The 72089-nt window shown below is 40.5% G+C and overlaps 1 protein-coding gene across 1 annotated transcript; it reads left to right on the top strand.

The window, feature by feature from the left end:
• The first annotated feature begins 25253 nt into the window (after positions 1-25253).
• ajap1 (adherens junctions associated protein 1) lies at positions 25254-69888 on the top strand. The gene is made up of 6 exons (XM_072367839.1): positions 25254-26104; positions 51276-52015; positions 65206-65293; positions 65434-65676; positions 68436-68568; positions 69461-69888. The coding sequence occupies exons 1-5, from the start codon at positions 26076-26078 to the stop codon at positions 68506-68508; spliced, it is 1173 nt and encodes a 390-aa protein (XP_072223940.1). The 5' UTR covers positions 25254-26075; the 3' UTR covers positions 68509-68568; positions 69461-69888.
• The last annotated feature ends 2201 nt before the right edge of the window (positions 69889-72089 follow it).

Below are 72089 nucleotides of genomic sequence, written 5' to 3'. Positions count from 1 at the left end.
CTGTATGTGGGTGAAAGGTAAAGTACATCCTGGACAAGGTAGGAGTCTATTGTGTGAACATAAAGAACACTTACTTAAGTTGACATAAATGTCTCTGGACTGTGGGTGGAAAACATAGCCAACCACCCACAAACCCACACAAGACCTGATCTGACCAGCAGGTTCAAACCCAGAATATTCTTGCTGTGAGGGAACAGTGCTGACTATTATACCACAAAGAGAAGAAGAAAGGACCATCATCATAATTTTTTCATGATTATTAACCAGGATTTAGACAACTTCACCGACAGAGCCAAGCAAGACAGAAAGCGAAAGGCAATAAATTATTACTTAGTGATAGCAACAATAGAGCTAACCTTGCATCTCTCTGTAATCCTGTTTTTTTTCTCCAACCTCTCTAGCAGTAAAATCTATTCTGATGTTTATTCTTGTCCTGTGTGTGCTCTTACACTTAATCTCTTCTTCCTCACCACCTCTGATAGCATTATCTTAGGTGTCCACGCTGCGTGAGTCTTGCTCTTACACTTAGTCTATTATGAAATGCTATAACACAACCCTGGGTGTTCCAGGGTAGTTTCAGGCCTGGGTATGTGCATCATGAAGGTTGCCGTACTTCAAAAGGAATCAGAAGTACATAGTTTTAGGGTTCAAATCCTTTTATAGTGTTGCTTTGATATCCACAATAGCTTGTAAAATCTATCAAATTTACACCGCAAACAATTTACACCATAATACCACAGCAATTTTTAGAGCTCCATAAAGAAAGAGAAATAATGCCGATTGTGACAAGAAGGCAGTTAAATCGGCAGAATTAAATGGTAAGCTTTGGTCTTTTCACAGTGGTTATACTCGAAGACACAAGCAAAAATACCTAACATGGAATGTTGATACTGATGAAGTGGATTTTCAGGTTTTACTGAAGGCTAAACATGGCAGTGCCGACACTCCATTGAGCACTGATGAGGTGGAGTGACTCACTTCAGCTGACTTAATTTGCCTAATCAACCTTAAACGATAGAGCACAGTGAACATGCAACAGACCCAGGGCTGAAATAATCATTTAGCTCCTGTAAAAAACACCCTCAGACCATTTAAGTTCTGAGTGCTATTGGTTGGAATTCAACTTTTGTCACTAAACTCTCCCCTATTATGTAATTCCCATTCAGGCTGACTTTTAAGCAACCCGCCTCCTCCCAATCTCCACCTCTGTCTGATACCCACAAGAGCCTCATCAGAAGTTTCTGCCGCCACCAATCTCTGCTTACCCACCACCAGCATCTAAACTTCAGGGGGGTCCTATCCTAACCCCATCCTTCATTCATGTCACTGCTTCACTGACATGGTGAATCGGTGTCAAATCATCAAACAAAATAGGATTAAGTTAAACTCTTGAGCATCAATAGATTTTGTTACATTTTAAACAGTGAAAACAGTGAATTTCTGAGTCCCTCAGAATGTTGTAGGCTACTGGAATAGGGACAAATTTTAACAAATGTACAAAAAAATAAATAAATAAAAAAAAATTATCCAGACAACAACTGTACATGGTTCACCTGGCAGTTTTGCATGATCTGGAGCATCTGCCCAGCTGCTCATTTCAACTGGCTGTTAATTCAGTCATGCATGAAAAAACTAAATTCCAGCGACTGACAGCAGGTCATGCAATATTTTACTGTGCTTATGAAATGTTTATTCTCTGGGGTCACTAACAGCTCCACCAGTTATATGAGCAGCGCAGCTCAAACTTTTGTATAATTTGTATGAGGAGCAGATAGAAAAGGTACAAAAATTAACATTTCTGAGGAAAACACTGTGTGAAAAGGTGGTTACTGTGCAGTTTCACTCACTAGTAATGGGTAGGTAAGACACAATGTCAGCACAGCTCAGGCAGAACTGCTTTTCATTCTCTGCTTTATCAGGGACAATAACTGCCTTGACACACTGATGTAGTTACGTGTTACCATGGAAACATAAGGATATCTTATAAATACATGCTATACATCCTTTATCAGACCTCTGCTTTCATAACAGCTCATGCTCAGATGGATTCGGTAGTGATTTCACATTTATGAAAAAGTCACATACATACTCTCTCATCAACGTGAAGACAGCCTGCTTCTCAGTCACACTGAGAAAGAACCAAACAGCCTTATCGCCGGGCAGTCAGTGTGGTTGTTTTGTTCACATCAGAGTTTGAGAGACAGATTTCACATCAGTTTTTTTTTTGCTATTACATGGTACAGCTCAACTCAACCCAACAACCCAACAGGTATTTCCCTAATACAGGAGAACTGAGCCGATTCTAACCTGTGATGTGAAACACCCACGAAACTTCTTGGCCATAGAGAATCCTGTTCATCTGAGGGCATAACAACAATGTCAGCATCACTGAAGTCCTGCACAAACGCTCTCACGGCAGAGGATGTTTGCAAATCCCCTTTGATCAAATTTACAAATCTGTAGGAATTGATTGCAAAATAAAAGACATGGAAATCCAATCTATATGTACAATGATAGCATGTCTGTGTGCATGAATCATGAATTCAGTCAATGTTTAGAGGCCGTTAGTACAGATTTACTGTAGATGCTAAATTCAACAAGGTCATCTGCTGTCAGACTTAAAGCCAATGTGGAAAAGTATAACACTTCTAAGATCTAAAATCATCACCGTATATTAAATGCTCCAATTCTAAAAAGCTAAAAAGAAATACAGTCATACAAAGTCAATAAGAGGGGCTAAAAGGAAACAGCTGGAGGAACATGTCGCAACTACTCAGGCAACAAGTCAGTAACATAAATCGGTATAACGAGAGCACCTTAGAGAGACTCTCAGAAGTAAAAAAAAATTCACTCTTTGCAGCAATCTGTAAAGAGTGAATCCACAAACTGTCATCAACAATGGAAGAGGATTCTATCAGCACAACGGACATGATCCTGTCATGCAAACACTGCGTGGGCTCGGGACCACTTCCAGAAATCATTGTCTGCGAACACAGTTTATGGTGCTTTTTCTTGCAAAGACAAACTTCTTTAAGACATGGTGCTGCCATCAAATTCAAGAGGAGCTAAACGTCTCACTTTGAACACTGGATATGTTTTCTATATTCTTTTCCTTATTGTATTCTGTAAGTTTTAGGGTTATGAATCGATAATCAAATGAATATTAGTCCCCAAAGAAATTTATATTTTGTCCAGTCGACTTTCAAGGATCCAGCTTCACCTAATCATCAAACTAATGCACCAAAATGACCAAGTCTGCAACGGCTAAATGACGAACTTGACACTTCAAGTCTTCAGTTGACAAAGCAATGGGTGACGTCATGATGACTCAGTTGATCTTTTAGTGACAGTCTGTGGGGTTTACACATGGCTGACTGGTGAGCTCTGTATTTCTCAGCTGTTATGCTCACCCTGAAAAGATGTCAAACACCTCTGTAGTCAGAAACTCTGCTTTGCTGGAGCGTAATGAAATACTTCTGTAAGTGATTTAATGAACTGCGTGGACTTGGACAGGATGTCTCTGTCTGCTGTGTTGACTAATTATGTAAATCACATTTTTAGTTCATCAGAGGTTCAGCTACAGTTTTGAGAGGACGATGACACAATTTGAGACATCTTCATTTCATGAGCCATTTAAATTTAATCTAAGATTTCCAACTTGAGCCATTCATTTCCTCTACCACAGGAAATAATCACCTTTCATGCACGATACATTTCCCTTCTGCCAGATCACTCACGAACCTTTTCAGATTCTCAATTGTTTCACTTTGTCAGTGACATTAGCATTTTAGGCAAAGTAATTAACATATCAACATATGTGCTTAAGATCATATTGAATATTCCTGCTCAGAAGCTTTTGAAATAATTTTCCTCATTTTTTTTTATAAACATAAACATCTTAAAGGTATTTCACCTCAACACAAGCAGGATAAAAGACAAGGATACATTGCTCTTTGACCATTTTCCCGATTGACTGTCCCAAAGTGAAACAGTATCAATTACAACAGCTGACATGTTTATGGTTGCTTTGTTTCGGGGTAAGACTGCAGATTCACAATTCATTCATAAAGTATGTGTCTGCATCTTGTCAGTCACCTCTAAATTGAGGCTCGGTGCAGCTGTGTAATTTAAACAAATGGTGCGAAGCAGCACCAGCACCAGCATCATGGGGGCTTGAAAAGTCATGTATTTACTTCAATATTTCACTTTTCTGCTCCACTCAGTCAACCCTCTCGCTGTGGGAGAAACAGTGAGTGAGGAAATTGAAGGTAAAGGCTGTTACATGTAAGAATCCCCACACCGCTCCCTGATTTATTTTATTTGCTCTCCCACAACTTCTTTCCCTGGCTTACTTCTTCTCTCCTGCTCACTCATTCGCCCTCTCTCGATGTCTTTCTCGTTCTCCCTTCACAATTATCTCTTATAGCCTGTGAGGTGATTAATGGGTTTCATTTGACGTCCTCTCTTACCCTTCACAGAGCACCAACAAATAAAACCAGGGCCCACCGCACAAATTGTCCCTCAGAAGAGCAGTAAAACTGGGGAAAATACGGGGGTTGCAAAGACAATGAAGCAGAGAGATCTGGCCTTTGGAAAGAAAAACATTTGCAGAGGAACGGCCTGGAATGATTTCCTCTGTAGTCTCTCTCCCCAGAGAAATCCCCCTACTGCTAATCTACAGTTATTGCTATTGCCAACGGCAGTCTCCAAATTAAAGAAGGGAGGGGGATAAAAACACTTAGACCTTATCATCTCTTTACTACTTGTTGTTACAAACACTGTTCTTTTTGTATTGAAGCAACCTCGTCAACAGCTTTACTTCCCACATCACTGGCTTGAGCTTTTTGAATGGGAAAAAGGTAAATGATGGTAAACAACTTTCTTTCCATTGTTAGTGAGAAGTAATTGACTATTTTGAAGCTTGGATCATTATCACTCAGGCAGTTCCAGAGATGCCAGGTCAAGAGCTTGACACTCTACTTAATCTTAAAGCAGTTTGCTGAAGTCATCGGAGACCGACTTCAAAAAATGTTTCTTGAAAATGCTTCCTCTGCATCTTCTGCTTATCTTTTAATTGTATTCCCCAGTTTAAATAAGGGCTTATTTATTGATTAGGACATTACCATTTTCCTCAAAGTTAACTTCAGCTTAATCCAATTCAGTTTAAAACCCCAAAGAAAATACTATTATTGTAGTAAAACACACTGGAGAAAAAGTAACTAAATAAACTGATAGACATGAATTGAAATAGGTCAAGAATCAGCTGGGAAACTTTTGGGAATCTAAAGTACAGCAGAGAGCTGATGTTAAAATTCTCAAAGAGCACCATGAATGGCTTGGGATATTTTTTGTAGCTTAGCAAGGATTTCATTCTTAGCTGATGATGTCACACACTACATTGACAGGTAACACAGGTGAAGTCCTTCACTTCCTTCCTTGACAGTAACATGTCCCGGATCACACCATCCTCTTTTACTGTAACCTCTGTAAGTAGTCTATGTCTGCCTGTATGATATGTGCTGACCAAAGGAAAAAAATAGTTTAAACTTCATTCTCTTCTCTCGCCGTTTTGTTTCCGCTTTGTTTCATTTCTAGCAGCACAAATTCAAGAGCAACATAGAAAAATGATTCAAAAATCTGCATTTGCACAGAAAAAAGCTCGCCAGAAAAAAAAAAAAGGATACAAAGAAAGACACGGTATGTTAAGAGCTACTGCAGCAGGCTGCCATAAGTGTGGCACCATTTTGGAGCAAATGTCTTTATTGTTATTCAATCATTAATCTATTTTAATCTCATTTCTCATTGTGGACTAATCAATGCTAAATTAGCAAATGTTAACATATTGGAAAAATTAAGATAGTGAACGTACCAAAAACATCAACATGAATCTTAATCTGTTTTTTCTTTCAAACAACTTAAACTTTCATGTTTAAGTGTTCTTTTTTATTGTAATATCATCCATATATGTTCTTTTAGCAATACTGTATGTGTATATTATGTGTATGTTCTCATAACCACCTGTAGAAACGGTTAACTTTTTTTCAGTTAAATTTTATTTTCACTTTAAAATTGTTTCATCATAGTTTATATACATTATGTACATTAGTAATGCCTTATGCAAACACATTTACAAATTATGGCTCTACCTTCTGATCGATAGATGGAAGATTTTTTTTTCAGAATGTTCCCAAACTGGTCGTCAATCTATCAATGCTATGCTTTTATGAATATGTCTCTAATTCAATTGATGAAATTTCAAGTATGTGTTCACAACCTTAAGCATTTCCTTTCCTGCACATTGTCAGATTGAGGTGGGTCTCTCTTCTTCCTGCACATTTTCAGCAGTCTTATCCATGAGCATGGCTGGAAATGCCAGCCAATGACATTCAACTCCTGTAAAGGGTACATCATTCCATCTGCTTTGCAGTACGCAGCTGTCTGACCACTTACCAAAGCCTGTCTGGGCATGATTACCGTATGCTCGCCATCCTTACGATCAGTGGACTCGATGTGAGACACATATAAAGGAGAAACCTGGGGTCAACCAGGAGTGGCAGGGCCAGAGAGGAAAAGGACAAAACTAATGTAACTGACATGCTTACTATCAAAGTACCACTGTGGTCATGCGACTGTCCCAGCATGCCCTAATGGCATCAGTGCTTACATTTAGCTTGACATTTCAATCACAACTAAATGCTTTTCATAATGCCATGTCATTTTGTTCCCTCTGTGGATTACCAAGTGGCCTTACTAAGCAAACAGAGGAGACTCTGTTCAGATACTCAGCCACAGTGAGTTATTGCTTTGGTATTTACATCTTCATCTACCACCGTCTATGATAACAGAATAAAGAACATACTAATGTACTCGGACCAAGCCATCATCATTGTTCATCTTGCAAGGTTAGAATAATAAAAATCAATATTTAAAGCCAACTCATGATGTTTGACAAGGCCAAACTAAGTAGTTGTGTCTTAACCTAACAGTGAAGCAGAATAGAAGACAAAGGACATGAAATGTAGTCTCTTAAATCAAAGTCACACTTAACTTGCTGCCCTGAATCTTTTCTGGACATTTCATGGACTGGCTGCATGTGAGAATGCAAATGTCCTCATCAGACAGACTGGACTGTTTGCAGAATTCACCCAGTCAGCTCCTCAGTGTTAAGTCCAGAAAATCTCCAAATGGCATTGCAACCCAGACTCACAGGATAACGTGAATAAGTCATGAAAACATAATCAGTTCACTTTAGTCAACAGATGCACTTTGTGCTGTTTCTTTTCCTGTCACTGAACATTAAAAATAACTGCACAGAAGAACAAAGCCTTGCCGAATTCCCAATGTATCACATTTAACAGGCAGGAAATTCCATATTTGTAGGTTTGAAGGGTTGGCTGGTGGAGCCACACATATGACAGCCATCCTTGGCATATATCCCAACCACCTGCCTGTTTTCAGGTTACTTTACTTAACTTAACTTTACTTTACTGAGCTGTGCTGCAGCGGCGGGCGTCGATGATGTCATCCCAGTAGAAAAGTGTGTAGAAAGCCCTCTATAAGCCCCCCGATAGCAGCCAATAACAACAACACTGCAGCTATGAACTAACAGAGCAACAGTACGCATTCATTCATTAATTCGTCTTAAAGTATTGGTGAAATAAAGACCGATAATGCCTTATTTAGAGGCTGCATCGTCTATGCCCCCGTTCTCTCCATTATATGGATCTCGAGGAATCTAAATATCTTTGGAAGGTTGCAGACTTTTACCAAACTGCTCTCGGTGAGTAGATAAAAGTATTTCATGCCAGAAATAAGGTCTAGAGTTAACAAAATAAGTGCACACATTTCTCTGGTGTTCATGAACAGCTAAAGCTAAAAAATGGTGGTCTCACACAAGAGTCAAACAACAACAACTCCTCCCCTCCTACTTTCCAAAGCACACCTTGTCAGTTGCGTTAAATATTAACAAAGTTATTGTGCATATGTCACGTTTTGACAAAATGGCAGAACTCGATGCTCTGTAAATGAGAACAAGTTGTCAATTCTTCTTCCTCAGTTTCAAAATCAATGATACACTGCACTCTTAAATGTTTACCTAAATGTATATTTCAAACTGTTCTACTCCAAACTGCAGGAAAAGTGGATGGGCCTCCTGAAGTTCTGCTGATATTCACTTGCAAGTTAGCAGATCATGCAGCCCAGGAACCAGCCAAGCAGCATTCAGCACAAGCTGACCAATCAGCAAATTGCCATGACAACAGCACGGTGTTTAACATTAACAAGAAAACTAAAGCAAATGAGCAGAGATATATATCATTGAAATTACCTGTCCTTAAAGGAATTCATCAGATGTGGGTCTGGAAGGGAATGTAGCGGTGGCGTTGCAGCAGGCGAGGTGGTCAGCTTTACAAGTCTCTCAATAAACATGAATAATTTTGAGAGCATCGCCACGAGCGGCCAGCTCTGTTGATCTTAAATTGATGCACCAAGGATAAAATGAAGGCCGCAGAGAGCAGAAGGAGTGTGCGTAGAAGAGGGCGAATGAAGCAGGGCAATATTATAAGGTGATTAAAACAGTGTCAGTGTGAATTGCCATGCCGGGAGGATGATGCTCAAACAGGAGCATGGGTGCAACAGAGAAAGGCATGAGGCTATCTTTTAGCCCTGATTTGTCGAGGGCGAAGACTCTTTTTCCACAAGGTGCAGACTTCAGCTTTTACATTTTAGCATTTATAAAGCATATGGTGAAAAGTGTCATACATGCTGGAGGACTAAAGTGTCAGCAAAATCACGACTCTAATGGTTTCTTTGAACATAATGCTGCAACACTAAATTCTCCAGCATCTTTGACAGGCAGAAAAGTGGGTTCAAAATGTTGCCTGAAAACAGGGTGAATTTTGCTTTTACGTATGTGAAACTGTGAATACATTCTGTCTTGTGTTACACTCGCTTAAGTACAACAAGCTGTTATGAAGTGCCTCCATTGTTCTATTTGGATCTGATGCTCCATGTTGAGAGGAAGTACATTTGGCTCCTTCCTAACACCGGATTAATCTAATCTGGTTTGAGCCTTTCATGAATCTTATTGGATTTGCGACCCTCGTTTTTCAAGCAAGGCAACAACTGAGAGAGGCAGGGGAGTCCCAGAGAGGAAGACAGGTGTGAAGATGCGGGGCAAGATGAGATTAGACAAATATCACGGCCGTAAATACTCATCTTGAAATCCAGGATGACTGGATTTGCGCTAAATCTGCATTTACCCACGGGACAGAACGCAGGCATTAAGACAGAAAAAGCAAATTATTTTGTTTGCACTGTAAAATCCTTTGAATTGCAGATGAAAGGAAGTAAAACCTATTAACTGCCTTATAATATGCTGATGGCACACAAGCTCTTATCAAAACACACAATTATTCAGCCCCTGGCTGACAATAGGGCTGTTATAGTATGTTACAAGGATGATTGCTGCTTTTGCTTCAAGGATCCTGTTCTTTTCAAATGTCATATTTTGGTTAGCTTGATAGCAGAAAAGTGAAGTTCATAGCCAGAGTGTCTTTAAAGCATTGGCTGACATTTTTTTTTATTGCTCAGCAGCAAAGTGATTAATGCCATCCCAGTTGTGCAGCCTAATGCCATCATTTTGCCCTAATTCAGTTTCGGTGACAAACCTTGGATAAACCCATTCCCTGTGATCACCTCACTATGAAAGTTCGCGGCACAAAGTTTAGGGTCCACTGGGTCCACTGGTGGCAGTTTCATGGTATTTTAATGCTAAATCGTGATATTTTCCTGACCATAACCAAGTACTTTAATGTGTCACAGAGTAGTACAGTGGAAGAGCAAAGGAAGTCACAAAGTTCCAAACAAAGTTCCATGCTCGGGAGTGTCTATCCGTCCTTTCCTTTTCAACCTCCTTATGTGATCTATGTTATGTGTTCAGAAGCCAGCAAGAAGGATGTTTTCCTGTTGCTGTTTGCTGTTAGTGCAGCTGCAGCATTGTTTACCACTTCAGAAGGATAATTGGCAACATGCAGCTGTACAGTACTTCCCCCAGTGTTGGAAAATGATGATAAGGGGACACCCTGTGCACTTAAAACTGACATGAATGGCTCTTGACCAAGCGTCAAGTATGTGATGCTACTCGATGCTGCTTGGGAATAAGAATGTGCGAGAATTTTATGTTATGGGGGTTGCCAGGGTTGATGGGATCTGTTCACTTGCATCTTTCTGGACCAATGCACTCTTAAGTCATCAGTGGTTCTTCCTGTACTGGTAGAAGTTAAAAAGTACAAATCCCCACAAACGTATTACTGCAATAAACTACAATTTGAAACAAAAAAAAAAGAGGTGCCATCTTTCAATACTTACAAAAACAGTGAAAAAGTTTTCTGTGTTCCAAAAACGCCCAATATCTGTTTAAAGGACGGTTGGCTGTGAGCTCAGGCTTGTGCTTTAGCTTGGGATGCCAACAATTAATGCGCCATGGTCTGTCCACTTTGGCTCCCTTTTTCTGTGTCCATATACATCCCATCCTATTTAATACTAGAAGTCAACCATGTGTGATATTAGCTGTACTAGCTTTCCAATGGATTTTCCAATCCACCCAGTTTTGCTTCACCAACAGCCCACGGTTGTTCTCTGGCTGAAATTTTCTTCCAAGAGGACAGTATTTTTCTAGGTGACAGAGAGAGAGGTGACTCAAAATAAATCAAACGACCCTCACGGTCATGCTGGTCATCATGCTCTGTTTCTCAAATAAAAGTGAGGAACTTGTGTTACTGGCCAGTTTTCTACAAAACCAAACTGAAAACAAAACAGAAAACATATCCGTCGATACTGCTGCTTAATGTAGGATGATGTCTTTTTTTGGTGTTCTGTATATTATTTTTTTCTCAACAAGATCCAATAACAAGTGCCCAGTGGAGCTGATGCTTCATATCCCTCAAACTAACATAACTGGATCAGTCCATTAAGAGACCCATTTTCCTGGGCTAAATGTGCTGTAAGCATTGAGACTCCAGCTTGAAGCTGCTATGTATCATGCTCCCACGTTTATGTGTAATCTCTTGTACAATACCATTACCATTTATTACAACAACAATTTTCCACTTACATATGGGAAAAATGTGTTATAAATGCATTACCTGGGAAAATGGAACATGATTTTTCTTTCTTTGGACTTCCGGCAGCACTGACCAATCAATTACAGGACCCTTCCCTCTATGGTGCAGTTTCTGCCTTAAGTTATGCCCTGCGCATGCCTGTTTTCTGTCAGTGTTATGCTTGTTTCCATAGCGATGACTCTGTTGCTCCCACACACTCTACTTCCAGGTAGGCCCTGCCGGGGTGACAGTGCTTCACTGAGGAATTTCTCATCATTACTGCTCCTCTGCGAGATTAAAGAGAGATATTTCAGCAGTAAGTCAATTGTCCTTGAATGTGCTTCAATAAATTTCCATTGAAATCTCATTGAAGGGCTCGGGCATTAACATTTGACATACCAGAGTGAATTTATACTTGACACTTTGTGTGTTAAATTGACTAAAAAGTGTCAAAACAGACCAAGATTGAAAAATACATTTAACAAATGTTTTTTTTTGTATATTTTTTTTCCTTTAGAAGTGATAAATATCAAGGACACATGATAAATATCTCATTGTGTAGAGCCTTATGCCTCAGTGTATAGTTAAAAATTCCCTCAAATGTTTTTAATGCTTTTGTTTCATTCCTGTCAAACAAATTTAGTAATATACATTTTTATGGTTATACACTGGGTATTATGTCATCCTCTGAGCTTGAAGAATATGCTGCTTAAACAGTGTTTAGCCCCCACCTTTTACACAAAACGAACATTTGTCCAAGGTCAGCGCCCCACATTTCAGCTCTGCTGATGTTGCTCAAATTCTGATTTATCTAGCTGCCTCTGAATGATTCAACAAAATGACAAAAAGTAAGAAGGCAGCACAAAGCCCGAGAAGAGGAGACAAGCGTGCTGCAATACATAACAGTCTACAGCCATCCATTATGAGAATAAACTCCTGATATAATCCGTGTGAAGGAGAGTGCTTCACTTTAAGCGCTGTTTTTTTTAGGGAAGTCATTTCCATTTATGCATGGAAACTGTTCGAAGGTAAAATGCGCATGGATAAGGGTCGTTCTGCCAGTCAATTAGCAAATCGAGCTTGATTTAATGTTCCCTCCACCATCCAATCATGCAATACACTCAAGCACTGTGGTGATTTATCATGTGCCAATCTTTTCCATTTCTAGACGGGGCTGCACAGGCAGGGAAATGGATTGTCGGTTGTTTTTGTTCTTTACATATTGCATGCTTACATGTGACACCATCTCTGGAAGAAATGCAGCCTGTTTGTTTGCAAAAACATACATTGATTGCTTAAAAATTATATTGATTCCCAAATGTAGTGTAGACTTAAAAATGATTCATTTGTCAAAATGAAGGTAATCCCTGTAGTATGGACATAATTTTCAGACCCCATTAATATTTCTAATAGTTTGGTCAAAAATGTTAAAAGCGATTTTAGTATTGCAGCTTAGTTCATACCAGGACTTTGACTCTAAGTAAACTATCTATGTGCACTCACAATACAAAAATACTAACAATGTTAACAAGGACAAAACACTTTTCTTCATTGGCTCTGTTGCCTGTCAATCTTCTACTGTCTCCTCTCACTGTAACTGAAGAATCACACACAATGACAACAAAACATCTACCAACAGCTAATAAAAAGACTTGCATTGCTAATTTTGATCTTACTGCAGACAAAGTGTGGGCTGATCACGATAAAAAAGCTACTTTTAGACATGTACAGGATACTTATACATTAGCTCAGTTTTTGTGCCATCCACATAATTAAAGTTGTAAGCTCTGCATCAGATTTTAGGCTTTTACAGTCCAAAAACGGTCTTCAGTGAAGGAAAGCAACAGCCGCATTTAGTCTTGTTTAGGCTCTTTACTGTGTCTTTGCTACTGAACACACTTTCTAGGGCTGGTGACATTGGAGCTTTTTCTGTCATTGCTATAATTTTCTCAAACTTCTCCTTATATCTGTGCTCTGTTTTTTTTTTCTTGGCTCTGTGGAATTTCCACTACTTCCTCTTCTTCTTATTCTGTTACATCCAAGGAAGACTAGACGCTATGGTGTCCAACAATCCATCTAGTGGTATAAAGTAATATGACAGTGAGATATGGTTTGTCCCCAAAGCATCTCAGCGGCATTTAACATTGGCATTTCTTATATAACTTATTGTATTGGTATTATTTCTTTCAATTCTATTAAAAGCTTTGGTTGAATTTATCATTTTTTCAAACATCTTATTCTACATAGGACACCTTTAACTCCTTTTTTTTGGTCTGTTTTTTCTGTGACCACTAAAATGAGCTTAATTGGGAGGGGATGAAGCGCTATTTAATGCAGTGCTGCTTGCATTAGAGCATTAAAGTTGCAACTCAAGGCTGTCAGTACGAGAATCTGACGTGAGATAAATGTGTGTTAAAACAGAGGAAAGAGTTGAAAGCAGTGTATCAAGTAGATACTAGTTGTTACAGACAGATAGAGCGGCAATTTTTCTCTTGTCCAAAACTAAATTCAAGCTATTAGTAAAGAAATAAAAATTCCAGTTCTCTTTTGACCATATCCTTGTGAATTAGTGCAGCACAATACGGGCAAACTAAGTTTTTTTTCAACTTTCATGTCCGTGTAAAGTTAAGGGTGAGTTGCCGTGTCCCCGAAAGAGAAGCTGCTGTTTTTCTTTGAATTCAGAAGATATGACATTACCCTAAAAATAGATGACTCGCCCTAGGCTTTGGCCCACTGTGACAGCAGTGTTTTTGTCTGTGTGTCTCTGTGTGTGGGCCTGTATTCAATAAGAGACATGATCAGACTCACTGTCCAGCTTGACTCTAGAGTCTTGCCGGGGAGTGTCGAGTATCACAGCCCTGGGTGACAGGATATCAGTGGAGATGGCTCATCCGCACACTCAAACAGCCGCCCTGCTCACACTTACTCATGCTTTTATCTCCATCACCCTGCCAGCAAGAAGTCCCAGAAATAATGTCAAGCAAAGCTCAATCAGCTCAGACAAAGACAGCTGGGGAAAATGTGACGCAGTTTTCAAATTCATTTTGAATGATTAGTCTCGTCTTTTGCTCTGAATTTATTCTGAGACTTGTGAGTTAAGCAACAAAAACCCTAACCCTCTCCTAGTGGCATGCACTCAATGCCTGGGGGGGTCTTTGATTTTGCACCACTGAGCAAATTTGAAGTAATGGTGGCAGTTGGCTTTTGTGACACATTACACACTGTGGTACTTCACAAACACTCTAAAATTACTCTTAGAATAATCCTGTTTTGATCTATTTGTCCAATACAATGTTAAAGTGTCATTTGAGTGCACAGGGAGCCAGCTGGAAAACTGATCTCATGTGCAGCTTGTGTGAAACAAACGCTCAGTGAGCAGATAACTCTGTACTGGGTAACTCTGTGTCTATATGTTGTGTAACAATGTAGCGTTTGAGCTGCTCTGATTTATCATATTAGTGTTACTGCTCGCTGATCATCCCACACACTGTCCTATTATTGACTCCCCATTATAATCTAAATAAGCCCAGTGAGTAAAGAGCCTTTTACATAACTAGAAACTCAGTCAGCTGAGTCTGCCTGCGGTCCAAACATTATCCGCTGGCATGAAATAAGCCCCGAATAACACAGCTGTAGCTAACTGTCCATTAGCCTATCTAATGAAGCAAAGGAAGTTCAGAGGATAACATGATGACAGTACAGAGATGCTATATCAGTATTATTCTTTTAAAGGCCCAGTTGTGTAGCCTATCCACCTGTTACGAGTCAAACAACCTCAGCCCTTTTAATTCAGCTATTTCTAGATCAACTAAGGACTAATGATATTTCATTTTTCACAGGGTCAGTTATACAGGGATTGATGTTCAATTTCTCCACATTCTTGTTGAATGCATATTTTATGGCATATTTATTCTAGTTGTCTTTAGTTTTTACATTTGAAGTTGTCTGGTTATGTTACAGCATGTGTGTTTAACCTAAACCGCTCATTCGCAACGCTGAGCACCAGTCAGCCAAACAAGCAACAGGTGCTACACACTTTGGACAAAGGAACGAGACTGCTGAAGAGCCATGCTGTGTTCAAAATGTACTCTCTTTCACTCACTCGCTCACTCGCTGTATAGTGTTCACCACGTGGAGCACTCAGTAGTGGGTAGGGATAGAGAGACATTGTCACCAGCTTCCACAGGAGCACAGTGGAAACCCTGCCGACAGGCTGTGTTACGGTATGGTATTGGAGTTGCTCTGCCTACAGCCGCAAAACACTGCTGAGAGTGGTGGACGTACTACACAATCTACACACACCACAAGCGATGCTTACGGAAGGTACACAGCATCATCTAGGACCCTAGCCACGATCCACACCAACTTCTCTCCTTGTTACCATCAGGCAAGCAGCACAGGAAAATGGCAGCATGTATCACATGGCTTCAGTGACAGTTTCTATCATGAAGCTATCAGACATTTCAACTCGTACGCATAGTTTGTTACCCTGCCGTTTGTGTGCTCGCTCACTTCACCTCTGTTTATGCACATTGCAGCATTATGCACATTGTTACTCTATGCAATATTGTAATTGTGCAATCACTTCTGACTGTGCACTTGAGCACATTTTACATGATCCTTTGATCTAACACTGCGCTGTGAAATGCCTTTACACTACTGCTTTACACTTATTCATGAGTGTTCTTGAACATATTTTATATGCATTGTTCATATTCATATTTCCTGTGACTTGATGCTGCACTTCTACAAAGCAAACTGAGCAATATCTTTACTCTGTAAATGCTGTCTCTACACTCTCTACACATGTGCAATATTGGCAACTGGATTCCACAAACCCAATGTTTCACGCTCCAACATAGCTTTGTAAACTCCTTCAGTCTACATACTACGTCCAACACATTTCATTGCGACGTTGACCCTCCACCGCGGGTTAACATGCATATGACAAATAAACTTGAACTGAATTGAGATGCTGATACATTCGGGTCACTTCTTGATTGCAGTGGTGCTTCATGATTATGCGTCATGCATTCACAGTTACATGTCGCATATACAGACGCCAGGATGATAACACGGCAAATCTGAAGTAACGGACTGACATCTCTCTGAATAACATTTACATATAACTGAATGACACCAACACACAATGCACTTGTAATCTTTTTTAATTGCACTGTATTGATCTACACAAGCATAGACTTTAGGATTATTGTTATTTAGAACTTTTTGAGGCACCGCTGCATCAGCACAGCATTAACATACTACACATACAGACATTTTAGAAAAGCTAATGAATTATACAAAGTTTATGCAAAATCAAAACATTAATAATAATATTCTCCACAAAATGATTTAAACATGCCAAAATATAATAGTATAGCATGTAATATATTATTATGTTGAGGGAAAAAAATGCTTTCAGAGCTACTGTGTTCACAATGTTGTAGCTTGCTTGCAAATATTTCCAAAGCGAGCTTTTATGTGAAATTACCTGATTTACTTATTCTGGGCTTTATGTCCAAAGGATCATTACGATGGAGCAGTTAGATGCATGTAGAAAAGAGGGGTAGGATAGGCACCCCGGGGTCAAGACGCTGCTGGAGTTAGCAGGTAGGATGACACTTTGGATGAGACCCATGTAGAAGTAGAGATGTGGAAGAGGTTGGCACAAAGAATGTCTGAGAGACGACGATCCTTGTACTGAAGAACAGGGATCAGACTGATTGGCTCCAACAAAAGCCCGTAGATCACTGGACCAGAATAGTGATATTAGAATTAAGAATGAGCTCAGTTTGACAGCGTGGGAAAACTGAAGTGACAAAGAGAGTAGCAAGACTTGAGCCTAAAGCTTCACTACAAGTGTATCAGTTTAAGTTAAGCGCCCTGATTTAACCTGCTTATGTTAAAACACATGTGTTCAACACTGATTAGTGACCGTTGAGTGTAATACCACAAACTAATACACTGTAATAAAATACATCAAAAGAAAACCTAGTTGTTGCACACATGCTTGTTCTGGATTTGGAGAACTCATTTGGTGAGCATACGTTTTATCAAATTATTCAAGCCAGAAGTCCTGAGAACTTTGAAGTGAAGAGAAGATTTAGCTCCACAGTGCAGCTTTGACTTAACTTTTAGCAGTAAAACAGCACATCTACCCAAACAGGATATTTTTGTCTTTCAACGCCTGGTCCCACACTTTGCTTTGTGATGTAAGGGGAGAACTTTCTTTTGTGTTTCAGAGAGACACTGCCAGCTTATTGTGATTGGCACCAAGTGGCAAAAAGAGACAAATAAAAAGTGCCATATTGCAGCCTTTGCAATATATATTTAATTTGCACCCAAGATCAAGCCACCAGTCCCAGTAGGGATGACTTTGAAAAGTGTAAACTTGAGAAAACATTTTCTTAGTCAGTGCTTCAGAACTTTCCACCACTGAGTAGGAGAATAATTGTGGGGTTTGTGGGTGGATTTGTAGCATATGCTGCATGTACATTAGATATACATTATCACATATATTTTATGTGAAGTGTGAAAAATTATTGGTTGAACATTTGGTTTTGATACGGGTCTAAGAGAGACTTGCACTGCTTTATGATTAAAAAACCCAAAACATGTTTTATTCTGTTTATTTGATACTTGTGACTTCCTGGCAGCTAGAAGAGAACTGGGAGTTTAAAGGTCCTGATCAGTGTCTTAGATGTACTCAAAGCTACATCCCCCTGGATAAAAACTTTGTACCTGGAATCTGCTGGCACAACGCTTTGGACTTTTTACTCAACATCTGATACATTATTTCCTTTAGATTTGGATCTCCTCCTCCATATTCAGCACAGATGTTGTGTTCCTTACACTATTACAGCCACTTTGTGATGCTCAGAGTAGCAGCTTGTTACTATTTACTGGACTGACTCAAGTGCATTTTGACACCACCTGTATTTCTCTGCTGTGGTATACCCCCCCTCTATGTGTTGCTTGGGACCAACTAGTTCATCAGAAAAAGATGTCAAGTTATGTTTCTAGAAATCAAAATCACATGTGATATGTAGGTTCAAGACCAGTCCAGATGTAGGCATTTCATTTTTACCCACACGTGAACACAATGTCTATATGCCTTACATAAGTTTTAGGAAACATGCACAACGACTTTGGGCTCAAGTGTTAAATGAACAGGTATTAGAGGGTATTGAGAAATAACTCTTGAAGGATAGATTTATTTTGGACAGTTTCACCTTGTACTAAGTCTTCTTGCTGATGTCAGCAGCTGTTTTTTTCCCTGAAAATTTACAGTTTTTTTCTTTGCTTTTACATATACATCAAATCCGCTTAGTTACTTTACAGAGAAAAATAAATACCTGATTAGGGATATAATGGAAAATATCTGTTAAACATTTTAAAATAAAATAGCTTTGTTCAGGGTAGCCTTTTCCAGTCACTCATAGGATTTCTAAATGTCAGCTAGTTTCTCTATCTACTGATGACGCATCCTGCGGAGGAGCCTGGTCTTCTACAATATTCTCTCTTTATCCTAATTTTATCACATTCATGATACTGTAGATATTGTAATAACAGTACTGCAGCACTATTACCAGATACTCAATTTCATAGATTAATGTGCAATTGAAATCACTCACTCTAATTTTCTATTTTCCACACTGTCAGAATGAGCAAAATATCAGCACTACATTGCAGCACAATAAAACCATTTTCCCATTCTTGTCAAGAAAAAAAAAGAAAATACAAGATACAAAAAGTGAAAGCACAGATAACAGTGTTCCATGCTTGGTATGGAAACAAGCTTTGCCTGCTGTTAATGTTCAGTAGATCAACCCAAAATGTTGATAGCTCCCTCAATTTGTTAAGTTGTATATGTTGTTTGGTAGTCAATAAATGAATTCTACTAATTGCAGCCACACTATCATAGTGTCACTAGTCATATTCTAATTGTTTTGGCGGTACTAGATTTAAACTGAAGTATGTACTTCATCACAGTAAATTAAACAGAGCACTGTAATACATATAGGCTATATGTATTTTTGCTTACTGTTGACTAAATGAATAGCACATTGTCTTGTCTTCGACCCTCTCAGGTAGCCTATAGGTCAAAAAAGAGGAAGAAACATAGCAGAAGCTATTTGCTGAATACAAGCCATGGGACAGCTCCCTTATTCTTATAAATGCACTGATCAATACTATTGTATTGACCATAGATTGATTGTGGTGAGTGTGATAAAACTTACTCATTGGAATAACCTAGAGTATCACTGACCTAATCTCTTTAGCATTTATGTTTTTTTTCTTCTTTGCGCTCACTTAAAATGCATTCATTATATGCTAAACAAGAACAGCTGGACTTGTTTGAGTCAATCAACGCTGAAAAGTCTCTTCAGACCTGAAAAGCTTTTTCATGCCTTGTGGATGAGAGCTGAAATATCCTCAAGAAACTCAAACATGTCCAATTGCCTATCCAAGTGGTATGCTGGTCATGTACAGTAAATAGTTTAACATAAGCTTAATGACTGACTCTGTGTGCATATAATTTTATCTCTGCTCAGTTACTCTGTTTCCAGTTGCAGAGAGCCACTACTGAGTTCCTGTTGAATGTATAATGGCTACATATGGTATAGCTTGTGGCACTCACAGTTACTAGCGCAGTCACATTTCCAAAACATGGAATAACAACAAGAAAATTGCATTAATTGCTTTCACTCCAGTAGGTGCACCTATATTTCACTTCAGATTAGAGTAAAGGTTCTGGGTACTGGTATTATTTACAGTCATTCTAGTTCCACTTTTCTGCCCCAGCTCACTGCTTTCTCTGTGACTGTGTGTCTGATTGCATCGTATCTAACCTACTAGTGTAGGTACAAACACTGATCTTGTCATTACTAGTGATCCTAATAGGAACAGCAGTTCAGTTAGGAGGAGCTATACGGCTGTTCAAAGGTGTCACTACCTTTAACAGCTACTATAGCTGTGACAGTAAGGACACAAACATAGTACACAACAGAACTCACACGCAAGTGGAGGAATCAGAATGATACTGTAGTAATTTTCTAATGCTTTTGTTAATGTAAAAAATTTACAAACTGGAGGATATTGGGTAAGGTGACCAGATTTCTGAAATGAAAATCGGGGACATTTTCAATGCAGTGGTGAACAATCTGACAAAAAAAACAAAAACCTGCCAGTTCACACAAAATAAAAGTTAATACATAACATACCATTTATCGCGGCCGCTGGTCTCCTTTTCTTTTTTCACTCTGGCGATGTGTTAAATGGCTACCGTAATAACTGGTGTTACTTTGAGTCTGCGCGCATTTCCCCCCATTCAGTGTCAAAATCGGGGACATTTTCGGGGACAACTTTGTCCAGGGACAGGTCACCGAAAACAGAGACTGTCCCGGAAATCGGAGACGTCTGGTCACCTTAATGTTGGAGCAAGCAAGTAGCCATGAGCTATCATGGCAAGCTGCCAAGGTTGCTGTCAGGAAGCCAATAGCATCTGTTGCTAGGGCAGCTTAACACTCTCTTTATTGCTGATCTGCAAACAAATGTCTACACGATTGCTACCACTTGGGAGCAGTCTCCTGAATCTTTAGAACAATCAGCTACATGCTGCTCTTAGTTGTATTAGTGCTGTTGTTGTTCCTATTGTTGTAGCTTTGCTCTGCTGTGGAAAAGACAGAAATCAAAGTAGACAAAGATCTGCTTTGTGATTGAGTAAAACCCACCAGCTTGAGCAAACTTTCAATCAATCAGCATTTGATTAAGACATTACATCTCCTCCAGCCTATGTGTTGTTTCAATTTGGGAGGACAGGACGTCTGCCCACATTGAAAAAAATGCCCATTTGCGGAGCTAAGAGCGATGCAGATGAATACCTCCAAGAAGGCATAAGACAGCTGTTAGCTGCATAGGGTCCACCTAGCAGCTATCACTGTTAGCAGTTGCTAGGCTGGGAATCAATTATTGTTGACTGAAAAAAATTCAACATATGTTTGGTACAGCTCATATGATAACAACAATGCAGAGATGTTTCAGTTTGAAAAGCTAATTTGGACATTCTCTTTAACACATCTGTTTATATTCATTTGTATGAAGTTGTGAGTTTAGTACTAAAGATTTCGATTCCATTTAACTATAGAAAGGCTTTAAAATAATGACAGGAGCTCATTTACATCGAGAACCAAGTGCAATCGCCAGGTTCTTGGTTTGATACAAGACCACAGCGAAAAACCAGCATCTAATTCACCCTGCACACATAACTGTGCCCTCAGCTGCTGTTCAGAATGACTCAATTCAGTTTAGCAGATACACAGCAATACTCTGATCCCTCTTCCTTTTAATGTGCTCTCTCATGGCGGGGTGTTAATAGCTTACACAACAGATGTTTATTATGCTACGTTTAGATCCATGTGTGCTGAAGCCACCTGCAGTTTTAGACATGCATGACAACCTGTGACTCTGTCTCGGTGGCAAAATAAGCCTGTTCACACATACGCTGGTTCATTGTATGAGCAAAGGCAAAGCATGTGTGAGGATGAGAACACACACAAACATGAAACAGAGGAAGACAACATGCAAAACAGTGGCTGTGAGAGATGGAGTGTGAATGAGCTGGAAAGAGATGGAGGAAGTGTAAGAGAGAAGGAAAGCGATGACAGCTTCCATCAGCTGGAGAGCTGCTGATGGTTTCCTCTGACAGAAACGTCCACTTGGATCATCATGCATGTATACCCAGTAATGAAGTAATGAGGGTATTTAACAGAAGTGTGTTTTATAGCAACAATTAGTGGGGGAGGGACGTTGCCTCATCATGTATAGAGCAGTCAATTTTATAAACGGCTGCAATTTATCTAAATGTGAGAAAATCGACTGTACATAACTACACGCCCAGCAGAGCTACAGATCTACAGATCTACATAAGAAGAAAAGTTTTTGAACTTTCAGAATTTTTACCAATATGAAATAAATACTGAAACATTTGTTTCCAGGTAAGACAAGGGCAGTTGCAAATGCTAAAACTGGTATGATGTGTTCATTGCTTTGACATTTTGACCCTAGGGTGAACAAGAAAGTCTGCCTTTTTCTCTCTGTTTCTCACGCAAGACCTGATCTTGTCACGGATAATATTTTCACCTCTCTCTCGCTGCGCAGTCAGATCAGCACACTGAGTCTAATGAAAAGGGATTTTGCCAACCGCTAACTTCTTGTAGTTCAGGTGTGTAAAAGCGTCTAAGGTGACAGTTTAATGCTGCACCCATGTCAAATGGGAAAGATGGTAGAAATAAGCCCCACACAAGAAAAAAGCTTTCACTTCAGATTCAGCATCCAGCTGGCAAACATTACTAATAAAACACATTACACCTTATCTTACTGGTGGTGATATGACTGATCCTGATGTTCTGAGTTTCCACATCATTCATCTATTGTGCCGACAAATTCGACAATATGTTCTGTATGACACACACTTTACAAAAGGTGGCAAAAATATAGAAGATATTGCATGTTTTAGATCCTAAACTTCTGACTCAACTCTTACTGTTCCTATATAGCTCATTCATAGACAAATGCATTTACAGTAAATTATCCTGCATTACTTATTCTGGCCATCAGTTGGACTATTTGTAACTCCTCATCAATGTTGTCATGAGCAAATTAGTTTAAAACTAAAAAACCTCAACTGTCTTGTTTGGAATTTGGCAGGAGTAGTGCTGCGTGAAAACACTGTCAGGATCAATCACAGATGACGAGCTTATGATAAGCCATTGTATTCCTTCACGTTTCAAAAGTGAATAATGTATCATTTTCTGTTGCCAACTTCTGGAAAATGTTATAAATCCAAGATCATTTTGAACTAGGAGATGTCATATTGCACTTTATGTCATCTGTCAGAGTTTAAGGGGTGTTTAATGGGTTGAATGAAGCACTTATGATGCACTTATTCTTACCTGAACTGACTGCAGTCAGAGCGCTCTCAGTTTGGAGACTTGGGAGGGAATTGTGATGGATGGGGAAAGCTAATCAGAATGGTGCCACTACAGAGTAATTTTTTACCATCTAAAACAACTTGAACTTTAAAAATCTTAATAGGAGTCTGTGCAAATGCTCTGCATGTAGTTAACTTGTATCTGTCACTACTTACGATATGTTGGGCAGTCACTGTGCACCAATGATGCAAAGCAACATGGACCTTCTTTGGTTGACAATAAGTGTCACAATGTAAAAATCCATAATTGTAGCATTTGCTAAAAACCCAATTTGAAATTTTTAAGGTTTGAGTTATTTTACATGGCAAAATTTCCCACTTTCCCCCTTTCTGAATAGCTCTTAGCTTAGCTTCCCTGTCAAAATTACTCCTTGATTCACCAAACTGTGCACACTCTGACTCTAAGGTAAGAGACTAACTACTCATAAATACTTTAAACAACGGTACTTGAAAATAACCAAAATGTGTCTTCAGTTTTCAGCAGCTTGCATATATAGTGGGAAGGTAATTCCTGCAACAGCTTTACCTTGTAAGGAAGCTAGATTTTCGCAAGCTTTGGGAAAGAATCTATCTTTGAAGCTCCAGGCTATCTGTTTGTGCCCAAAACACAAAAATTCAGACCAGTCAGCTTCTTACACTGACAGCTATGAGAGGGGTTTTGGAGTGAAGATACTGAGTACTGGCAGCTCCTATTCAAAAACTAGCAAGATCAGATTGTAGACTGGGACCAAGAATAAGACATGCTCTTATTGCTAGTTAGGGTTTGATAGGGCTGTCACAACAGCTGATGCAGCGTAGCACGTAGCACCCACCCTTGCTCTGCTCGTAGCGCTTCGCTGGTCTGATTGGTTGAATTTTGCTTTCACGCTTGTTTCACCAAATCACCTGCCACAGTTTTTTTTTTAAAGTACCTGTCTTTTTTCAAATAGTTTGATTAGTTTACAGCTGGTTCTGCGAGGACAAACATCTGCCAGGTTACCCTTTGTTTCTAACAAACACAAGCTGCATCATTTTCTGGTGGGATGCCAGTGATAGACTAACTGTGCCTACACCGCAGCACTATACTTGACATGGCACCTCCAACAATGGGTGTGGTACCTTCACCAACTATGAACCATCCCAAATTGGTAAAGGTGAGATGAGTCTTTATTTTCTTTCGGCAACAGCAGTATCATAATACAATGTGCTGTACATATGATTAGATTAATTCCTTTTAAAATACATTTTCCACCTCAATCTACCAACATTAAAAAACAATTGAAGTTTGCGTCAACAAAGACATGCAATGCTGTATGTATGATTATATGACTTGAAAGTATTTTACGGAGTTCCTATTATTTAAGATGCTGTAATAAATAAATTTAAGTAATAACTACATTGGTTTAATAGAGTATTATGCTGTTGTAGAGACAATAATATTCATATTAACCTTGTAATGCACATTTATTGTCAAAAACATTCTTATCTTAAAAGTCACAAGTGTGCTGAGCCTTCCTGTGGCAGCAGCAGAAGTGTTTGATGCTGAAATCTGTTCTGCAGAAGGAGAAGATGAGTTTATTTATCCTGACGAGCAGTAGCCACCCCATGCTGACCTGGCAGGGGTCGATCTGCTACTGTCCCAGTGGCATCACAGTATACTGCCACCGCAGATGCACAATCAGGAGATGATTGACACTCAATCATGTAAGTGTACTCTGTTTAGGCCAACCTGAAGCAGACTAACAGCTCTGCTCCTCTGAGGTTCCGTCAGGCGTGACATGGCAGACAGATTTCATTTTTTGGGGCTTTTTACATCGCCGCTTGCAGGAGTATTAACAGCGCTTGTCAGTTTGCTTAAGGGTTGAGCACTGCTCAATTTGGGACCAAAATCACGACATGGCCATTTGATGGTGTATGTGGTATAAATATTACTTAAATAATTTCCACAACAAAATAGACTCTTGAGCAAGAAACTGATAAACACCTCGTGTTGGCGACACCTTTGTGCAGTTATGTGCTGAACAGAGCTGAGCCCTCACATCCCAAGTCTGACAGTCATGAGTGTGCACCCATATGAAATGAGACACTCAGGCACATGACATATTTGGCTTTAAAATGACGTCACGGCAGCGTGGGGCTCAGCAGGCAGGTCGTTCGTCAGTCTGAGAGAAGAGGAGCAGCAGGAGGAGACGGACCATCCTCCTCTCCTCTTTAATGACAAGCTCTCATCCCTCCTCTCTCTTAACTCCTCTGAAACAACCCTCGCCCTCCAGGAGTCTCCCTGGTCGCATCCCTCTTCCCTTTTTCAGTTCCACCTCTTCATTTTAAACTTTCCCAACCCCTCCGCAATCCTCAACACCTCCAGACGTGTAAGTAGATAATGAGGACCCCCTGCCATTGGTGACTTGGATCCTCCGAGCTTCAGAGAACAGAACATCCTCATCTTCCGCAATCAGTGTTTTTTTTTTTTGTTGTTGTTGTTTTTTTTGGACGTTCACCTGCCTCTCAGAAATGTAGATGATGCGCTGTCATGTCGCCGACGAGGATGCCAACTGCATGCCCCGCTTTTCCTCTGCGCTCATCTTGCATCGTTGTCTTTCCAGCCGGAGGGGGTCGGAAATGAATGATTTTCTCGAAGGCAAAGTTTGAGGGCACCTCCTCTGGCTTCCCGCTCACCTGTCCGCCTGCTCCTCTGCTTTTACCGATAACGAGGAAGAGTGTCGTCAATAGAACAACTGAGGGACAACTTCTGAGAGAACTGACTGTTGTTCAGCTATTTTCAGTGGGATTTGCCAGCTCCCTGGGAGGAATTTGATGTACGCAACGTCAAAGGATATGGCTTAAGTCATGTTCGCGTTGACAGCTGGAGTAAGGTCCGTCACTTGAGTGTTTTTTATTTTTGTTTGTTTGTTTTAAGTCAGAATTTGTCGACTTTGGTGGAAACCCATTCAAATGGGAGGATACCTGGAGGACTGAGTCGGATTCGGCAGTCGAGAAAAATGTGGATAAAACGGAGTGTTGCGCGCAGGTAAGACACGTAGATTATCATTTGAAATAATTCGCCAGTGATTAATATTACTGTCAAACGGTTGCACGAACCAGGGGATGTGAGTATTGTTTATTGCTGTTTCACGTTTGATGCCGCTCTTCGACAACATCTTCTCTCAGTTTTTAAACCTACGCAGCGACAACTTATAAGAGTCTGCAGGAATTGATGATTAAATTCAATGTATCGATAGGTCGTAAACGCACAATGTAGGAGACGTTGTAGCAAATGACTTTACACAAATGGACAATTTCCCCATTGTAACGTTGACATTAATACATGTCAATGCGAAGGCTCCGCGTATAGCCTATGTTTTTGGGATTTTCTTCGGAGAAATATGATGGACATTTTCGCATGTTGAACGCTGGGGGTCGCCAGCAGTACGGCGCAAGCGACGCACACAGAGGCACAGACACGCGCGCGTGCTCCAAACACACGTGAACAGATACGCGCGCGTGCACAGCCCCAAGGTTAGGTCTGTCAGCTCCTCCTCACTTGTGAGAGCAAACACACGCAACGTGCAATTACAAGGTAATTATGAGGTGAAATTGTTGATTAAAAACTACAAATAATCATGATTTAATTTCCATGAGCGATTCTGATAACATTACAGTTCTAGAGTTCAGGGCTTTAAAAGTCTAACTGTCCCCCCCCTGGCTTGATACCCTAAAAATGTGGAAGTAATGGGTGCGTGCAGCCTGCTGATCTGAGCTTATCCAGTGTAGAGGAGAGCATGGCATGGACACTGTCTGGTTAGAGAGGTAAGCTTGACCTCATTAAACTGCATATCTGTTCTTCCATGCTATTGTCTGTAGATGCAGTATGTAAAGTAGAATTTCTTTATTCTTTTTTTGTGTTGAATTACATCATATCCCTTAGCTTAATGAATGTAGAGGGCAGGTTGGTGACTTCAACTTCTCCAAACAAAAGCTGATTTGCCTTAAAAATTAGGTTCAGATGTAATGGTGTGCTGTGAGATAAGAGCAAACTGCAGGCAGTCAGATTCTCCTGACACCTGCTGGATCTCATCCCCCTCCGGTTGCTCTAACTCCTGCCCATTTGCAGCTGTACATTGATTATGCATGACACACACTGTACATCTAAGGCTGACCTCGCAGGGTAATGGCAGTACAAGCCGTAGACAGAACATTTGCGCAAGATGATGAAATGAAATGCTTTTAGGTCTCATCTGTCTTGATGTACCAGTCTGAGGCTCATAGAAAGCAATTTCCATGTTCAGGAATTTCCTTGTCACTTGCTGACATGACGTGAAATGTCAAAATGGGACGCAGGAGGAACAACAGCCGCTGTTATGGACTCAGGCAGCTTGTCATCAGTTCAATTCCACCACATTTCAGACTATTTCCCAATCACAGACTCAAATAGTGAATTGTTGCGGTCATGTGTTATCACTCAGGGATGCTAGTACTTTATATGAGCCTCACAAGGGCAAATTCTTACTCTCCAGTGTAGGAGGTGAAAAAAATGTGTTTTTGTCGAATATAAAAAGGGGGAATTGAGCTCTGAGCATCTGCAGATAAAGTTACCGTTACCTGTTGGAACAGACAAAGAACCAACCACCCACGGAAAGCAGATATGTGGGCGTAAATGCAGCAACACTGACTTCAGCAAACCAGGAGAAAAGCACTGATGGATGGATAAGGATAAAATGCAGAACCACAGCTTTTGCCGATCCCCACAGTTGTTACTCATCATGTATTCTGGGCAAACAGTCACATAAAGACGGCCTGTAAAATAGAGCTCGGTGATAATGTTTTATCATGATCATTATGGACTTTATAGGCTTTTACTGGAACAATGGAAGAACAATTTTTTCCGATGCCGTGGTAAAAAAAAAAAGAGAAAATCTTCGGAGCCATTTGAAATGAACCAATGGTTTCTGTCCAAATTCTACTGCATTTGAAAAAAAGCTATTGGTTTAAAGTGGTGTAATTAGAACATAGATACTTGTTGAGAAGTGTCTGTGTTGCGTAGCATGTGCAGTTAAATACCCTCTGGAGCCTGTTGCGTGAGCTACTGCAAAGGATGCAAATGAACAAAAAAATGTGCTTATACGTACGCAGTGGAGATGGAATAGCTCGATCCAGGGAGTCCAACTTAAGGGTTTAAATGACCATTATTCATCTCTGCCAGCCTCAGCATCTCTATGCTCAATCTTTCATGGACGTCACACGGTTTTCAGTTCCTCACAGTGAGCTTTCGTCCCACTGAGGCACAGGAGATGCTATCAGGCCTCAGTATACTGCAGCTGCATAATATTACTGGCAGAGACACCAGTTGCCTTTCACAAGGTCTCGCCGAGAGTTGGATTGTTTTGTACAGCTGACTGATCCTTCAGGTGTCCAACTTCCTCTGGCTTGGATGAATAAATGGAGACGGGGTGTGGTGTGTCAAGTTAGGCTACGAGTTTGAATTAGTTTAAAACTATGTGAGCCTCAAAAGCTCAGACGAAAATGTCCTCATCGTATCAATACTGATGGTGTTCATGTGTTGAGTATTCTGTGTGTTGTCACTGCATTAAAGAGACGTGTTCGTATCTGACTCATAGTTTAATTAGGATTATTTTTAACAGGCTTAATGAACAAGGGTTTGCAATATATTGTACTCTTCGCTGATGTGTGTTTCCAGGGAGAAATAACTGCTCAACATCGGCAGTCTGGAGCTGACGGCTGGTCTGACCAGCCTTCGTTCTTAGAGCGAGCTTTAGCAAGAACTCCGGGGCTAAACATAGCATTACTGTGTTAGGGGGCATCAGATATTCAGATATTCCTATGATTTAGGTGCCATCTTAATAGCTTCTATGAGGGTTATTAACCGGGCCTCTCTGGAGCGTGATTAACCTAATTTGCAGTGAAATAGGCTGTGTTGCTTCTCTGAGATCCTATCCTCGGGGGGCGTGTGTGTCTGTATGAGTGTGTCTGCGTGTGTGTTGTTGAAACCCAGTGCTCAGCAGTCTGTTAAATCCAGAAGGACCAGGACAGGTTGTCCCTGTGTCATGATGATGGAGACAAAGCAGATGTGGATGCTGGGTCATGCCACCAAAGACGTGTTAAAGACAATAGTGAACCATAAAATGAAAGATTTTGCTCATAAATGTTAAAGTGGTTCACTACCCTACTATAACACTCTGTTCACATAACCTTTATAAAACTACTAACACGAAAATACTTGGAAGTTAGGCTATTCTGAGAATAGAATCTACAGCCCGAGTTGTATTTATATTGCTCTTCTTTTATGACTTGAAAACTCAGAAATTGTCTGTAGAATGTAATGGGCCTCTGCTGCACACGAGGAGTAGGTCTGGGAGGTCAGATCCGGTCCTTGAGGGCCACTCTCCTGCAGGTTTTAGGCGTTTCCCTGCTTCAACACACCTGATTCAAATCAGCGCATCATTAGCAGGCTTATGCTGAACTTTACAATCTTTTGAAGAGATCTGTTTCATGTGAATCAAACATGTGAGCAGGTGATTTGGTCCAAAACAAAAATCCATGATGATCTTTTGGGACAGAATCACAATCTAGAATCTGACAACTCCCTGCTCGTTGCACTCGGTATAATTACATGGTTTGTTCTGCCTGTGTCACTTCAATTCGAGGCTAAAAGCCCAACAGTTTTTTTCCGCTCAGCGGTCTATTTTCTTTACTCGGACAAAAGTAAAACGTGAGACAATGAACCGTCAGACATTTGCAAATTCCAACTTTTATATAAAGGTACAGCGATTAATCGTGTTGATCTTTGGCCTTAAGAAAAATAAATAAATTAAACACTAGTCAACTCAGTTTTTCTCAGACGGGCACATCTGTTGGCACCACAATGCTGTTGCTGTGGAAACAGACAGTTAAAAGAGGTGGGAAACACATGACACCGCCCTTTGGGCCAATCAAATTGGTGTATTTCCGTTAACTGGTGATCTTCAGCCGAACAGCTGCTGGAAAACTAGAAGAGACTGTGTAGCTGTCCTCGTTCACACCACTTTGTCTGCGTTTCATTAAACTGTCAAGACATGCGCGTTTGATGCTGAGTAGAGTCTTGTTAAAGAGAACTGTCATATACAAGAATTATTCTGACACATATATGTAGTTGTGAGTCAACAGTAGCTGCTGACGGGAGGAAGTTATTTCAACATGAAATAAATTCAATTAGGAGGGACCTGTTTATGTCAAGTTGGAAGAAATGGATGGACTATATAATACCACGCAGGCTGGACTTTGATTTGCTAACCTTATATATGTACAGCAACAACCTCGTCTCACTCCCTACGTGTTCATTTTCTTTTTGTTCTAGAAAAAAATTACACTCAGGTTGAGACTCAGTGACCAATAATTGAAATAACATACATATTTCATTTGTAAAAGAAAAAAGAAAGAAATTAAATTAGCGTACCTGGCTTTGTGAGTGTGTCAGGCTTTACTCATCTGCAAACTCGGAGTCCTAACCAAAGTCACCCAGTCACCCAGATGTGAGCAGCAGGTTATCATGATCAATGATCTTTGTTCTAGTTTAGAGCCACAAAGGCAAGATGAAGACATCAAGAGAACAACTTTTACAAACAAAACACAATAAGCCACAGAAACCACTCGCTCAGCAATCAACAACCCTAACAGGCTTACATTAAAACTTTAATGAGCAAAGAGGTGTGCATTTCCTTGACCTTTTTCCCGTTTTTGTACTTTGTTGTTGAAAAATTTTTCCCCTCCATCTGGTTATCCCTTTGTTTATTAAAAGTTGATAGATTTGAACCATCTGTGAATATCATGCTAAATAATCTACCAAGTGACACTGCAATAGTGGTTGCAACATACATGCAAAGTATATCAGCTTTATATATACATATATATATATATATATATAAACAACAGCTAACAGGTGTACCCATGAGGCTATGATTATGGTCTGCTTCTACCACTGCCTGCCTGCCAATGACCCCTTCGACTTTGCTCTAACACTAAAAACTGCGACTTCGCGCCATCAGCTAACAGTTTGTGGCTGAAGTGGGTAAATGTTGCACCTGACTGGCAGCTCTGACAAGTCCCAACCTGCAAGTTGTCAGAAATGGCTGGTGGTTTTGTTTGAAACATGGGCTGTTGTTGGTACGCTGAGGTTCCAGCCAGAGGATGCTCAGGCATGGCATTGATGGTCTGTTTCACTCATATGTCTTCCAGCGTAGTTTCATTGGAGGGGGGTGGGGGTGGGGGGGTTCGTCTGCAACCCCTGCAAAGACAATTGCAGTGTAATAAATCAGTTACGGATTTAAACAGAATCCGGCATGGCAACCAGTGTAACACAGTTATTATTTACGTTCACAATCGGCACTATATCTGATGAGATGGATTCACAACACTTCCTTCAGCAGGTTGCCACCTGCTGTCTTCTGTTTACCAGATAAGTTACGCTGCTGATACGCACGCAGCGTCCAGTTAGTGTCACCCTGTGCCACAGTCAACAGGGCTTTTTCTTTGCTTTTATGTCCAATGACGTTTAGCAAAATGCTGATATTTGTTTATTTAATGGAAAGATCTGTGCAACTTCTCTGAATGGATGGATAATAAGGACAGTTAATAATGGATCTTTGGATTGCCTTCCACGACTGCAGATCATGTCTTGAGAATTTCAAATAGACTTCTCAACATGTTGCCAGCAGCTCAGCCTTTGCATTAACTACCGGTCTGTCCCGTTCGTCGACATGGACGTGTGTTCTTGTTGCACTGAAGCACATCCATCCTATAAAGTAAAGGAACTAACAGCATGGAGCTCATACTTGATTCATGTAGTGGGCTTTTGCTGGATCGATACTGCCTCCACAAAGGGTCAGATTTATCCGTCATGGCGCTCCACACCAACTGGCACGGCATGGGGGCATCTCACAGCATTGCTGAAATACATCTTAATGAATGTTTTATTTTGTTTTGGCATCTTAGTGGGAATGAATGAGACTGTGGCATAAGCCACTGTAAAAATCCACACAGCAACAGGGTTGTTTTGATTGGAGCGTTGTCCTGTTTTTCTGTTTTCTGTTCACTCTCGTTCTTTGCAGCCCTGCTCATCTTTCTGAGCATGTGGGTCATGTACACCGCACTGGAGGACATTGTGCAGTGGGAGTAATTAATGGGATGATGCAACACTCTTGGCGGTTGCATCTTGGACCTCCACTAACCACACAGATATTTAGTCTTCCCCACCTTTTTTCTTGATAAATTATGTTTTGACCAGCCATAGTAGCAGCAGCTGCTGCAGCTCAGCCTTAGAGTTATAGATGTAGCGCATGTGTGTGTGTGTGTGTTGCACACTACCAAAAAAATTTCATACAGTATTTGCCTCCCAGAGGTCTGCTGCACAGAAGCTATCCATAAATCCCTGGAACTCTTTGGAAACCACTGAAATCACTATTTATCTGCCTAATACTGGATGTTTACAGAGAAAAGCTCAACTCCTACACCTCAGTCAGTAGGTTTTCACAACTACAAAGCTGCATTCAAATGATATTTACCAAACCAAACAAGCATCAAACGTCTCCTACTGTGTGGAGATGGCTCCAGTGCATTTTTAGTTAGGATCAAAAGATGTAATGAGGGGAAACTAAACCCAGATTTCAAATGGAAAATCAAACTGTGGCACAATAATGCAGCACCAGTGGTATAGGGTCAGAGCTTCCCAGCATATCGCTTCAGATGTTCCTGATCTTTGTAAAAGTCTCTGATTGTTCATTAACATAAACAAGGTGTGCTATTGATCTCGAAGGCACATGATACTGTAATTTGCCTGTGTCCTGGAGAGTGGATTATTTTCCTTTCTCATAGATGAAAAAGCGAGTCGGGCCATTGTGAAAAAGACATTATTACTATGACATAACTTATAGCAAAATACAGGACTGCCGTCAGTCACTGGGAGAAATCGTAGAGGACTGTAAACGTACAAATATTTTTCTGAATCATTCGAAAACAGGGGCATGAAGCAGTTCTCACACATGCACTGCAGTCTTGGAAATGACCTGGACGATTGCAGAGTAAAAGCGGCTGCACATTCAGGGGCGATTTTAGCCATCTTGTGTAGTTTTAGTTCACTGTGCCAGGTACCTCATGGACTTGGCTACAACTTCAGGTTGAATGCCTGCAGAATGTGCAGTGACGATACTTGCTGACTTGTTGGAGACTGCGACTGTAAAGAGCAACACAGGTTCCAAGCATCGCATTAATGTAAAGCAGGATTTATGAGCTGGGAGACTAAAAAATGACTGCGCTCTTTACAACGGTGTGTGTTGATATGCTTGCTGCTTTGCTGCTCACTCAGGAGTTCCAGATTCGCCTGTTATTTATTTCCATGCTGAGTCCATTCATGGTATGAGCTGAAGGTAACGTACAGAAAAGACTCCTGCTGCTGCAACTCAGCCAGATAAACTCTGTTTGAATTCAACAAAGTTACATTTTGCTTAAATCCACGCTGTCCTGGCTTGTTTTGGTTTATACTCAATGGCGTGGATATGCTCTGAACATATATAACACAAAAATGAGTCATTAAGGAGCCTCACAGGCCATTCTCAATGTCCTATCACCTGTCGACAAATTAAAAAAAACAGCTGAGTTGGAATAAGGAATTAGGTTTTTTTGTGTGTCTTGTTAATTGAGCTTGTTTGTGTGTTCATACCGTGTTATATTTGCCCATTGCTTATGCGAGTATGAGCACATATATCTCTCCAGTTCTAATAAAAACATGGTTGCATATTCAACAGGTTGCAAGTACAAAGATGAGTGATGGAGCCTCTCAGCTGTACTGTAAGAAATACCTCAACAGTTGTGAAACCAACCAGCTACTGAGAAAATATGCAGCACAGGTCATAAAGCATGAAATCATGACAGTCGCTGGATAATGATATGATAATATTAGAACCGCAACTGACATTGTTGTTGTATTTATTACATTTTCTCTGAAACTGCCCAAAGCAGAGTTAAATGAGCTCCAGACTTCAAACTAAATAAGGTAAAGTATGAGCTTAATAGATAAAGGTCAAGTGCTTAGAATAAGCTTTTCAAGCTATGTTAGGCTGGATATTTATTATATTAAGATGCATAAATACTCTTACCTTTTCTGGCCTGAGTTTATCTTATTAAATCCACAGTTTACCAATAAATCTATACCTTAATCACAAGCATTTTTAAATAAAACACGTACTTGGAGATGGTTTTCTACACAATTTTCCATGCTTCCAATGACTGGAGTTTATTTTTCTCAGGTTTACAGGTGGGTGGGTGTGATGGCATCAAGGTAATGCAAACTGACCATTTTGAGTTGCTGCCATAGCAACGTGGTTTTGAAAAATGAAAACACAAGACACGATGTGCTTAGACGTGAGGATCAGCTCTATTATTACCTATCAAGATGTTGCCTTCTATTATCTGATCCGCCATCAGAATTAAAAGGGCTTTTTAAAAGTTCTCTGCACAATGGCTGAGAAAGGAAAAAAAAGTGCCAAGCAAAGGAAAAATTGAAGAATGAGATTAAAATAACAATACAGCATTTTACTAATGGCCCGTGTTGTGCTGCTGCCACAGTGTAAGACTGTGTGTGAGAGTTATGGTTGATAAGAAAGGTGCTGAAGTGCCTAGAGGAGTCTTCTGAATGTGTTCCAACAAATGTATTATATGCTGACTGTCATCGTTTCTCTCAAATGTGTTACCTATTAATGTATTAAGCAAAAGGCTTACAGATAATGGTACTGGGTTGAGCTTTGATTTCCTTCAGTGAAAAATGTGCGACATATAGTGTGACGCAGTACTTTAACAATTTGCTTGATGTTTCATTCAGTGTCTCAACAGACTGTATTGTGTCCAGGACTGTGGGCCAGGATCCAGTTAAAGTGAATTTTAAATGGAATATGAAACAATCCATGAAGCCCTGTACCTCATAAATATCCAATAAGCAGGCACCATTTGTCAGAGCTGAAGGGAACTTCTTTCAGCATGTTGTGTAGCCTCTGACATTTTCAATTAGCTTTATCATGAGCAGTCTATTGAGTTTATTGAACTGGAAAGACAGATCTGCCACATTTTTTCATATGAATAAGACATCTATGAGAAGCACAGCCTTTTTGATGGCTGTATACGTTCTCAGATGACAGTTGGTTGTTTCATTTAAACTGTAACTCATTTATTTCAGCGGATTTATATTTCTTTGTGAGAGATGATGTGATTTCTGTTTATTTTGGCATTTTTCACCCCAAGGAACATAAATTACTCTGGACTGAGGCTCTGATCTGCCTGGCAGGTTTCTTCATAGAATATTGTAGCATCAGTTTGTAATGATGGTTACTTATTGAGTTTTATGGCTATGTTTCTTGTTAAACAAAAATATAATTCAAATGACAAATCCTTTCTCATCCAGTACTGGGCTTGTCACCATTTCTACGAAGTTTAAGCATCTGTACGAAGATGGGGAAACTTCAACTCTTTAGTGCTTCAGACCACAGGCTACATAACACTACAATTAACAATTAATGAGCATAATTAATCATAGAGGTGGTATTCTTTATTATCCTGCAGAGGACATTCTAATATTAGTCTAACCTAATGCATGCCTTAGTGAACTTGCAGTAAAAGAAGCTAATGTTTTATTTGCTAAGTTGCTATGAAAAAAAACGGGGAAAAAAACAATATGAACCAAATTTCATATTGCTGTATTTTTTTTAAATGGCGTTATTTATACTAGTAATTTATACAAAATTGGCACAATGTGGATTTTTTACTTATTACCACTTGCACAATGTCATACAAGTCTTTAAAATTATTAAAAAACTGTAAATTAAAACCTTTCCAGGTTTTCCTTTGTCTTTTGCCTGGAACTCTTCTTCCTATTCACAAATGTCCACTTTGTTTTTTTGTATGAGAAACAACACAAGAAATGTTTCTTTTTTGCTTTTTAATGTTTTGCCCTGCAGTGAATCAGAGGGATGGTCTTATACAGAAAACAGTGTAATTAAGGTGTGTTTAAAAGTTTACATCTTTTCCATAGCTGTATTGTAAAAGGCTCTGAAGAAGTCTAAAAGCATTTATGAACAATTGGTTAACAGAGAGTGCTTGTTTTTGTTATGAGTGAGGAAAAGCATGCAGTGCTCTGATAACAATTTCCCACAGAATTTAGCCAGTTTGTCCAAGATGCTGCGACATGTATGAGTGTTTTTGTTTCAAAAAGTCTTCAAGTTGGCAAAAACTGAGCTAAGTTGTGAGCAAGTGCAGCTCAGCTTGTTGCTGACAAACACAGAGGGAAAGGTGTGGGCAAGGCTGGCCACTATGAGCTACACACACAGGCCGCTCTACAGGGGATACAGACTGGTATAATACTGGTATAAATTTAAAAAGTCGGCCTATTACGCCAGCCCTAGGGTATGCATTCATATACATCGAAATAATCTTGCATTTATCTTAAATTTGTTCAAACTTTACACGGCTGTAGCTCAGGAGGAAGAGCAGTCGCCCACCAATCGGAAGGTCGGTGGTTCGACTCTGGCTTCCCCAGGATACATGTCGAAGCATCCTTGGGCAAGACACTGAACCCCACGTTGCTCCCCCAGTGTATCATTGGGGGTATGAATGTGTGTGAATGCTTAGAAAGCACGTAGTTATATCCTAAGACGTGCTGTATGAATGTGTGTGAGTGGGGTGAATGCGGCATGTAGTGAAGTGCTTTGAGTGGTCAGCTAGACTAGAAAAGCGCTATACAAGTACAAGTCCATTCATACAACTTTGTTTATAGTAAGTAATATATTTCACCTATAGAGAGAATGCAGTTAAGTGTCAAATGAATGTCAAATTTGTCAGCGTTTATCCTCAGGGAATCTTCAATGTCCAAATTCAAGTCTCCACTGCAATCCTTCAAATACTTCAGTCTGGACAAGCATGGTATTCAGAATAAACTAATATCACAAGTGGATTCAGATGGAGTGATGATATGAACGCATAAAATCAGTCTGAGTAATCAGTGGTAAAGCCACAGTAACTGTAGCTTATATCCTGGAAGTTAGTTCCCCAAATGAGAGGTAATTAATTTAGCCAATAATGCAGGTTCTGTTTCCAATCATTGTCTCATTGTTTTCTTATCCCTAGTGTATAGAAAATAGTGTCTGATGTGAAAAAACCCCAACCTAAGCATTGGGTTTATTAAGCAACACAATGGTCACCGTGTGTTTGTGAGTAAGTGTTTTCTGGGGCTTTTTGAATTGAAGCTCCCACATACTCTTATCCCCATAATAGAATTGTACAGTGCAAGCACTGCATAACATACAGAAACACCATTTATTTTTCTATATTCTGAATATCTACGAGGTCTGCAGCCCGATCAATCAAAGTCTCTGCTGGAGCGAGGCTATGGATGCCCGTACAATACCATGATGATTCACCACTGTTGAATAACTATACTTAAGCAGTATGCAGGTCGCGGTTTGAGGACGGTCAAGCTGTTACAGTTTACCAGGCATGTCCCAAACTCCTTATGGATTTGTGATAGGAGTCACAGATTTGTTGAACATCATCTTTGCAAAAGTTATTTCAGACTGCATGCAGATAGCAGATAACTATCTTACCTGCATAGCTGGAACTTGAAGGCTTATCACATGGTCACATGTCACTTCCCAGTGTCCACTTTATTGGAGCATTTTATTTTTTTAGGTAAGGGTGAGAGATGGTCCAGTAACCTGGGGCAGTTTTGAAGGGTTATTAATAATCAATGTGTTATTGTGAACATATGGAGTTTCTAATCAAGAAAGGTTTATCAATAAATAAAAATGTTTGCAGGCTATGCTCTCAGTACCTCTCAAGAAAATATGATTAAGAATCTGCTACAATGTCACACACATAATACTCATAATATCGAATAGATATAAAATCAGACTGAATGGCCACATACCGTGCTTTCACAACCAAAAGAAGCTCACTTGAGAGCAAACATACTGGTTTAATTTGATTTTATGTAATATTTTCAACCTTTCGGCTCAGCTCAAATCTCAGTGGGTTGTTTAATCTCTAGTGTGTGTTGGACTTGATCACAGATTTGTGTTCCATCATGTAATTCACAGCTACCTAAATAAATGAATCTGTATCTTAATACTTCATAGAAAAGATATCTTACAAAAAATTCAGTCTTTGCTGTTTCACAAATGTTGTCATTGGTATGGATGGTTGAAACAATGGGCCCGGGGGAAACTATTTAAAGCCTGTGGTACTGATGAGCTCTAATGTTACCAGTTCTGGTTTTGGTTAGGGAGACATTAACAACATGGTTGTCATTGCTACATAAATGCCACTTTGCTTCTAATTCAAGACATTCCTCTAGAAGACATTTTTTGCTATTAGCAGTCCAGAAGAGTGATCTCTCTGTCAGAGTCTGTGTGCAATGAGGCGGGCGCAGCTCGGTCTTTTTCACGCTGCAGCATCACGCAGCCCTCACATTCACACAACCTGCTTTCTGCCACAATGGCAGGGAGAACAAAACATTAAAAAATGTGGCGACACTTTGCCGAAGCTGACCTTGCTCATTGCTGCTGCAGTTTTGTTGGATGTCATCAATAGATCCCTAAAAGTGGATCCCTCACGGGCAGAAAAACATCGACCCACTGCTGAGCTCTAAGTTAATCTCTGCTTGGTCCAGTTATGTTATGGATGCTAACAGCTCGCAGATGCGATTTAATTAAACAAACATGGATTAATGACTAAATCAGGCAGCTAGTCGCTTCGCTATGGACGCATTTAGAAATTCATTCTGACACGATACTGCTGACCTGTACAGAAATGCATTTTCAAAGCACTCAGCAGTGAGGATTTAGTGATTCGATGGATGCCGTTTTACTGGATCTAGCTCTTTTTTCACTCTCTATCTTAATGCTGATGTTGTTAGTCTTAGAGGACCTTTACTTTTTTAATAAAACCATTTAAGCTGCACTGTAAAAATGCTGTCAAATGTATCCAGCATTTGGTTTTTCACTTTAAAGTGAAGAATGATAGAGTGGGGAGCCTATTCTAAGTACATAAACAAATGATGTTAAGTCTCTTCCTAATTCGATTCAACCAACCCACACTCCATTTTCAAAACTCAGACCCCACATATTCAAAAGTTGAACGTCTTACCCATCTTTCCATCAATCTTTGTCAAGGGCACTGCAGACTTGTTATGCTTCAACTTTGCCCAGATAGACAGAGCTGAAAACCGAACGTGCTCCAGTATTTACCAGCTGTCATAGCACAGCGTAGCTTGTATTGTTTTCCCTTTGAGTCAGTCTGACTGTGTCATTGTCGAACATTGTGGTCCAAATGATGTAGGAATGGCAACAAAGGAGGTTTTGAGTTCCCTTGCAGGTGTTTGTCTGTCTATAGACAGATTTTGCTGATGCGACAGCATCACAACCTTGGAAAATACACTGACATAGAGAGCTGAAATGAATACGAAGATCGTGTCTGGATATGTATTTGACACAAATTTGTTTGTAATACTCGTATTATTGAGCATTGATGGGTCAGAACGTCAACACGTTGGTGCGTGAGCGGATCAGTTGAGAGATTCAGAGGTTAGGTGCATGGTCTTTCCCCTTTGGCTCTATGACCGTTACAAGCTGGTCCCAGAGTGGTTGTGGGAAAGTTGCTAAAAGGAGTTCATGTGAAATAAAATCAGAACATGGACTAACAGCACTTACAGCCCAGTTCAGAGAGGTGCTTTTTGGCTCCCTGGCTCTTGTCCTCCATTCTCTGAGTCACTCACAAATCAAAAGGATTTTGGCTTCTGCACCGCAGACGTCCATCAGTAATGAACATTATGAACAGTTTATCAAACCACTGTGAGCACAAACTGGCAGAACTTTGACCTGATTCATAGCTATACGAATTATTATGAACAAGCCTAAAAATGCTAAATGTGGTGATATATATGATTTTGTTCTGCCACCCCGCAGTAGATTTCTGATCCATGACCTGAGTTACAGTTTGTTTGTCATATCGAGCTGAATGCAGGTGATCTAATTAGTGTGCACACCAGTTGTCCAACTGACCCTAACCCTGTTTTAATGTAAACGTGTGACTGGAAGTTTTCCTTTTCACCTCTGGCACTTCCACTCACTGCTACTCTCGTAATGTCCACTTCTTTTAGAAAATATGTTCCCAAGTTGTGCTGGTCCTGTGATTTAGCAGACAAACTCCAAAAAGGGTTTCTCTCACAGGCATTACTGCACAGCCCTCCAGTACACAAGTGTGGTTGTGGGAGCTCCGCTATGTTTCCAGAAATGTAAATGGTGGCGAGTACATTAAGCCATAGGCAATGACTTAATAATGGTATTTAAAAAATGCATCGTTTTACATTTAATTGGCTCCCATTTAATGGAAGCATTCATCCTCTCCTTTGTTATTCTGCTGCTGATGTGAGATTCTGCTGCTGGTAGACAGCTGTGTTTAAAGTCCCTGGTACATAAAACTGATGTCAATAACCGGCAGTGATGAAAGCCCCCCTGCTGTGTCTCTTGAAGATTTAGGATGGAGTAATCTACGGGGTAGGATCTGATTGAGCATCTTATTACCTCCGTATTACAGGCAGTGGAAACACTAGAAAAAACTACTTTTTAACTCTTTTTAACAACTTTTGGTCCTACTCAGTTCTGGTAGTTCTGACCAGTTAATCTGCATCTGTATGCAAGTTATTCAATTTTTTTTTTAAACTCCAAAAAAACACAATAGTTTCTGCGTGCAACTACTGAAACATTATGAGAAAATAAAGTGAACAGGAAACATGCATCACCACATAATTAGAAATGATTACTGGTTGTGTTATTTCTATCTATCTGCAGAATAAATGGTCACTTGAAAGCATCGTCAGCTGTGAGGTTACTTTGATGGCGTGTGGAATACGTCCCTGTTGTTCCCCGGTTTCACAGAGAGCACTTATTAAATTCTGTTGTTTAGAGCTTCCCTACTCGAGGCTGTCTCGGCTTTACAGGACATCTTCGCTGACCCCTTCTCAGTGAACAGTGATCATTCTGGGTCAGAGTCTTTTAAAGCTACATGGTGGAATTAATGGAACTGAGAACAGCAAAGGAGGAGTGTTATCGTGCCCTCGTTTTCCCAATACGCCGCGGTCAAAGGAAAAAAAGAACAGTTTCATCTCACTAAACTCAAAGGAGTCAGAATAATTTTTGAGGTCAGAGTTCAGTCTTTTGGTAGATTAAGCAGAATCTTAGTGCCATAAGACTTCACGGACCTGTAATCTTAAAGTGATGTTAATATTGCATGAACCCCCCCGATTAATGAAAGCTTAGGTTTGTTATCTTAGTGTATTCAGTGTATGATAGCATTTCTGTACGATTTACTCATCAGTCTTAGCTAAGCAAACACTGAAGCAGAAGGTCGTGTTTCCTTACTTTGAATAGAGACGGACAGTTCCCTGAGAGATGGAAATGATTTTCTGGGCTTAGCAATGACATCGTATTAGGTTAGAAACCTGTCTGCGCTTCTCATTAACCAAAGCAATAGCATCCATTCATTAAAGCCTCGATCGGTCTGAGTGGATTTTACATGTAAAATGCCTCATCGCTGGTCTTTTTTGCTGAAATTAGACGGTTGTTTTGATGTTTTTTTTATTTCACTCAAACTTCTGTTTAAGTCGAGAAACTTCTTGAATTATTTGCCAATGTAGCCTTTATTTCTGAATGACTGTCTGGAACTCTCTCTTTATACAAAAAAACATCTTACTAATCAGATGTGTCGACAGTTAATTCATTGTTAAAGGCTGTGTCAGCTGTTTTTCTTTTATACATCTGTCACAGGCAGTTCAGTGTTTTTCCAGTTAATGGATTCTGTCTTCATTTACATTTTAGCTTCTAGACTTTTTGGCAGACATGGAAGTACATAGAGATGTATACTATTTATTTGCCATCATTGTAATTTGGTGAAGCAGTTAGTGGCTCTTGTTTTTGCTGGTGGGATCTAACGTGCACTCCTGTGAGCACTCCTGCCCCCACAGTCATCTGTAAGGAGACGTGTCCTTCTTCCTCGGCCTGGGTGTTGGAGTTTTTATCCCCCAGAGGGCTGAGACTACCATGCAGCTCCTTTGCTGTTGTCTCTTTTCTTCCTCTGTCTCTGTCACTCTCTTAGGGTAATGCAAATGCATACTCCATGTCCTTCCATCTCTATTTTAAGCGTCTTTTCCCCAGCAGAGGCGTAGTATGCTTGGGGCTGGCAGAATTGGGGAATATGGAAAGGATGGAAACACAAAGTATGAGCTTTCACCAGCATCTTACTGTCTTGGGTTTATTCTCAATTCATAATCTTAAACCGTGGTCAAGCTATAACAGCATGGCCACTGGAGCTACTTAATAGTGGTCTCAAAGTGTTCGACTTTAAAAGAGGACATAATCCAAAAATCCTCTGAAGGCTTTTGAGAAAAGCCATGACGGCTCCGTGCTTTTCAGACGTTTTGGCTATAAATAACATCTAATACAAGGAGGCGTTGAATATCAGGTTTAAAGTTATCTGATTGTGGACACAATATCAAAGAAACTATGAACATTGTATTTTATTTGCTCACAGACTGTAAAACGAAACAAAGAGGCTCAGGAGAGAAGAGCCCCGTTGACTGTGGACAGGCGGTGTTTTATAGGAGGAAGGGACCCGGGATGTCTAAATCATTCTGAGGTCTGCCTCGACTCTGCAGCACAGAAATAGAATGAATAGATGTTAACATGAGCAGACCGTCACGGGCTTTAGTAAAAATATCTCTGTGGATAAGTACAATTGCGACAGTGTCTTTCTTTTTTCCCCTTTTTTTAAACTTTAGTGGTACCGTAAAGCTAAAGTGCCATGCTGGGCAGAAACCTAAAGTTCTGAAGTGCGGTAGCTCAGCCTCTGGGTGCGCCAGGGTAGTTTCCAGGCTGGGAAGGTGCATAACAAAGGCTAGTCTACTTCAAAATAAGTCAAAAGCATATAAGGTTAAAAACGTCTCTGGTGCTGCTTTAAATCTAATGAGGCTGGACAGGACCTGCCTGGAAGAGTGTGATAAATAGCCCAAAATTCAGGTTAGCAGAGCCTGCAGAGACTTACCCAAGAAGACTTTAAGTAAGGGACTTCTACAAAGTACTGAATTAAGGGTTTCAGTTGCTTTTAAAAAAAATTTTTTAATTAGATTTGCAAAAACACCTTCAATGACCATGCTTCATATTCACTTTGTTCATTGTGTATATATATATATATATATATATATGTATATATAAATCTGAATCTTTAAGCATAGATATTACTGAAAAACTGGTCAAATATGAACTACTAGTCTTAGATTACAATGTAACATTTCCAAAGAAACACATTTTTTATTAACATGTGTCATTTATTATGTTTTTATTAAAAGAATTCCAGAAAAGTGATGCATCTGCTCGTCTTCCTGAAGGAAAAACTCCAACGGATGAAATGTTGGAGTAAACAGAAAACATCAAGTCAGTTGAAACAAAGGTTTGTTTTTTTTTTGCGATGCAGTCCTCCACAGTGTGCTCACAAAGTCTCATTTTAACCTCTCGCTGCGCCCGTTTGGACCGTCAAGAGAAAACCACCCACTGCAGCCTGAAACTTCATGACCTGTAGCTGGTAAACCTTTCCCCAGTGAATTTTTTTTTCTTCCAACGGCTCTTTTTAGAAGCGAGTGGGAGAGACGTGGATACCATAGTTCAGCCTGTAAATACTTCATCAATTGCTGGTCCTACCCTGAATAAATGGTTACTTTTTGTACTCTGAAATCGTTAACACAAGGCTTGAATAGCAGCACCTTTGCAGAAGAAGGAAAACCCCCACTGAGATATATATATTTTTTTTAAAGCAAACCATTGAGTCAGTCTAAACACTGCCTGGCAGATAGCATCTGCCATCGTACCGTCCTTTTCAGCAGAAGTGAAGTCACCATCAAACAAAGCCCCTTTCATTGGCTCGAAAATGATGTGTACTCAGTGGCAGGGCTGTTGAGGGCGCGCTGATAAAATTTCTGTTGATGGCAGCCTGGGGACTGAAGATGAGAGGGATGAAGAAGGCATGCCTTTTTCACCTCCCTCAGGTGGGAAACCCATCTGCTGAGGTCTCACTTCTGCAAAGTCCCAACAAATTCTAATTAAGACCTACTTTGCACAAGTGATCACAGCGTGATGATGACACAAGAAGTGGGCCAGGGAAACAGTGCAGAGACAATAATTAGCTGCAATATCTGATTAGCTGCAGAGGTAATAGTTCTGTTTTACTCTGTCCAACGTGCAAAGGATCAGTTCAAAGAGTCAGATAATCCTTCATTAGGCTCGTGTACTCTCATGGCAATTACTTGTGTACACGTGGAGGAGGCGGTTGAGCTCTAAATTCAGGCTTTTTGAAAACTGGTCTTTGTGATGTGCTCCTTCAGTGTATATTTCAAACTGTTCTGGCACTTTTTTTTTGCGAAGACTGACTTTGGGTTACTTTAACATTGAAGCTCCGTGAAGCTTTTTAAAAAATCCTCTGAAAAGGCCTTTAAAGTTTGCCTCATTCACAGGGATCACAGGTATCTTGCCCTTGCCGTTGCTTATGTGACCAACTGGCAAATGGTTTGCAGAACCGCGGCGCATTATAGCCGGCAGAGCACTCAACCACTTTGATCATTTCTGGAGGGTGAGAAGAAGCATCCGGCACTGGGCATTACTCGCCCTTTTTTTTTTTTTTTTTGAGGACGATGGACTTGTTTCAAGTCTTTAGAATGTGAAGAGTTTCCTCCTCAGTGATGTGATCGAAACTGGCACAAAAATGATCACATGGTGTTCAGTTAGATTATATATTTAGAGGGGCTCATATGATCAATATTAAATGCAAGTATTCAGTTTATTATGGTGCCAATGTTGACTTTAATTTAACAAGTATTTGAAAGTACTGAAAAATATTGTTTGCAGAAAATATTGTTCTAGCTAAAATGTTTAATTAAATGATTAATGGCAGAAAGAAAGAGCACTTATTTTTAAAGCAAAATATTAACTGAGGATCTGGTTTTATGAATGATGGTTGGACCAAACAGAATTAGAAGAAGTGGACTTTTAACCCCTCTGTTAAATGATGTATTTATTTTTAACATCTCTATAAGGTGCTGTTTGTGTATAACAAGGCGTAACGTGAGCAAAATCAGCGGTCAATGATATGGCTGAGGATCTATGTTTTCAATCTTCAGAGCAACACCTACAACTTCAGAAAGGTGAGTGCAGACATTTGCTTACAAAGAACCAATCCTGGCTATATGCAGAGTTGGGCCAAACAGACAAGTTGCATGTGCCACAAGGAACCAATGAAATGAGAAGCTGGCAACCTACTAGCTTCTCCTAAGCTATTAGCTCTCCCAAACATTCAGCTGGAAACCTGAGAGCAAGTTAAGTTAAGTGTCCAAATTAGCCAGAATCTCAAAGTTAAGTGCTCAGCCAGGAACCCCCACCCCAGCAACTCTTTAAAAAAAAAAGCCAACTAATTTAGCAACTTTTTCTGGTGTTATTGGAGGCTTTTGAGGACTCTGGCTTGACAGCACATATCGTTCTAACTCTTCTGAACAAGCAACCGGTGTTGCCGTGGGCCCAAAGCACTCACAGGCTGCCCAGTCCTGAAGCAGCTGTCCCTCCCAGCTGCAGTCATAGCAGGAGATGTTCACCCCTCCGCGTCCAGGCTGCAAATTAATTGTTCATGCGCGAAGTTGCCGCTGGCTGATTTAGAGTGTTTTTTACTCACTTTTTGGTTCTCCCAGCCAATAGCTACTTTCCTTACCGAGGAGTTGGAACTCATGAGCTACCAGCTGGGAGCTGAGAGGTACATTTACACCTGAGCTGGGAGCTCACTCCGTGCAGCTCTTGGTTGGCATGCAGTACCTTTACTTTCTAAGAAAGTGAATGCATTGCTAATACTTCCACTTTATGGGATCTTGTATGATTTAGTTTTCTACTTTTGGGAATCAGTCTGATATCAGAGGTGCTAAACAAAGCATAGCATAAACAAAGTCAACACGTCAGAGTGGAAGAAGTGAAAGCCAATGTGAGCTCTGGGGCCATGTGGGCAGGGCCAATTAGCATAATTATTGATCTCCATTCATTCAGTGAGGAAAGTGGGATTTTATAACGTTCATGCTGGTGCAGAGCATCGCTGCTGTGTGCAGAGGAGGAACACCATGACAAATCTGACATTCAAATAACATCAGTTTGGACAGACCCGGCAATTTTATTGCCACTGAGGTAATTAAAACTAACTTCAGCATCTCTGCCTGAAACATCGGAACTAAGGCAACAGCTGAAGTCACAGAACATTAAAATGTGAAAAACAACAGGCCATCAACCCAGCGATCGTCCAAAAGTGCAAACCAGCGTGGACCACTTCACATGTCAGCGTCTGACACGTGGGCAGAAATTCTCCAATGCAAAGCAACCATTCAGAGCACAACACATTGTCAGAATGGCTTTTTGTTACTTATCATCCTCACACTTAGTTCAAGCTTTTGATAACATTGTTTTTCATACGCTTTGAAAAGCAAGTCTTCTTTTTTTTTTGTCTTCTGATGATATTACAATAGCAATATGAGATCTCCAGTTTTAAGGCCGGGTAAAGGTTGCTAATATGCAGTGAATTGTTGAATAATCACATTTTCTTTGCTTGCTTGTTTTATAGATACTCGGTTATCTCTAACTAGTTGGTCGGCTTCTGAACAAATGAGATGTTTTTTTGTTTGCGCAGCAGTGGGAAACTGTTAGAAAATCAACAACCAAAAAACTATCTCCATTTTGATTGGACCTGGTTTTCGGATGTGCATGTCAGTTCTTTTTGCAGATTTGTTTGTCAAACAGCATTGTGGATTTTAATTACATCTTGTTACTTATTTATGACCTACTGTGAAATGCTAATTAGCCATATAAATCAGACCCTGAATCGTATGACAGCGATGTCTTGATAAGACGGGGAAACTGATTATGTTCATCAGACTGTGGATCTCAAACATGAAGATCATGGCTTTCATTTTGTGTGTCTGTCATGGACTAATCCTAACTACTCTGGCGGTGGCTTTTGTGAGAAGCTGCAGCATAAGTTGGAAGTAGATTCACTGAATATAGTGCAGCTTAAACTGGCACAGAAAAGAGAGAGAAGTTCAAGCTCGGTGAACCCTCCTCCACTGCTCTTTCATATTTGGGCCAGGAAGCATAATCTAAATATATTGCTCTGAAATCACATGTTACATATACTGTTACATCACCGGCTTTCTATTAAAATTCCTCATTGCATGAGTTTGATAGACTGGAGTGGTTCGGATTGCACACTGAGTGAATGCTGGATCAACAGGTCCAAGAAAACACAATGAGGGGATACCAGCAGATACACAGAAATGGGTGCTTTGCTGCTAGAGACTCTTAGAGTGAGTGTACATGCGAGTTTATTTTTCCCGACGTATCTGTGAGTTGAAGCCTGCGGTTCCTCTTGGTTAAACTATTCATTCCAGCAAGTCTCAGTTCACAGTTTTCTCCACGAAGGTTGCCCAAATATTGCATATAGCCAGTCAATCAATAAACTTGCACATAAAGTCTTCATCCACCAATGTAAACATTTTTCTCAAAATAAAAAAGAAAGAAAAAGAAATCCATCTAACTCACAAGATCAGAATAAAGAGACGTCATAAGCTCCATTAAAGGGATTTCCAGCCACAGTCAGGGCTTACCTTTACTTTGAAGTTAGCAGTGACAGTATGATGTAGCATGTGCTGATGAAATAGGACATCAGGCACACAGACCCACAAGAAAGCAATCTGGTTTGTCATCGCTGGGAATGTTGCACTTCTTCTGCCATCTGTGCAGTGTACTTCCAAATTATATTTTCATTATGAGGGATGCCGAAGTGTGTTAGTCGTTGTTAAATTATGAAACTGCACTTCTAAGGAAATTCTTGCTGCAAAGCTATTTCATCTGTAACGTGTGCTGTTGTGATTGGACTCACATCAGTGGTGTGTATTCCATTTAACAAGATCAAGGCAGTACTTTAGTCTGATGGTAGTTTGCCTATAAAATACCTTTTGTTTTGCCACCTACAAAGATTTTTACAGTGCTTATTGCTACCTTGCTGTACCTTTATATATAAATATGTTTATTTAAAGTAAATAGCATTAATTCACTATTTCTAAACAACACAATACTATACATAACAATGATGAATGCATGAGAAATTAGTAAATTACTGATTACAACTGCCATTGACTCAATCTGCTATTGGCTACTCTTTGTCCTGTCACGGGCTCACGAGATGGTACAAGTTGAATAGTTTTCTTTTAAAAGAGGTTTGTCTGCAGCCAAGTTACTGCTCCTGCATTGGAGATGAGAATGATGGGATATCCCTTTGAGAGAAACTTGTTTTACATCCTCTTGGCTTCAATTGGAGTGTATCTTGAGTTTGAGGTGCCTTGAGATCACCTTTGTTGTAATTTGGCGCTATATGAACAAGACTGAAAACAGAATTTTGATTGAAATGTATCTGTATGGCCTGAAATCATCTCCCCAGCCTGTAAACCAGGCTTTGGGCAGATCCTTGTTATGTGGAATCGGATCTGAGCTAGTTGCATTATTCAGTAGCATTATTTATACATCATATGTCTAATTACAGAAAGATATGTGTCAGTTAAAAACACAGCGTTGGAATCAATGTAATAATATATGAAGGACGCTAACAATGTATTATCTATTTATGAGGAGTATTTTGAAGTGTAAAGGTTGCACGGCTGAGGTTGTATTTTTGGGGTGTGGCTTCTCTGTGTTTTCACAGCACAGTCATACTGTTGTGAGGCACGTTTCGGCGCACTGGCCTTCTTCAGAAAGATGAACAGACTTTATGGAGTCCAAGGTCTTTGTATAATGGAATGTTTGGTTGTGGACCCGACCTTGTGTGTTGGGTGCTTGACTGAATATGACTGTGGAATAATTTATCCTGTAGGGTAGGACATCTTCGAAAGGGAATCAACAGTAGTTCATAAAAAAAAAGGAAAAACAAAATCGGCCTCAGTAATGCGTCACTCTGAATAAAAACCCATTACCTGTTAGTTATCTGCCTCTGTAATGTGTGTAGTCACAAATACAGTCTTTTTACTGCCTGGTAGCATTTATTTGTGTTGTTTTTTGAGGTTATTAGGGTAATTATCTTTTTTTTTTACTACTGCTGTGGACCATAATGAATAAATCCTCTGTTGTATTTGTACTCGTGCATCCTTTGAGTTTTCTACGGGAGGACTTCCCCCAGTGGAAAATTCCATTACAGATTGTGGGAAAGCCACTAGAAAAAGACTTTGGACATCCATTAAGTCTGTTTGACTCCCTGAAGAAGGCTGCAGTAAGCTGAGACGCCTCAGTATGATTAAGCCATGAATATACAGACATTTTAGATTTTTTTTTTTAAAAGAGAGCCCCTTGGAGTTTTTGTGGGCATTCAAGTTTGTGCCTATTCCATCTACTGGGCACCTCTATTAACTATTTAATCCATGGAGCACTTCTACACAAACAATGAACAGCAGTCATCTCAGTTGCATTTAGTTGTGATCTTCTTGTTGTTTAACAAACATCCCCGTTAAATATTTTACGGCTCCACCTTTCCTGTTGTAAAATAATATTATCAGAGATGAGTGACAGGCGCTTACCATGCCGGATATTGCCTTTATTTTGCCGTAAAGTGAAAACTGAGGGCAGACTGGGAAGGTGCCAGGATCTCAGCCGGAGGTCAGGGCCAAAATTCATGCAAGACAAATTGTCACCCATATTTTTAGCTGTCAATAATGCACTGACCTTGCCACAGCTCTTTCGTGATCACATCAGTCTCCATTTATGGCTCGATTAAAAGGCTGTTCTAAATCATTGCTCAGTCACTGGTTCCTCACATCTCAGATGAGCAGCAGCAGGTAGTAAAAGCATGGCTTTTTGTCACTCTGGTGTTTGTGTCCACACTGGGAAAACAAAAATACTCACAGTGTCAAATCATTTTATTCATTACATGTAATATACTGGATTCCCTTTAAATTTAGAAATGGCAAAGTGTGGAGCCGGGTCTGCTTGCTTCCTCATTATGCAAACTAATCTAAACAGTATGGTTTTTAAACATCAAATAGTTTTTTTTTCTCTATTACATGTTTTGTCTGAACTTTTCGACAGCGAACAGTACCAGACCGACCTGTTAGCGATGCATTTTAAATTAAATTTTTTTAATAAAGCACATGATGACGCAAGCAGGATGATAGACTCGGACAAACAAGCCTTGATAATTATATGACCAACGGATGTCTTTGTGATGCTTTTGACATTTTGATGAACCCATTCACACATTTCCATCTATCATCACCTCTGTGATGCTTCCCAAACAAGCCTTCCTTGTGGGCTTAAATTGGCGAAGGACAGCAGAGATTATAGATAGCCCATAATGAGGTTTCTTCCTCGGGAATCAATGTGTAGTTTTGTCCTGGGGCCCACTGAAGGTCGTCATTAAAAACAAACCCACTGTTGGGTTATGACCTGTATAACCAGCCGGTCTAGCACCTCGCAACTAGAAGTGAAGTTCATACAGGAACAAAGACAATCTGTTGCTTTTTAACACATGAAAGCACTATGTGTATGAATGCAGATGCCTGCACTATACTCGTCATGTTGTGTCATCTGCTGTTATCGCAAAATACCCTCCTAAACATTGCTCTGCATAATCAAATTGCCCTTTGAGAATCAGATGACTTTGTGTCTGGGGGAGATAATGCAGAATATGAGGATCAGGTCAAGCAGGCCTGACCTTGTATGTTGGTGTAATCATCCCTGGATTGATATGAATCATTGACATCGAGGACAAGTCCTTATTGCGTATGACAGCTCAGAGCAAAGAGCACAAAACAGGAATCAGTTTCATGCTCTACTACATTTGCTTTGTGCTTGACCTTTCTACTGCAGTTCAACAGGCACTTTGAAAAACTAATTGCAACGCTTAATTGAGTGGGTGTTTCAGAAGTTGTGGAGTATAACTTTGACAAGTGTGCAAATGGATGATGAATACAGATGCAGATATTTCCCACAGGTCAATAACATGAGGGTGGGAGACTGTTTGTCTTGTCTCATTTGAACTCTCTGCTTTCTCTGCAGTCCGTCTGGTTTGAGGCCCGGCAGCTGTGTTGGCCACCGGGTGTGGATCCTGCTGGCCATGACTCACCTCACTCTGGACTTCTCTGTGTGCAGCCCCCTCAGTCAGGGTCTGGGGATCAAACTGACGCCAAAATCGGTGCCTCGGTCCCGACCTCGTCTGCAGCCCCTCTGGGATATGCCCAACAAGCTTCACTGGAGAACAGTGAACCCACTGGCCCGCCGGCTTCTCAGCCCTGTCCCTCCACCCCAAGACAGCAGAGCAGGGATAGGACCAAAAGTCAAAGGTCAAAACTATCGGAAGCCAGCACGTAAAGGACACGCGATGTGCCAGGAGTGCCGGTTGAGATATTCTCAAATAGAGACAGGTGATTCTTTGCTTGGAATACCAGAAGCTCCAGCAGCTTTATCAAGCAGAAGGTTATTAATTAGAGAAAGGAGGCAGCTCAAATGGGACAGCTATGACAAGTCTCAGGAGGGCCGGACTACTACAGTGGCTGGATTTATTGACTGGGGACCCACAGGGACCGATAGCATTGATGACGATGGCAAAGCGCAGCTCAATGTAACGCTGTCCACAAGGGCATCAACAACCACCGTGACTACAACCACAAGCACCACAACCAGGCTCTCCCAAAGGACGTTCACTGTGGTGACCACACCAGAGTCCAAGAGCACCACCAAGTCCAGTATCAGCAACACAGAGACTGTCAAACCACCAAAGCCATATGAGGACACACCAGGTAAGACATAAAACAGGCTAAAACAACTTAGTTCATCTCAATCAGAATTTTATTGTTAAAAATGGCAAAAAATAATTATTTTTATTTTCTTGAGTGCCTTTTTTTCTTTTAGTCACAATTGACAGACTCACTCATGACTTCAGCATAAAGCAAACACCCTGAAGATGGTCCCGTAAGGTCAACAGCCTTGTTTTCTTCTGTCATTTTTACTGAAGCAGTTCCTGAGTAAATCAGTGATCAGTGATTTAAAAAGAAAACAATATGTGAGGTCTAATATCTAAGTTTATCGACCCTGTGGAACCTCCATATGGGCGTACTTCAGTTCACTAACAGAGTGCCATTTGCAGAAGCACCTTTTCTCGATAACTCAATCTGTTCCCACTGGTCAACTCTAAAAGCCTAAACAAGAACAGCCCACCGTTCTGGATCTGCTCTGCTTACTTTTGAGATTAAAGAAAACATTTCTTTGGACACAGGATGCAGGATGAGTGATAAACACCAGCTGTTACTCTATCATGATGTACAGTAAGAGATCAAACACTTAAACATAGATTTCGATGAAAATCTTTAACAAAAAAAAGATTTTTACTGAACATATCTGATGACGCTTCTTTCTGAGAAGAGTATTAGACAGGACCAAGACATGCAGCAGAGTGGGAATTGGCAGCATTCTAGCTTGGAAAGAGAAAGTTGGTCCATTTGGGCTTCAGGAACATAAAATTGTCTCGTACTTTATCACTTATGATACTGACAGACAAACTCTTCAGACCCTTCTATTAATATACAGCTTATTGAAATAGCCCCTGACTCACAGACTGTGTCCTTGACCGTGACGCAGCCTTCGTGCCTGAAATATTACACACGGGCATGTGTGACTTTTATGGCCGGCCCCTTTGTGCTGTCGACACTCAAACCTCTCAGGCAGCTATATTACAATTAACTTTTCATTACAGTTATGAGGAACACGACTTCCTCTGAGATCTAATGAAACATAAGTAATGTTTAACATCTTATGAACTCAAACGTGACTTATTGAGATTCTACCATTTGGTGCAATAACAGAAACGTCATGAAAGCAGGCAGTTAATGGAAAGGATTGTTAAAAGTCCTTCATCACTTTCCAGTCCTTGAAAATTAAATATTTCTTAAGGTTCCGGTGCTGCTTAGTGTGTTCTGAAATACATAGAATGGCCACAACATTAAAGTGTGTTGTAGTACAGTTCAGCCTCAGTGGTGGGCCCAGCAGAAACTGCTTAGGAATCTAAGAAAGCAGACCCAGTCCACAAAACCCCAACAATCCAAAAGGCCCAAAGGATCTTTTGCTGACATCCCGGTACCAGACACTCTTAGACACACTCGGGTGTCCTGACTGGTCAAATCTTATTTGACAGCACCATGAGGACCTGGTCAATATTCGGCGGGTGGTGACAGCACTACGGTTGATCGGGGCACGTTTCAGTCATTTGATTCGATTTTCTTGTTAATCAAATGATGTCATCATTGCAGTGTTGTGTTAATGAACAGAAACAGCAGCAGAGCCTGAACTGGGTCAACAAACACACCTGGATCTCATTCATAGCTGAGAGTTGCCTCTCAGTACTGTTTATGTTTTAAAAAAGGAAACACTCAGCTCTCAAAGGAGCAAAGACGACTTCCGAAAAGGGCTTTAATGTTAGAGGCATACATACGTGTTGCATTACTGTGACTGAAGTTTATATAATGAATGTGAAATGGCACGGCTTAATTGCCTTGTCAGCATTGTTGTGATCTGTTCATTTTCTCTTGATTGGGAGGTGAGTGCGAGGCCACCTGGGATTCAAATGATGGCTTGATATTGTATCCGGGAGGAAATCACCACACCACTGCTGCCTGAAAGCTGTCTTTTTTTTCAAATGGGTGCACATCTTTGTTTCAAAATGCAGATCGCTTGTCATAGAAGCAGAGAAATAAATCACTTTCTACCTTTTCAAAGCAAAGTCTGCGTGTGGAACTACTGCGGAAGACGTCCTTTAACCCATGTCCGCTTCAAATTAGCCCCACGGCTAGATATAATTACCGCACCAGCAGCACAGCTTTGGATTGCTGGTTAAAGGAAACTATTGCAAAAGGATAAGTGCTTCACTCCACTTTGTGAATCTCTTGCATGATTATGGATGCACAGCTTTCAATCTTAGTGTGATTCTTGCAATTTTAGATGAGAAGAAACTCGTGTAAAATGATTTTAAATTTATAAATATTTGTTCTGTGAATTCCAAAATAGGAGAGGTCTTACAATTGTTTATTAGAGTGTTAGAAAAATAATTCTGATACTTACAGACTGGGATCTTATTTTTTAAGTTTTTTGGGTGACAACAAGATCTTTGAGTACACCTTAAACTGCTGTTTGAGAGACTGTCATTTCAGCATTTATTCACTGCAGTCTCCTTATTGGTGATGCAAACATACTGTATGCGACCCATCCAACAAACACAAAGTGGTTGAAGAGTAAAAGGAATCAAAGAGAAATGCTAATTTACGACGGTGAAATTTTAATTTAGTAGATTTTTGAGCCTTGAGACAGAGACACCACAGCTCAGAATACAAGTCTGAGAGAAACAGACCCAGCTATCCTTATATCTGCCTAATCTAACTAATTACAGAGTCTGAGAGGGCTTATTTAGTGTGACTGTTGGCACGTAATGGCTCTTTAGTTTGCATTGTTGTTACAGTTGTTTGGTGAAATTGTCTGTTCTATAAAATGTCAAAAAGAAAAAAAAAATAGACCACACACTTTTAGAACAAATATTTATCTCCCTGCAGCTGATTCACATTTAACCTTTACCTTTAAAAATTCATATTTAAGTGCTATGTAGGCCCTATGCCAATATGAGAAACAGTAGGTGCAAGCAACTGTGCAGTAAATGGGATGCATGCATGGACTAATTTACCATGACTCATGGATAATGCTTTTGTCAGATGGTAGAAACTAAAAGCAGGACACAGAAATAGACTTGAAAAAAGGTTAAGAGCAGTATGTTACTGAACTCAAGGGAGGGAATGGAGGTAAAAGCAGGTGAAAGCAGAAGACTGAGAGACCTTGATTGTGGAGCTGGAGAGGGAGCGTAGCTAGTGAGTAGTGAGCAGACTGAGGCAGGGGGAGAGGGCAGTGGACCGTGAAACATGAGAGTTTAAACGAAAGTCAAAAACACACCGAGTCAACAACTAAGCTATGAGGCTGAAGGGTTTGCAACATTTCACTGACTGAAGAGTCTGGTGGAGAAAGGGTGGGGAAACCAGGGGTTAATGCGGAGTACACCATAGCTTCGAAATGGAGACTCTGATCTTCACTTTACATTAAGCAGGGAAAAATACTTGGCTACTTATACGTTTGCTGTTCTTGGTTATTTGAAGATGTTTAACCGAAAGGCCTAAAGATCTAAAAGGCTTCTTCTGCTCTAAGAGACTGATGGGGTTTTAAGCCGTTGAAGACAGCGTTTCATGTAGTTCCCACCATCCTGTTGGTCATTTTCATCAACAGCAATCAAAATTTATCAGCCCTGGGTTTGTTTTTTTATGTTTTTTTCAGGAGCTAAAACACTATTTGAGTCCGGGGTCTGTTGCATTTCTACTGAGACCTGAAATCAGAGAAATTAGACGAAGAAAGTGAGCTGAATTGTGTCGCTCCACCCCGATAGAGCTCAACAGAGTGCCAGTCCTGCCACACTGAGCCTACGGTAAAAGCAGGAAGTCTGCTTCAGCTCAGTAAAGAAAAAAATCTGCCCCTGTTAAAACACTCTTATGAATTGGGTCTTAAAGCATAACTGCTGTGAAAAGCCCAGAGATTTTCTTGTCACAATTGGAGCAACCTCTCATTCTGGAGTTTGCTGTTGCTGTAAAACGATCAGGGGCTAAGAGTTTGAACTACTTTCCTGTCACAATCTGACATCTGTCACCTCTTTCATTCTGGAGAATGTCTAAGTTTGAATGTTGTGTTCACATACAATGACAACTATTCCAGCGGTTTAACTTTCAGATAATTGATTTTATGAAATTTAACCTGAGATAACTGAGTCGGGAAGATACAGTGCATTGCATTTGTTCTTACCACTTTCAAACTGTTGAGGCTGCAGGTATGTGGAGTAACAAAGCATAGAAGTTGGGCTTACCTGAATTACAGGTAAGAAAAAAAAAACCCTCCGGTGGTGCTTTCTTTGAGGTTTTTACTGTCAGAGACAGGGAATTAAGAGCTCCCAATAGCTTTCAAATGCAGCACATGTATTGCAGTGCTGATGGGATGATGGGAGAAAGATCGGCGGGGTGATGCAATCTGGAGGAGTTGAGGAACGCCACACTCACAGAAACATACACTCGCAAACTGGGACAGGCAGATAAGGGAAAACAGAAAGCAAATAGAAATAAAAAGTAAAACCTGAGTAATAATAATCATGCCATGACATCACAGCAGAACGTAGTGAAGAAAATCCCGAAAAGCCTTCAGATACTGTCAACAGTCTGAATCTTGAGTTTTGGGCTTAAATGTGGTCAAGTATAATGAATATTTCATGAGATGAGGACGCCTGTTGCCCTTGTTTTCCCATATGGACTGGAAATAAACTAAGAACTGCAAGCTTCAGAGCACACTGGAACAGTTGTCAAAGTCTCCTGTCTTCTGAAATGAAATGTCTTTGGGCCTGAACTCAGATGTTCCCGTTTCACAGTAAACACTCTTTGGGCATCAAGCTGTTTTTTTTTCTTTTTCGGTGCAGATTAAATGTACCTTTTGTTTGGCAGAATAACCACAGATAAAACCTAATCTTAATTCAGGTGGAAAGCTACACGTGACCTGATGTGGATGAATGCGTGTGTGTGTTTTAAAAAAATCGTATAAATTCTTTTTTGTTTTGGAGAATGTGGGAATGCCACAGCTCATAAAGAGATGCATCATGGCCTGATTTGATCTAGCTGTGATCAGAATATGGTAAATGTACTTCAGTGGACTTTGTATCTGCATGTTTGCCATCTGATGGGTCGACAATTTCATTAGTTTGTCATGTGCTGTGACAATTTGGGAACCAGTTTGCTTCGGTTGGAAACCCGTTATGTTGTAACAAAGGAAAACTACATGACAGCTTGCCACTGCATGTGCGAGTTGCACTTGTTGACTGTAGACTGTGTGTCTCAGCTCCCACGCAGTCGCTGTGGATAGGGCAGGACAACAAAGCAGGCCGTGCTTTCCGGTACTGTACAGAATTCAACTGAAGCTAAAGTTGCTCTTAATCAGTCCAAAGGCCTCTGGAAATAAGCTTTTGCGTGCTTTCTGCCTCATTTAACTAGTTTGAACTATTCTCAAGCATGTCAACTGTCAGAACATCCGCCAAAGTTTAATGACTTACTGCCTCAGGTGGATGTAATTCTTTAATTAGCTGCTGTTTTGCCGCAGGCCACAGCCAATAATAGTGAACAGCCACATAGAACACAGCCTCGGTGGGTAATAACTGAAAGATGATGTGTAATTTCCTGCCAGAGCGCCACCAGCGTACATGATCAACACCTTGCATTTCTCAATTAGTTTGGGTGCTGCAACTCTTAGCGTGTTGATCCTGCTCTTGCGGGTCGCTCTGGTCATCATACAGGTGGTGGGGGAGGAGGAAGAAGGGGGTAGTTAGCTGAGGTGTCTCCAGATGCTCGCTGATTGTTCTCAGTGTTTGCTCTGCAAGTAACCCCGACCCCCCTCAACTCCACGCAGATGGAGCTGTCAGCTCTGTTATGGATATGAAATGATTAAAACTCCAGTCAGCAAACCGCTCCTGATAACTCTGGTGTCGTTAGATGGTCTGAGGGATGCAAGGTTGGATATTACAGGTTTGTTCAGAGGAAGAAAAAAAAAAAGAGCCCAACACATCTGTCCCTTGGGCTCCCGAAACAGACAGTGAATGTTTAAAATAGGATTATGTTTAATGAAGGAAGCAGCGGGTATTTAAATTAAGCAGATCCATCTGGTGACAAATCATGTCATGTTATCAAGTTTGTGAAGGGAGTGGGGGGTTAAGTGAATGGTGTAAATAAGTAAATCCACATCCACTGGGGAGCAAACTGAGCAGATGTAAAATGTATGTTAAGTGTTTGACAAATCAATTTTTAAAGAAGCTAGCTCAGTGAACATTGTAATACAGGATTCTGACCCGCGCTAGACCTGTAGAGGCGTACAATACAGCCTCTTCAACAGTGAGAGACGCACACAGAGACACAGAAACCACTTTTCCCAGCAGTTACCATGGCAATCCAATAAAATTGCCATAGCTCTCTGTATTGACTCACAATAAAGTGGGTAAAATGAATCTCTCTTTCTTGAGCGTTAAATCTGGACTTACAGGCTGATGCCTGGTGACAGGCGTGCAAAGTCAAACCCTCTGTCCCTGATTTACAGAGAACTCAGCCAAGAGGAGATGAACGGGCGAGACTGAGCAGATGCTGCTTTGCTTTGTCTTATTCCAGCTTTTTCTTCATGACTAGGCACATCTGCCTCGAAGAAGAAAAGTACATATGTTGACTGAGACGGTGTTTTGGATGTTCTGTCGAGGACTAAAGCAGAGTCTCCTCTTCAACTTCATTTAGGGTAAAATCACGTAACGTTGCCTTCCAAGAGCTGGATCTCAAAACATCGCAGGTGCAGCTTGTTTTGAAGCCTGTTCACCTGTTAAATAGTTCAGTGAAAGTTTTGTCTGGTTTAAAAAAAAAAAAAAAGACAATCATGCTTTCATCAGCGTGACAATGCACAGACCTCTGAATGGCTGAAGCTGCTGTGGCAGCAATGACACTTTCCACCCACCTGAAAATTGCCGTCATTTTCATTTGTCTGCTGTAGGATGAGCTCTTGAGTGCTCCCCACTGTTTCTAATACAAACTCAAGATGAGTGCATCATCCTTTATGGGTGGCTATCATTGAGGTAATATACTCTGGCTGACAAGTTTTGGCCAGTTTTAGCATTTGCCACCCGGGCTGGCTGAATTATGCAGCAATGCCTTTGACATTGAGTGAAAAGGCATTTAGAGTAATTGTACCTGATCTCCCCCTCTTCGGCTTTTCTCTTCTTTCTGTCCCACTCCTCATTCTGTGCCTCTTCTGCTATAAGTGTTTTTAGATTGCTTGGTTACACAGTGGAAATCAGCCTAGATTGACACCTTGACACCAACGTTAATTGGCAATTTCTTGCTATCAGCAGGCAACCCCTGACGGAGGTCCTCTCCCCAACATGTCCTGCTCCGGGTTGTGGTAGAGACAATCCTGGAGGGTCATGCAGCATATTAACTGTATTGAATATGCCTGTTCAGGCTGCATGAGCTGCTCCTCTGTTGCAACCGTTGGGCCTTTCTCAGACTCAGTTAAAATACTCACTCCCCCAGTAAGAGGCACAGAGAGGGTTCTTCTCCTGTGTTTAGAACATTGAAACCTACTGTAAGCATTAAAGTTGAGCTACTAAGGCAGTTTGTGTATGTATATCCTCATCAGTTAAATATGATGATGCTGACGTCATTCTCGTAGCGGATATTGGACTGATGTCACCAGCGCGTGGCTCGATCCATGTATGGATCCACCCTCCATAGTCAGATGTTGCTACTGATTATGAAAGACTTATTTTATGGAGGAAGTTTAAATTTATAGCCAAAATTTAGTTGCAGAATGAGTTAATCAACTCGTATCCATCAGTTCAATCAATTATTTACCCACTAATCCAATTTATATATATTTGTTTCCAGGCATACTTGGATATCTCAAAGTTACTGTACTGTACTATACTGTGGAGGCGGAGGCGGGGCTTACCATGGGGAAGCTGCTGCCTGAAAAGGACAGCTTGTTATAGAGAGAGCAGTCTACAAACTCAGCATGTCCGTCATTCAGAGATGTTTAAGTACAGAAAAGAATCTCTTGTATCTAAGGCAAACAATCAGAGTGGTGGAAGCTGAATTTTTAATAACCAAGGAGAAAACTGTGCTGCAGATTCTTGTTGATGCTTTCCAGAGGACTAATGAACTTCAGCAGACATCAAGAAGGCCAAATGGATTACGGAAAAGTTTCTCTATTTCATCTTTATCTGCTTTCAACCCACTATCTGTCGAGGAAAATGTTGAAGTTCGCAGCCTGCAGTAAAAACACTGAGCCAGGTTGGACTGATGTATCTGAACTAGCTGCACAATGACGGTCACTACGGTTATTAGCTTTAAACATCATAAAGACATCATAAAGTGTTAAAAAAAAAGGGTTTTAAAAGATTTAAAATCCTTTTTTTGTCTTGTAATTTTATAATCCAAGTATGTAAAATCTTACTTCACTGTAGAGCCGAGTGCGGCACATCAGCTGAGCTCATTGATTAACACCGTTACCGACACCGTTACTGCAGGCGTGGATAAGAAACTTCTCTGCGGTTTGCCGTAATGATCGGAATACTGAGTCCGCTCCAAATTTAGAGGCTTTTATTAAACTTGACGTGGTAACATACGAGATCTCCTCAGTTCAGAGTGGCAGAGAAGCTCTGCAGCTGACGAGGATGTGAGAGCATCACTGCGTTGCTTCTGATGTGATCGTCTGATGTAAATGTGAATACAACTACAAACACAGGCGAATATTACAGCGATATAGCCGACAGTCAAAGCCTCAAGTAACCTTAAACATTAGCAACAATACCGCCAGCCGCAACATTTTTTTAACCAAATTACGGTGTTCACAGTAACTCAGTTACACTCCCATACGTGAATACTTGGACAGGGGTCCAAATAAATGGTGAAGTCGAGCTGCGGCTCCACCGCACTACGACGGCAGCAAAGCAAACATTGGCCTGTGTGCTGAGAAAACAAAAGATAAAAGCTTTATTTGTCCCACAACAGGAAATTTCAAAATGCTACAGCAGCAAAAAAGAGGAAAGAAAAGCACAGTGTACAGGAAAATATAAAATAAATGTGAATAGATTACAAACAGAAAAGGAAAGGAACATGTAGAAAAACTCTGTGGGGTCGAAGGGGGTATTTAGTGTCGTTTTTCACATCACACATTGTTCTTTTAATGATATTAGAATTTAGATTTTTTTATTGGTTGTCTTGCAACCACTTTCGTAATTTTTTCTTTCTTTAAAAAGTCATGCCTAAAGTCAGCTGTTTGCACACAGCTGCACTCATAACTGCACCATGAATGATGATTTATATCCAGAGAGGACAGATAAATGAACAATGTGCAGAGATAAATACTGAAACAGTATTTATGTCATAAATAAAATGGCAATTACCAATTAAAAGCTCAAAAGTTGAGTTTTAAATGATCCATCTCTCTCTACGATACGATCACCCAATACTGCAAAGCCATTATTTATCCTCCGGTAAGGGCTGACTTACCGGCATTGTTAACTAAAACTCTGATTTGTTGTCTATTGTTTTAAACAATGGTTACACTAAAGATTACAAAGGCGATGAGATGCTTACGGTACGTTTTAGGGTTGAAAAACTAAAACAATAAGTAAAAAAATCATTATTATTCTTAGTTAGTGTCACACAAACAGCACCTCTCAAACAGACATTTACCAGAAATGTGTGGCATTAGCAAACATCATCCCACAAGCTTTTTTATTGGTATATTCATCAATCTGTCAACACGAAGAAGTTGAAAAATCTCAATAATTCCTTCCATGACAGCATGTGTGGAGGCTCAGATCTGCCTGCCGCTGGTCACAGATGATCTGTCCTCCCCTCTGTGTCAATCCTTTTTTTCCTTTTCTTCCTCCCTTTAGTCGTTCCCTCAGTCTCTCTTTGTTTGACAGGGATTTGGCCAAACAAAAACTCAGCGTGTATCTCGAAAGGTGACAGCCGAAGGTGGTTTTTCAGCCTCACTGCCAGGACACAATGAGTTTTAGATACCCAGGCCAAATTTCTCACCCTCCAACAGGCAGTGCTGGATGAAAATAGAGCTGGCCTTTGCACTCATATTTGTCACCCATGTGCTCTATTATCTCTGCAACTGTTGTGCTTTGAAAATTGGGTTATAATGGGCTTAATGTCGTCTTTGTGTCACTAGGCCTTGCGTTTCTGGCTTCATTTGTTTCATTAGGGAATTGTACCAATTGTACCATACAACTGTATGCATACTTTGGCCCCAAATGGCAATCTGATGTAACCTCTAATGAGCTACTTTGACTTAAGTGCCCAGAAATTTGTTGCACATTATCACTAGATTACACATAAACATGCACTTGTTTACCAGCTGAGCCAGTCATATATAAGATAATAGTGTCCAGAAGCTGGGATTGGGCAGAAAGTAATTAAGCCTAATATTGTTTAATCAGTCATGCTTTTATAGGAGAAAACGATCAAGTGGAGCATTTGACTCTAATTTTAGCGACTGGAAGTTTTCCCCACCCTTTCAATCTGACACGAACGCCAGGTTAAACAGTCTCAGCAGAAACTTCAGTTATTGATCAAGGTCAGACATGAGCTCGATTGGGCCTGAACTTGAGCAGATGTGAGTTTAGAACCAAGCATTTTCAACTGAACGGCTTCAGCGTCAGCCAGAGAAAGGCAGAGAGGCAGATGGAGGACAGAGAGCGGATATGTGGGAAATGCAAATGACTTGCCAGATAAGTTAATGTGCCTTTGCCATGGCAGGGGACTTTGATTGCATTGGGAAGGTGAGGCTTCCCAGAGCCAGCCGGAGATAGCATTAATCCAAGGTTGACCTGGTCTGCCTTTTGCATAGCCCTGCCCACGGAAGTTTTTTTTTCTCCAAGATTAGGCTGTCCAGGCAGCAGGGCAGCAGAGGAGAGGTTGTGTTCTTTTCCAAAATCACCGAGCAGCACTTCCTTTCCAGAAGACAAATTGGCTTGGATCAGCAGCTGGGCAGCTGGCTGATGGAGAGGTGAGATGTATAAGGCCCATGTGGGCATTTTCATCATGACCACTTTTCTTTTTCTTTCTCTTTTTTTTCTGCAGTGTGTCATTGTGTCGCACTCAAATGCTCCATCACTCACCCACACAAATGCACACCTTAAAGTACAGTGCGGTGGACTCTAACTAATCCTTACTTTACACGTGTACTGCACTGTTATGTTTGTGGAATACTGTCCTTCGATGAAAAAACAGAGAGAAAGAGAGATCAGCCTACAAGAGAGTCCTGAGAGTTTAAACCAGAGGGCCTTTTTTAGTAATAAAGAACAAATAGGAAATATCGGCTTCTTGAACATCAGCAAGGTGTTTCAAATGAATTGTGCGCAAGTAAAAGGCAAAATAAGTCAGTTTTCAAAGAAAAGTCCTAATTTTGTGGCTTTGTACTGTCCAATATGCTCAGCAGAACAAATCTATAAACCACACACCTGGAAAATGGTGCGTGAAATTTTGATAACATGGTTTTTGTTATATATATCTAAATTATATATTTGGGTTTTAATTAAGGGAGCAAATAGACCAGTGCATGGAGATCCAACACACCCAGTGTGTCTTGAGTTAACAGTTGGTCAGTAAGAGCTGTGGAAAATTCCTGGCTGGAGTTGCACTCCTCCCTCCTGTCACATCTTCACTGCGATTTAAATCCTTAGTGTAGAGGCGTAGAATTGGCATATCCCGCAAACACTGAAATAAATATGTCAAGTCAATTTTATTTATGAAACACATTTAAAACACCTAGAGTTGATCAAAGGGCTGTACACAAAATGAGGTACAACAGCAGGTGAACGGAGCATCGGGAACAAATAAGCAAATCAAAAGGACGTAAAGAAAGGTTTGAATGTTAAAAACAAAGGACAGGTACAAAAACGGGTTTATAAAAAGAATAAAAGAACCAAAAGGGATCATTAGCTCTGAGGACAAATACTGAGGACAACGAGTGTGGGTAAAAGCCCTGAGAACACGTATGTCTTCAAGCATGTCCTACATCTATTAATAGATGGCGCACATTTAATTGACAGTGTGGTGCTTTTCCAAAGCTCTGGAACAACCCCCACAAAGGCACGATCCGATCTCTCTGACCGACTAACCTCAATCGAGGAACAGATAAAGGCAATTGTTCTCAGAGTCTAAGAGGTCTGGGGGTAGAATAAGGTCAGAGAAGTTCAGGAATCTACTCAGGAGCTGACCCGTGTCAAGCTTTAAAAACAAACAAAGTAAAATGACACTTTATAGGAAGCCAGCTGAGGGATGCTGTCAGAAGTCCTGCTGCAGCCTTCTGCACCAACTGCAGACGACACAACAGAGATTGGATGATACCACAATACACAGAGTTGCAAGATGGCCGTAAGCCAACCTGGATGCAGCAAGACCTCCATGATTCTGTAAAGCTGCACCAATGCAGCTGATGGCTATGTGTACTATGAAAGGGTCCACAAACCTCATTATTATCAGTCTCATTTTCAGATGCAACACTCAGCCCTTTGTAGAAACAAAGCTCTAATGAAGCAACTACAAATTACCAGCAAACAGGAAACAAAGTTAGCAAGGAGCTGCAGAGCATTACCCTCACGTTTCAGAGCTAAAAGACTAGATTTATTCATGGACTACAAACACAGCTCAGAAAAAAAATAAAAAAACTTACAATCAATTTCTATTTTTAACCAACTTAGAGCTGATGTAACATACAGATATATAAAGTCCCCTGCTGAGAGGGCATCTTAGGTGGCATAAAGTGATGATGCTTTCCAGCTGTTTAGTTTTCAGCGCTGTTTCCCTCAAAGGCCCCAAAGATCAATTAATGTGCCTCTCTGCTGGTGCTGCTGCTGCCTCCTCCTGCTCTCTCCAGTTTCAAAGAGCTTACATCACCTTTAAGGATCATGCTTTTGATCAGACATTTCATATGATAGATCACATCAAATAATTTGCTCCCATTTAATGTGTAAGTGAAAGCCTTAGGGCAAAATCGACGGAAATTCTTTGAGGTGAGTGAAGGTAAAAGTGTACTTGTTCTCAGTAAGAGGAACTTGTGTTGAAAAATCTATTTGGTTTGAGTTTTTTTTTTCCTCCTCTTTTATGATACAAGATTGAAGTTTTACACACAAATTTAATCATGAAATCCAGAGTTGTGATATCGAAGTGAGCTTGCCTTCAAACTCAGTTTTGTGCAGCGGCTTTGTTCGATACAGGAAACAAAAGGGAAGTGGAGAGCTCTGTGCTGTGAACAACTGGGGTGAAAGCATTTCACCCACTAATGAGTGCAATTCGTGTTTCTCTCTTTCTTTCTGCAGGCTTGGCCGTGCACCAGATAATCACAATCACTGTGTCTCTCATCATGGTTATCGCAGCCTTGATCACAACACTCGTCCTTAAAAACTGGTAGGAAAGATTCCTTTACTTACGATCCATAGCTCGGTCGCTGTACAGTCTGACTCTTCATCAGAAATCGCAACAGATCAACCAAAGGTACAAGGTATGATTTTATGTTTGTTTCTTGTCTTTGGTGCGTGTTTTTGTAGCTGTGCACAGTCTGGAAATGGCCGCCACAATAGCCATCAGCGAAAGATCCACCAGCAAGAGGAAAGCTGCCAAAACCTGACAGACTTCACCCCAGCCCGGGTACCAAGCAAGGTGGACATATTCACTGCCTACAATGACAGCCTGCAGTGCTCACATGAGTGCGTTCGGACTGCTGTGCCCATCTACACCGATGAGATGATCCAGCAGACACCTGTCTACAAGACTGCTTACAATGGAAACAGGTACACCGCGGAGGAATGGTTAAGCAAGAGGTGGATTCACACTGAAATGTTTCTTCTGCCGGTCAAGAAAATGTATAATCTACAAGCACGTCTGCATGACAGTAGAATAATCCTGTAAGATTGCATTTGTTTGACAAAAACAGTCTTTTAGAATACATGTAAACATGTTAGTCTGACTGAAATCATTCAAAATCAAGCTTGTCACAACTGGACCGACACCCAGATTATGGGGTCAGGTGTCAAATTACGCCTGCGTGTATACACTGAACCAGGCTCACCTGGGCCGCAGTGCTCCATGCATGCTCCAAAGTTCCATCTTCTGGGAGATCATCATACATCTAAGTGTAGCCAAAGTCACAAAAAATCTGGATTTTATTAAACCATGAGCTGATTTGCTGATTTGTCTTAATAGGCCGATTTTCAGTCATAGTTCACATTTTGACGTCTGACAAAAGAAAAGAAAAGAAAAAAGCTTTACTTTAGGAATTTGACTTTGTCAATATACACTTAACCATTTGTACAAAAAGATGCACGCTAATCCTTGAGGTAATCCTTTTTGTCACTAACTTCTTGTTTAATGCCAGACAAAAACCTCCAAAAACCTGACAACACAGAGTCCTCAAAGATGAGGTGTTGATTCAGTGCCAGCTGGCTGAAAGTAAGCCTGAATCGGGATGGGCTGACAACAACTGATTACATGACAAAGATGCCAAAGCGTTAAAACAATAAATGGCAAAGAAATGCACAGACAACTGATGAATAGGACAATCTTCATTATTCATTTATTTAACATTTCCTTAATAGGGCAATAAACATATAAAAATACATAGATGAGCTTAAAACAGTTTTTAAGTTAAAGTATCATAGTGGTTATAACAGATGTTCCCCGTGGAAAGAGTAAAAGAAAAATATGCAAAATAAATTCAGTTAACACTTTGTTTTACTTGAACTTAAAGCAAATCTTTCTCCCCTAGGACTTTTGTCTTTTTTTTTTTCACTTCACTTCGTCTCTTCCATTACAGAGCAAAGCTAAAGGAACAAAAGCTGCAGCAACACAACCAAGAGCAGACCACGCCTCAGATCAGTCCACATATTTCTGAGACTGCCCCCTAGTGGCAACAACACGCTACAACGTGTAGACAGAAGTGAAGCCCCAACACAAAACGGAGGAGGATATTTAGTCCTTATGCCAGTTTAAATCGAGTTGAGCAAATATATGCAGGAATTATTTAAACCCCAAATGCAGAAGCTTGATCCTGGAAGCTTGAATTTGGACGATTTCGGTCAGACTAAAATTTTTACATGCATCTTAAAAATCTGCTTGTGGTCGGACAAAGGTGTTTTTTTTAATGTTGAAATAATATGTTCCACTACAGTTTGCATCATTTATGTCGTTGGAGTCTGGAAGTCACTTCCAGAGCAAAACAACTGACTGTCTGGCTTTATGAAGCAATACATGTTCTATTAAGTTGAACTTTAGATTCTAAAACATGAAACGATGATAGAAAACCACACAGAATTTGAATTGACAATCATGGATGCCAAATGTCAAATGTCATGAATGTCAAATAACAGCAGACATTTTTTATTCAGCTCCAGGTCAATGCAGCATCAATGCAGTACCCCGATGCACATGTTCTTTTTTACTGAGGAGGCTGCAGTTGGGGCAACAAAAATGGGCACAGCTCACTTTTTCTTTACAGAAACAGTTTGTTTCACACGGAGACTCTGAAGCACGCTGTGTGGGGCTGACATCTGCAGTCAAAAGTAGTAGCCTAAACTAGCCTGATGATCAGAAACCCAGACTGTGCACAGTGTAACGCCATGCATTCATGCTGTACTGACATACCTGTCCTCTAGAAAGTAGAGCTATACAAGAACAGCAAGTTTCAGCCCTCAGAGCACAGATGATACACCTGCTGCTACACGCGATGGGAAAGGCTTTGATTGGCTTGTTTCAGCGGGTGTGCCCACGTTTTAAAAGACAGTTTAAACATGCTACGCCTCATTCTTCATGCATCTGCCTGACACCCAGCTGAATGGTGTGCCACAGCATGCTCAAGCTGCACATAAAAAGCATGTTCAACTGATTTTCATTACTGGGTAATGAGTCAGTTTATAGATGCAGGGCAACAGGATGTCTTTAGAGTGCCGTTTCCTGACAGTAACTTGAATGGCACACAGGTGGTTTTTATGCGTTAAAAACTGAAGTTCACATGTCATGAAACGACTCACGTGAACACACGTTAACCCACTTAGGTGATCTGTGTTTTTTTTCTTCAAACCAAAGAAAAAGGCAGGAGCGTTCACATCGATCTTGTCGCTCTTTGTGATTTGAACTGACAGGTGTGTTGACAGAAATCATGGACCATTATGTGGGTGGTGTGGCAGTAAGTTGGTACTGACCGTGTTTATTGTCTGAGTGAATAACACCAACAGTCATCTAACCAGCAAAGATGGTCACACTTACTCAGTGCATCCAAATCCTGTAGCAGATTCATTACAGTACGGTAGCAGGAAGCGACGATTCATTTAGTGTCTGCACATTCAATTTGAAGTCATGGAAGGAATTTCACTGGAAGGTTTTATCGAATCTTTTGTGTCTCTACGTGACAACGTTGCCTTGTTGACTGTGGCACTGAAGGCTAACGAGGGACATGATTACATCTGGCAGGATGTGTTGTATAAAGTCTGTAATTTTTCTCATCTGCAATAATGTGACTTGTGAGTCGATCAACTTAATTCCTTTTACCCAACAGGCCCTCCCCCACTGAAAGACAACTGATTCCCGTGGCCTTTGTGTCGGAGAAATGGTTTGAGATCTCTTGTTGACGAGCTGAAGGCCTTCTTCATGTTCTGTGGGTGGAAGAGACTTCCTGAATTCACGCTCTGGTGGGTACTGCTCCACTTTGCCCCCCCTCTCAAAATTGTCATCTGAGCCTTGGCCACCTCGATCCCCGTGGTGATGCTGCCCCACTTTGGGAATAGAGGGGGAACTTGGCATATGTTTGTTATTTGTGACATGATTATGCCTTTTTTTTTCCATCTTCTGCGCAGTGATGAAAGTGGGCTGAGAAATCCAGTTCAGGGCAGTATCACAGGTCTTTGTTAGAGATAAAAGACTCATTATGCACATATCAGTATTAATAAACAGCATGGTCACACTTAATTATTTCTCTCTCTCTAATATCTGAAACATGTTCATTGATATTTATGGTGCCATTCTCGCTCTTACACAAAAAGCATACTGTTTGGAAGAGCAAAGGTGCGCTTTCATTTGAGTGGGACACATTTTTATGCATTGCAATTATATGCCAGGATGGTCCTGCATTTGAAATCCAAAGTGTGAACGTTAAACACATGCTCTGGCCCCACAGTGTTACCGGAAGCCTGGGGGAAGGTGTAACGTTTGCTATTGACCCAGATTTTCAAAGGAATATATTGCCTGCAGGTAATGTAGTGAGAGGACAGGGTCTCAGTGTTGTCTGGACACGCATTACTCAGCTCAGCTTTTCACTGCATGCTCTCTTTGCTTCAATTCTCTCTGCAAACTTTATGTATTTATTAGGTTAAAGTGTGTGTTAACAATATGCCTTAAGCATGCTGCTTTTAAGTCCAGCATAACCCTTTAGTCTGTTTCAAAAAAGGCAATGGGTTGCACGTTTTGAGGCCAGATTTGGACACGGTCCCCATTTAAAATAACTGAAAAGTGGGCAAATTTACTTAATTTGACATAGTCTCATAATGACGAGTAACTGGATTTCTGTTTTCTGCCTCTTCACAGGAACCAGTTGGAAACAACAAACACACAACACAGATTCTTTTGTAAACTAGCGTGATCACTCCTCGGACGCTGGTGAAGATATTTATTTTTCTAGATATAACAAGCAGGGCAGTCACAACGCTGCCACTCCATCTTTCCAGGAACCTACAGTCATTTAGATATAGATTATATATAGATATATTTACAGGATGTATGGAACAAGACTGTGGACGTCACGGATGTCTCACGGGAAACATTTGACAATGGAGCCCAAGGAGCAGCTTTGGGTGGAAGATGAACTGTATTTCTGAACAATGTGCCAATAATGCCACTATGTGCCACAACCTGGATAGACGGAAGTAAAAAAAAAAAACACCTAAAGGACTAAACAAAGAGTGTCATATTAATCCTGTATCAACTCCAATTACATTTTCTTTTGTTTGTTCTTATTTTCTACAGAAATGTGAAAGTCAAAAAAAAAAAAAGAAAAAAAAAAAAGACTACAAATGTATTTGAATATGTTTCGAAATAGTTTTAAAGAAATGTGTTGCAAAAGAGACTAAAAGATATTTCTATAAATCACTATCCTATGAGCTGGGGAAGAGAGACGATGGAAAAATAGATGGTATATGCTTTATTAGACAGTTGACTTTAGAACATTGTTTCTATTGGCCCCCATTTTAAAACCAGAATAGTTATGTCTATTTTTATACACGGAAGAGCCTGCCACAGCGCTAACAGTGGAAGTCTGGACCACCGGACAGCACTGTTAAGAACTCCCACCCTTAGCTGAGATCATAACAAAGTATTCCATCTTACGCCTGGCGCAGGCCAACCCAGTGCCCACCTCAACTGCTTTTTATGTGAGATATGTCTCTGACGGAGAAATACACAAACAGCTTCTGTGGTACAGGCAACGACAAATCCCGCGGCGACAAATTCATTCGTAGTTTGAATATAGACAACCACAACATCCTGCGTGGGGCTGGACAGGACATTCATAGCGTCTCAGGTCTGTCTGGCTTTCTTGCACACTTCATATTGGTCTCTAACCCTGCAGCTGTTCGGAGTAAATCTTAACACTCAGTTATGATTTAGATCCAAGCACCCAAGATGAAGGGCAGAAACGATTCAAACAATTAATGTGGTAGTTTGCATAAATCGCTGAAAAATGAATCCCCGCCCAGGTAACAACTGGACATCTTCCACCAAACTCCCAGATTGATGTGCTTTCGACAAAACCTAAAACTTTGAATTACAGTCAGAAACTCCAGAAGATTAAATCAGTTTTGTAGAAGTTGGAATATAAAACAACAGAAGAAGAAGCTGTAAGAAAGCCACGAAGGGAGTGAACCTTAAGATCAAATCTGTATTAGGACTTTTTTAAATAGAGGAACCGAATGCGTTGTGAAGGTCAACTCTGTCCAGATCTACTCAGTTCTTCAGGACAAAAATTCGAGCATATCAGAATTTCAGCTTTCACAGCCAGATTGTTGGGAATGCACGGGTAGATCATTTCAATTTGTGCCAAAGCAAAAACATAGTAGTATAGAATTCTGAGTAAAAAAAAAAATCTGACTCCCCCTCAGTGTTTTGTTGAAGTAAAGGGATTCAGACGAGCCAATGAGCTACTACCAAACTGCTCCAAGTCAATTTGAGCTAACTCAATGGCGAGGAAGAATAACAAAGATTTGCTGAGAGCTTCCTAGCACCAATGATTTTATCCTCACCTTCAAGCGTTGCTTACCTTTGTGATATGAAGCTCTCGCAGAAGCGGTTCATTCATCTACCTTTCATTGTGCTGAGGGTTTGAACAAAGCACAAATACAATTCTGAAATTGTAAACGTTTTTGGTTGCAGACAGCAATATGTACAGATTTCACTGGGTGTCAAAGGTCGCCGTACAGTAGTCACAAGTGTTTTTTTCTTAGCCTCAACTCCTTAAAAGGAAGTAAGAGAAACAGGTCGTCCCAGTGAGAGAAGTATGTGTAAATGTGAGCCACTCAGGAGGCGTAAAGATGGCTTGGGTTAAACACTGTGGTGCAGAAATCCTGCTTTGGTCCATTCGCGACATGAAAACCACTCATGAATGACCCGTGCCAGTTCAGCCTCACGTGTGTCAGGCTGTGTTGCTTCTTAGATGTTTTTTTATTTTCTTCTTCTTCTTCTTTTTTTTTTTTTGGAAAAGAATAGTGTTATCTTACGAGTCAGAGGGTTATGAAACTTGCTGTATATTATACACGTGTAAATGTATTTTCTATATATTTGCTTCTATTTGTGTACAGGTGTGTTCTATTTTTCAAGACCTCTCCCATTTTTTGGGAAGGTTCCAGCTAGGTCGGGGATAGTGTCTTTGTTTACATGTGTATCTACAGTATTTTCTTTCAAAACACAAAACTAACCTTGTGCCAAGCTTCTTATCTGCACTTTGAAGCAGTACTTGTATTATATCTTTAGCTAACCAGTATAATACTTCAGTAGACGCTGCGATAGTTCACAAACTGAAGAGTGATTTCCAGGTGGGTCTGACAGTAACATTGCTGCGTGGTTTTACCAGGTGTTGTGATCATATGTTGGGTTCTACTGTATTCATGGTTGGCTGGAAAACCAATGACTTGCTCTACTTAAACATCATTTCTACGTGGATTTT

Source organism: Leuresthes tenuis, unplaced genomic scaffold, assembly GCF_036924035.1.
Source record: "Leuresthes tenuis unplaced genomic scaffold, fLeuTen1.0.hap1 SCAF_16, whole genome shotgun sequence".
In the NCBI taxonomy this organism is placed as follows: domain Eukaryota; kingdom Metazoa; phylum Chordata; class Actinopteri; order Atheriniformes; family Atherinopsidae; genus Leuresthes; species Leuresthes tenuis.
This window is presented reverse-complemented; position numbering and strand designations above follow the sequence as displayed.

Coding starts and splice junctions, on each gene's coding strand:
- ajap1 (XM_072367839.1), top strand. CDS start 26,076: ATGTGGATAAAACGGAGTGTTGCGCGCAG. Junction 52,016..65,205: donor GCCATATGAGGACACACCAG/GTAAGACATAAA, acceptor TTCTTTCTGCAG/GCTTGGCCGTGCACCAGATA. Junction 65,677..68,435: donor ACTGCTTACAATGGAAACAG/GTACACCGCGGA, acceptor TTTACCCAACAG/GCCCTCCCCCACTGAAAGAC.